Source organism: Hibiscus syriacus, unplaced genomic scaffold (genome assembly GCF_006381635.1).
Source record: "Hibiscus syriacus cultivar Baekdansim isolate YM2019G1 unplaced genomic scaffold, ASM638163v2 tig00110317_pilon, whole genome shotgun sequence".
Taxonomy (NCBI): Eukaryota; Viridiplantae; Streptophyta; class Magnoliopsida; order Malvales; family Malvaceae; genus Hibiscus; species Hibiscus syriacus.
The window spans coordinates 283,918-347,500 of NW_024062676.1; the positions used below are offsets into that span (position 1 = coordinate 283,918).

Below are 63,583 nucleotides of genomic sequence, written 5' to 3' on the forward strand. Positions count from 1 at the left end.
TACATAAGACTTTGCACTGGATGAGTAGTCACACCATTTGATTGCTTACTAAATGAATAGTCAATGGATTCTTCAGCCGATTTTCTCCTTCTTTGATCTCTATTATTTAGCCACGATGAAGAGTTTCTTGGCTGAGTGAATAAGCCTTCCTGAGCCTCCTCTCCCCTCCTCTTGGCCAACTGCAGAGTTTTTGGGCTTCACATTACTTGAAGAAGGTGGTTCTTCTTTAAGATTCTGGATTGAAGTTGAAGGCACACTTTCAGTGGTTACAGTTTGCTCAAAACATAGCTTTCGAATTGAATTTCTAACCGTATCTTCTCCCCATCTTCCTCCTCTCCTCTGATCTGGAGTGTTGAAACCCCAATAACATCGTCTTGGTTGGGTTAACAAAACTTCTGAGTTCTTCCTACAGCTTTCCTTCAGCTTGCTGGAATACATTGACCCTTCATTCGGTCGTTCAAAATACAATCCTTTTCTCCACCTCTCAGTGAGCATGGTTTGTGGAGTAGTACTACCTTTCGGTCCAATTGGTGTGCACTGTGAACTTGTGTCATTATATCCACGGTATGATTCACTGTTTTGCTCATCTGCATGAGGCAGTCTTCTCTTGTCCATACACCAAGGTATATTGTCTTCATTTTTGGGAAGGAAAACGCTAGCTTCCTTCAAAGTTCTGTCCCTGTGTGATGTTCGAGTTTCTTTCCCTTTATCCTGTTCCTGTGCCACGGACGGCTCTAACTGACTGCGACTCTACTTGCGCCAGCATTTCCATTGCACGTTCATACGATTTCAAGTAGGATTCATCCATCTCTTCGGTTCCAGCTGAAGCTTTAACATCTTGAAGCAGTGACTTTGCTTCACTGATCCTATTCATGTGCATCAAGCATATTGCCAGGTTGCATTGCTTATTCTTATCTGACTCCAGAGACAGAGCTTTTCTGTGATGACACAAAATCAATGTCAAATATATTTATATACTCACACATGTATATACCTTTAGGGAATATAAACATACAATAGCATACCTGTAATGTTGTTCAGCAATTCCATAATTATGTTGCTGGAGATATGCCCAGGCCAGATTCCCTAGTATCCTAAAACATATACAAATTTGCAGAAATTATTTTTTTCTTTTTGAAATAATTTACAGAAATTATAAGATTAAAGAATAATAACAAATAAAGAGTATGAATGCAACCTTGATTTCTCTTGTTCAATAGTAATTTGAATCTTCTTCCCTTGAGATCTTGCAATCTTTGTCTTCTTCCCACCGAAAACGGTTCCTTCCTCGCTGTTCCTCAGTTTGTTCTGAAGGATTTCAATCTCTTCATCAACTCTTCCAGACCTCTGCAACAGCAAACGGTTTCATTCTTAAAAATGTTTAGGGAAAAGATTTGCATTTACTCATGAGCTCCTAAGCTTCATTACTGTGCTAGAACTAAACTAGACTCATCTGAACTCAATAATAACAGGTGAATGAAAACTAAACTTTAATAGAAACAAATGAACATTTAATTTAAAGATAAAGATTGGTATCGTACCTTGTAGAGTTCAATAAGGACATTATCAAGAGACTCCTGAGAATAACGAGGACAAATAAGGCGGAAATATTTCAATGCACTATCAACACGACAGCCATGTCTTTCAAATAAGGCGGACAAATAAGAGTTCAATAAGGACATTATCAATAGCCTCATCAGTTCTATTCAGTTGTTTCATTACGACAGCCATGTCTTTCAATGCACTATCAACACTATCTCCAGCATTAATGGCTGCCCAGAACATGGAAACGGCCTTATTTGGGTCCTTGTCTATCAACTGCGAATCCATAACCAAAATATAAATGTAAAGTAAGTTCACACTGAACTCTAAAGTCTAAACTAATAACGAAATACAGCAAGTTCACATGCAATTCGGATTTCCAGGAACCCAAACCCTGTATAAGGCCAATGGGGGGATGAAAGAAACGAGGGAAGAAGAAAAAAAACAAGAAACTTTAGGAGTTAATCCATGCAAAAGAACCAATAATCAAGAAAATACCAAGGAAACAATATGAAGAAAATTGGAACGTAAAATTGTTTGTAACTAACCTGAACGTGCTTTGCCCTGCCATAAGGAGAATCGGAAGCTGGCACTTTATGAATGACATGAAAGTCTCCATTATTTTCCGGCGAAATCCTTTTCCTCTCTGACAATGGCAAGACGGTGGTGAACTGCGTTTTCTTCCATGCAGGGGGCTGTGGGGTCAAGAAACCCCTCCCTGATAAGTTTTTGTCGCTTGACCACATCGTTTCTCTGTTTTCTCAGCAAAATCCCAAGCCCTTTTCAAGATTGTCCAAGAAAGTGTTTCTATCAGTCGAAAAGAAGAATTTTCGATGGATATACTAATACTACAACTATTACTACCCTAAATAAAGGAAAACAGTCTTTATAAATTTAGACAAAGGCTGTTGAGTTTCTCTTCAATTCTCTCTTGCGATGTGATTTAGGGAGGGAAAGTCACTTTATCTCAGAATTCTGTTTGCACTTTGATAAAAAAAACATGAAGAAAGATTCCGGTAAACAATGAGAAACTGAAAGAAAATTGAAAGAGAAAGTGTGAAGACGATGATGATTATTACGGGAGGAGATATGGGATGACAATAAAAAAAGTAGTAGCCGTTGGGTTTTTACAGTGCCTTTTTTTTTTTTTGTAACTTATTGTTTTCTATAACAAAAATATTTTTCTCTCTAGAATTTCTATCCCAAATTGTTTTTTTTAATTAGAATTGTTAAGTTGGTGCACCTAGCAACATATTTTAATTTTTTTATAAACATGACATTTTAATAGATTGTCCATGTTAATGAAAATACTACAACTAGAAAATATTGATTAGAAATATGTGAAAACATAACCTAATATGGAAAGAAATCTAAGTTATAAAATATGATAGATTTTAGTAAGTTTAAAGATGATTTTATAATAATTTGATAAATTTAATGATCATTTGTAACAATTTGACAAGTATATGAATATATGACATTATTTTCACGAAACAAAACAAAAACATGCATGCACATGTTACACAAGTAAAGCCATTTAAAAACTGAACATTACCATGACTAAATCATTTTACTGCATGCTTAGTAAGCATCTTACACGAGGAAAGTGTTGAAGTTCAATACAACAAAAACAGAGAATTTTCAGCCACTAGTAGTTTTATATTGTAAAGGAATACAATTACCAGCTCTTCAACCGTTCAGACCCACCTATAGCTCTTGGTTCGGATGTAAACAAGAGTTTCCATCCAACTGCCTATTTTCAGTTTCTCTCTCTTCCAAATCCCTCAAGGCTCGACTGCTTGAGAACGAATTGCCCGTGGGGTTGGCCCCAATCCATGCTTGATGAAGTTGCAACACGTATTCCAAGTGCCATAGAACTTCCCCCATAGTAGGTCGGTTCTTCCCCTCGTCTGCAAGACATTTTTCTGCTATCTCTCCAAACTTCTCCATCGATTCCGGAGAATATTTTCCCTTCAGATGTGGGTCGATAATGGTGTCAAGCAACCTTTGTCTCTGCCATCTCATTGCCCACTCTGCAAGATTTATCTGATCTTTTGGCAAGCTCGGATTTATAACAGCACGGGCACAAACAACTTCGAACAGCACCACACCAAAAGAGTAGACATCAGATTTCTCAGTCAACTGCTGCCTGCGAAAATACTCAGGGTCGAGGTATCCAAAGCTCCCCTTCACTGCAGTACTAACATGAGTATGCTCCATAGAAGGACCAGTTTTTGACAGCCCAAAATCTGACATTTTAGCCACAAAATTTTCATCCAACAAAATGTTGGTTGTTTAACATCCCTGTGAATAATTCCCCGCTCTGCTCCTGTGTGAAGGTAGTGCAGTCCACGGGCAGCACCAATGCATGCTTCTAATCGCTGCTTCCAAGTCAACGGTGGGACATCACTTCCAAACAGATGACTTCTAAGAGTTCCATTTGCCATGTATTCATAGACCAAGATCATCTCATTTTGTTCGTCACAGAATCCAATCATGGAGACCAAGTGCCTATGTCTAAGCTTTGAGAGCATCTCAATCTCAGTATGAAATTCAGCAAGCCCTTGCTCGGATTGTGGATTTGCCCGCTTTATGGCTGCAAGAGTGCCATCTTCGACCTCCCCTTTAAATACCTTGCCAAAGCCCCCTACGCCAATCACTAAACTTTCATCAAAATTATTAGTTGCTGCCCGAATCTCAGCAAGTGTAAATTGCTTGCCAACACCAGTGGAGGTCATAGATCCATTTGGGTTAGAAATCTAGATGATCGCTTGGCATTAGAAGAGCTATTTAAAACAGAACCATGAAGGAATAATGGTCGCCACCCAGGAGTGTTGTTTTTTGTGTCACCTGATTCTTTTCCTTGTTTTTTGCAGAAATATATTATACGGATAACAGCAACTGCAAGAATGACAACACTGGCTACACCAGCAGCAATTCCCACCCAGAGAACCCAGAACTTTGAAGGATGATTTGAACTCCCAGTTGAATCATATCTCTGCACATGCGCAAGGTTTCCATTTCGACTAAGCTTGAAAATCTCCAGCCCATTCAAGAGAGCATCAGTGCCTGAAGCACCAGCTGCTGTGTCAGGGCCGAGTTGAATCCAGAGGGTATTGATTTGTGAAGAAACTGCATCAAAGTAATCCTGATGATAAGCTTTATTCATTCCACCTGCCTTCACAAAAAGGTCATAATTATTTGCTGCAGTCCGGTTATTTATGTAGATTCTGAAAATCCTCAGGTTTGGCTTATCAAAAACCAGCTCGCAGAAGTGTAACCGTATTAAGTAATCAAAACCAGGATCCACTTCAAACCTCCATGACATATTGAATCTTTTCTCCAAGACTTGGTTGTTAGACATGCTTCTTGCTGTTTCATACACAAGAAGAGGAGCCACTGAAGAATCATTTGCAGAAGCATAGGTAACATTAGAACTGTTATGCATTTCGGAACCTGCATTTGCTGTGATCATAAAGCCAGAATCCACTTCCCACGCTCTCCAATAATTGGAATCCTCAGTCGGATTAATCTCCGGACCCCGACATTCAACCTATACATAGTTTCAATTCCCCTTCCACTTAGATTCAGATTTGCATCTTTTCCACCCACTTTACTGACTGAATCTGCAAAAAGTTTATTGGTCAAAGGGATAATCTCTATGGCATTAATGAAACCAAATGATCCTTTTTTTGGGGTGAACTCGATCACAAGTGTATTTGAATTGACAGGTAAAATATACTCTTTAACCAAAGAGAAGAAGCTGGAATTGCTTCCTGGACTTTGGAGGTACAAATTCTTGTGTGCAATCTCGCCAACAACATTGAACTGTGCCAAGAGTTTCAGACCATTTGCCACAACATCGAAAGAAGATTCATTTACGTTGTGATCCTCAAAGGAAAAAGGACAGAAATGAAGTCTCAAGAAATAGTTCCCTAGAATGCCATTAAACGTGTAGTTCAGGTCATCACTGAAAAGTCGGGCAGATTTATAGAGTGTCGCAAAGATTGAATCACCACTTAGTGTAGAAGTAGAGGAAACAACACCAGGAGAACTAAGGGTGAGATTGTTATCAGGAGTCAAATCACCAACCCATTTTCTACCATCCACATTCAAACTAGAATCTGTACCACAATTTATCAGAAAAGACTTCACCTGAGCTTCTCCACTTCTAAAAACTGCAGATAGTACAAGAAGGAGGAGCAAAGACAATAACTGCCAGCCTTGGACCTTCCCCATTACCACACTCCCTCAAGAAATTAAACCCCTTGTTCTCTATCTCTCTCTTATGTTTCTCTATCTCTCTCTTATGTTATGAAGAATAGCATGAACAAACCCAAGCTAATAAAAGAAACGAGTCACAAAGATTTTCCCTTTTTCCTCAAGCCTTAGACGAATAGGAAGTAATTCATCTACAAAATGTAATAAGACAAACAGCGAGGTTTATATGTCAGCAAGCAACTTCAACAACATGCATTCCCCTGTTGGAGTAAGAAATAGCAATTTACCTCAAGGATCCAATCTGGGTATTTGAGTTTTCCCCTTGAGAACCCCCCAAAGCAGCAAAAAACCCAGCCTGAAATTTTCCCTTGGAAAAGAAACTTTCTTGGCTAACTGAAAAAGACCAGATCTAAATCAAGCTGAGCTGGAAATCAAAAGAAAAGGAGTCAAAAACTAAGTGAAAGAACACAATGGGTTGCAATGGAACTATGATTGGTAGAAAGATACCAGATCAGGTGAGCAGGAAGACTATGCCAGAAATGTTTACAAATAATTAATTAAATGAAGAAAATAGTAATAAAAAAGTGATAAGGTTATCTGAATAAGAAACTAGAACATGGGGTGTTGCCGAAACAGATTGGAAAAGTTCGCTTCATCTAACCTTTGTTTGCTCAATAGAGACAAGAATCTGACATAATTAAATCTGCCATTTATTTTTATATTCTATTAATTAAAATTCAATAATCATCTCTTTTTTCTAATTCTTACTGTTGGTTCTTGCTTTTACAATGCATGCAAATATGCAATCCAAGATTGTAAATGAATAGTTACTGAAAATAATAGGTGAAACAAATATAAATTATAATAAAATAATATAAAAATTATAAAAGTATTATAAAATCAGAAATAAGTTTTTAACATTTAACATTTAAAAAGGAAAAAATTAATAACGTTCACCAAAAATATATATTTAAAAAAAAATCTGAAACAATTACGCTAACGAATTTTGAATCGAGGAGATCTAAGAAAATTGCAGTTTCTAAAAGCAAATAAGGGGAAGAACAATACGGACGTTGAGATCACTGATAGCGAGACCGGTGATAAGGAGGCCAAGTGTCGTAGCTTCCGCGAGGACAACGTTGACCACCGTTCCGTCTCGCCGCCACACGAGACTTCGAGTCTCTCGTAACTGACGCGCCCCAGTCCCGCGGGGATGTTAGTCCCTTTGTCGAATTTTAACTCCCTCCAAGCCTTTGTATTCCTCTTCTCGTGTTTTAATAATGTTTTAAGGTCAACATCATTTTCATAAGTTATTTTCTTAATAATTAAAAAATATTTAAAATTAGTTTTTTAATAAATTTAATAATAAAAGAAAGTATTTTTTTAAAAAAAAAATTCATTCTCTTATGTTATAGTTTTTAAAATTACTAAAAACATTCTTCTTTCTCTACTACAGTATTGTGTTCCCTCTCCTCTATATATAATTAATATTAAATCTATATTTTATCCCAAAAAATCTAAAAATATATTAACTTATATCACACTCCAATTTAATTTTAAAAACAGGTGAAATATTTTTTTTAATAAAAAAGTTAAAATATTCTAATTCATTAGTTAAAAAGTAATTGATTTAAGATTTAATTAATATTTTAACCGTATAAAGCTAATAATGTATATGAAATGTTGGACGGAAGCAAAGAGATGCTCATAGAGTCCTAGTGCTCATACTGATTTTCTTTTACGGGAAAGATGATGGATTCTTTTAAAAATGTTTATCCTGAATTTTAAAACCATTTTCCTATATCAATTGAAACAACAAAGTGATAAATTTCATTATTTAATTTATTTAAAAATAAACTTAATTATTTTTTGTGAAATTGATCGTTTTGATTTTATATTGTAGTTTACTTTTTTATTGTATTGTAAAATATTATGATAGATACAATAATATTTAAAAGGTTTATTTAAGAAATAAATATTTAAAATTTTATTTCAAATCACATCTGACATCTGTTAAACAGTAAATATTTAAAGTTTGAAAAACAGATATCTATAGTTTTTTAACTAAATTTTTATTTTGATCAAATAAAACTTTAAATATTTAAAAATAAAATATATAATTTAAATATTTATTTTTAATTAAACTTGAATAAAATTATATAACCTAGAATAAACGATGACGATACGGAACAAGTGGAGACTTCTATTTCAGAATTCCAAAAATTACCCTATTTTCCGTACAATTATTGCAACAGCTGTAATTATTACATAGGTTCCTTTTCACTCTTTCGTACCGCAAAGTACCAGTCCTGCTCTCTTTGTGAGTTTTTCAATATTCGTGATTTTCCTAAAAAAAAAACACACACACACACATTTTTCTTTTATATTTTATTCTGGACACTCATTTAAATATATTTTTTGATCTAACATATTTTATAGAAAGATACACCCATACACCACACCTTAGGATGTCACCGTGTAAAAATCAGATATTAATTTTGTAATTTTTTTAAAATAATGCCTAATATGTAAATATTTTTGTTTGGATGATTTTTATATAAAAACATCATTTTTTTATTTTTTAATTTTCGTAAAAAAAGCTTTCTAAATTAAAATTTTAAATATTTTTTTATAAATTATTTTATAAATTGACAAATTTTAAATTTTGCATGAAATTACACAATACATATAATCTAGTATATAAAAACTTTGAAAGTAAGTAATTTAAAATATAAATAATTTTATAAAAGCTTTATAACTAGTATTTTTTTTACAAGATGATGATGATGATAATGATAACAATAAGAAATAATTTAAAATTTAAAATTAATAAATTTCATATATTTTTGAAAATTTTATTGGTTTTAAATTTAATTGTTTAAAAATATAAAAATATTAAAATAAACTTTTAATTACAATTACGGGATCAGATGAATTATTATCTACTATTTATTATTTTTTAACAACCCTTAATAATGTTTATTCATTTTTAATAATGAATGAATAATAATTCATTTGATCTCACAATTGTAATTAAAAGTTTATTTGACCCTGTAGTTTTAATTAAAAGTTTATTTGATCTCGCAATTCTAATTTTATTACAAATGAATAAATATTATTAATTATTGTTAAAAAATAATAATTAATGAATAATAATTCATTTGATCTCACACTTGTAATTAAAGTTTATTTTAATATTTTTATATTTTTAAAAAATTAATTTTAAAAATCAATATTTTTTCAAAAATATATGAAATCTATAATTTGTTAAATTATAAAATATTTCTTATTGTTATCATCATCATCATTATCATTTTGTAAAAGAAATACTAGTTATAAAACTTTTATAAAATTAATCATATTTTAAATTACTTACCCTCAAAGTTTTTCTATACTAGATTATACGTATTGTGTAATTTCATGCAAAAATCAAAATTTGTTAAGTTATAAAATCATTTGAAAAAAAATATTTAAAGATTTTAATACATAAAGTTTTTTTACACACACAAAATAAATTAAAAAATTGACGTTTTTACACAAAAATCACCCTAATAAAAATATTTACATATTAGACACTATTTTAAAAAAATTATAGAACTAGCACCTAATTTTTATACGATGCATAAGGCACGATGCATGGATCACGTCTTTCAACACGTGACGTAATAAAAGGGTGTTAGATCAGGAAATATACCTGATAGGGTGTCTGATAGGAAAATATAAAAGGAAAAGGTGATTTTTAGGGAAAATCAACTCCAATATTATCCATATTAATATTTTTTTATGAAATAACACATTAATATTAAATGAGTTAATTGTTAATATTTTAGTTGATAAGAAATTAGTTTTTTTATTAATAATTAATTGACATAATGAGTTAAACAATAATTTTTTTAAATAAGGTAAGAATTATGAATTGTAACATAATAGTGTGAGAGAATAATAATGTAGTACATGTTTAGAATTTTATTATTCTATTGATAACGTAATAGTGTGAGAGAATCATAATGCAGTTACTTAAATTCAAGATTTCTAAATAATTTATTATAAGATAATTTTTGTTGAGAACTTTATTATTATACCAACAACACATATCATCAGGTATAACTATTTAAATACAAGAACTTTAAATAGAATAATATTTTTTATCATTAAATTATTTAATAATTTTATTTTATATGTTTGAAATAAATAATATATACATGTTGAATACATTTTGATATTTCGATATAACAAATTAAGTTAAATGAATTTTAAGATTTTCCAAAAGATTTTCTAAGTATATTCGATATAATTATTCGAATATCAAAATATTATTCCAAATCTTTCAATGTCATTTTTAATCCTTACTCAAGTGTAAAATTAAATTTTAGTCTTAAAATAATTTCAAAACAATTTACAAAATATTTCGAAACATTTCAAAGCCAAAATTTCCAGATTGCTCAGAGGGAATCGATTCCCCCTGAATGTTTTGGCTCCGAGAATTTCAGTATGCTCGGAGGGAACCGATTCCCCCCACTGTTCAACAATCGAAATATTTGAATTTTATACTTAGGGAATCGATTCCCCTCACTCTCCAAGCAGAAATATTAATTGTTTTCACACTTAAACGGCTCCAAAAACTTCATTAATGATCCCCAACGTTCAGAAGTGATTAAGGTGTATTTAAGCAAGCTTAGAAGCCATTGATCAACAACAAGAAACATCAAGCAACTAGAATCAAGAGAATCAAAGAGAAAGCATCAAACCTCAAGTTTAAGCATTTCAAGCCTATTTTTCACTCATTATTCATTTTGCTTTCAAGAACACTTATTGTGCTCAATTGTATTCATTCTTGAGTGTTCTTTTCTTTGTTATAGAATTGTGCAAACAATCTACCTTGTGAGGATTTCCTTGTAAGTTTGCAAATTTGTATTGTTCTCTTTGGGAGAGAGTGTTCTCAAGAATTTAGGGTATAATTCTTGAGGGTTTGTAAGGTTACTCTTTGTCCTCAAAAGAAAGACAAATTAGTGAATTTGTGAAAAATCCTTAGTGTGGATAGCTAAGGTAGTGGACGTAGACTTTGGTTGAGAAAGTCGAACCATACTATATCGCTGTGCAAATTTCTTTCAATTTTCTGCAAAAGCTTCCACCAAAATTTTAATTGCCAATTCACCCCCTCTTGGCCATATTCATCAATCGATTAACTCAACAATTGGCATCAGAGCCTAACTCATTTGAAGGTTTAATCACCTCTTGAGTCGATTCGGGAAGAGTTACATCGATAATCAAAGTCATCAATGGCCTCTTCAAACTTCGACTCCGGTCTAGATTCGATGCCCGTCAATAAGCCTTCTTTCTTCAATGGGGCTAACTATGCCTATTGGAAAAATAGGATGATGTACTTCATTCAAGCAAGTGACATGGGAGCATGGAATGTCATAGAAGAAGGATACATCAAGCCTCTCACTCATCCAAGATTGTGGAGTGAAGGAGAGACAAAAATGTTCCTGCTCAACTCCAAAGCCATACATATCATATTTTGTGCTCTTGGACCAGATGAATACGGAAGAGTTTCATCTTGTACAACCGCCAAAGAAATATGGGACAAACTTCAAGTCAATCATGAAGGTACCGATGAGGTAAAGAAATCTAAAATTAGTATTCTAATGCATAGCTATGAAAATTTCAGGATGAAACCAAATGAAGATATCAAAGCTATGACGGATAGATTTTCAACGATTGTCAATGGTCTCAAATCATATGGAGAGCATTTTAAATGAAAAGCTTGTGAGGAAGTTAGTCTACTCCCTTCTAAAATCGTGGCAATCAAGAAGACGGCAATCATCGAGTCTAAGGACCTAACGTTCTTAACTCTTGAAGAGCTAATCGGTTCACTCCTCACTCATGAAATGATGCTTGAAGATGAGGTGGACCTTGATAAAATTCAAGAGACACCAAAGGAGAAGGAGAAGAAGAAAAACATTGGAGTTGCTCTCAAATCCACAAAAGATGAGAGTGATTCGGATGAAGATGACGAGGAAATGGCATTGTTTGCCAAACGGTTCATAAAAATGATGAGACCTTACCGAGGAAGAAAATTCAAACGAAATAAAGGCCTAAAAAATGAACCAAAGGAGAAGGACCCGATCATTTGCTATTAATGCAAAAACTCGGGGCATGTCAAATATGATTGCCCACAATTAAAAAGAAAGGGTCAATCAAAGAATAAGCACAAGGCTTATGTGGCTACATGGAGCGATGAAGAGGAACAAGAAGTAGCAAACTTGTGCTTGATGGCATTCGGAGAAGATTCTAAGGTAACCTCTAACTCATCTGATTTTGATGATTTATCCTATGATGAGCTATTAGAGGAATATAATGGGTTGGCTTCGGATTATGAGAAATTATTTTTAAAATATAAAAATGATGTTTCAAAATTGAAAAATGAAAATAAACTCATATCCAAAACCAACAACGATCTTGAAAGTAAAATAAAAGATTTGCAAATCAAACTAGAAGAATTTGAAAAGAAAATTTTGGATTTGCAAAATTTACTTTCAAAGGTCAATGATGATCATCAAAAGAAAATTGATGATCTTAAAGCTTCTTTTAATAAAGTTAGAACAAAACGTTTTGAAAATGGAGAAAATTCAAAATCCAACTTTGTTAGAAAAAGTTTTAAAAACTACAATCATAAAGGTCCCCAAAGAACCTCTAATAGAAAAATTGTTAGAAGTATATGGGTTTTTAAAGAGCTCATTACTACTAAAGATAAGGATATCCTACACAAATGGATACCTAAGGGGACTAGGATTTTGGAAACTAATGAATATGGACCCAAAAAAATTTGGGTACCAAAAATTAGAAATTAATCTATGTTTGTAGGAAAAGGAGCATTGCTACAAGGCACGTGAAACAAATCCAAATTCATGGTACCTTGATAGTGGATGCTCAAGACACATGACCGGAGACAAAAGCTGGTTCATTGAGCTTAACGCCAAAAATGGAGGAGAAGTGACTTTTGGTGATGATTCAAAAGGTCACATTGAAGGTATTGGTACTATTGGTAATACCTCTTCCATTAAGAATGTTTTATATGTGAATGGATTAAAGCATAATCTATTGAGTATTAGTCAATTTTGTGATAAGAGATTCAATGTCATGTTTGATATTAATGGTTTAAAAGTCATTGACATTGCATCTAATCGGATTATGCTTGTTTGTCATAGAATAGGAAACATATACATGATGTATTTAGATTCTATTGATATGACTAATTTGTGCCTAGTTGCTAAGGATGAACATGATAGTTGGTTATGGCATAGGAGACTGGGACATGCTAGTATGAGTATTTTGCAATGGCTATTTCAAGGTGATTTAATTCGAGGGTTGCCCAAGCTTAAATTTGATAATGATAAAATCTGTGATGTTTGTGCTAAATGAAAACAAAAGCGAGTTTCTTTTAAATCCATTAATGACGTATCAACTAGTAGAGTATTACAATTGATCCATCTAGATCTTTTTGGGCCAACTAGGACTACTAGTTTAAGTGGAAAACAATATACATTTGTCTTGGTAGATGACTATTCTAGATATACTTGGGTTCTAATTTTAAGCACTAAAAATGAAGCATTAGAACATTTCATCACATTTTCAAAAATAATCCAAAATGAAAAAGGTTACTCTATAACTAGTGTTAGGAGTGATCATGGCACTGAATTTGAAAACCTTGGATTTATTGAGTTTTGTAATTCTAATGGTATTAGCCATAATTTTTCAGTACCTAGAACCCCTCAACAAAATGGAGTTGTTGAGAGGAAAAATCGAACTTTAGAAGAAATGGCTAAAACCATGCTTTGTGAAAGTAATTTGCCAAAATATTTTTGGGCGGAAGCCACAAATACCGCTTGTTATGTTGTACATCGAGTAATGATTAGGCCAATTTTAAAGAAAACTCCATATGAAATTTTCAAAAATAAAAAGCCTAACATTAGCTATTTTCATCCTTTTGGATGTAAATGTTTTGTTTTGAACAACGGTAAAGAAAACCTTGGCAAATTTGATGCTAAAAGTGATGAAGGAATTTTTCTGGGTTATTCCTTAAATTCTAAAGCTTATCGAGTATTTAATAAAAGAACGTTAGTTGTAGAAGAGTCTATACATGTTGTTTTCGATGATAATCCCCTTCCGAGGAAGGATTCTTGTGTGAATGATGATGTAGGTATTATAAATACAAATGAAGTTAGACATGACGTTGAAGAACCATCATCAAAGAAAGAAACAAAAGATGAGGTAACTCATGATCCTCTTGAGAATCCAACCATTGAAGAAAGGGAAGTATCTTATCCAAGAGAGTACAACTATGTCAAGGATGGTGAGATTATAGGTGATCCATCCAAAGGGGTAACAACTCGATCTTCTCTTAGAATATTTGTAATTATGTTGCATTTATTTCATGCATAGAGCCTAAGAATATTAAAGAAGCATTAAACGATGAACATTGGATTATGGCTATGCAAGAAGAATTAATCAATTTGAGAGAAGTAAAGTATGGACATTAGTTGAAAGGCCTAGTAATAAATCTATTGTAGGTACTAGATGTGTATTTAGGAATAAGCTTGATGAGAGTGGTAAATAGTGAGAAACAAGGCTAGACTTGTTGCTCAAGGGTATACTCAAGAAGAGGGCATAGACTATGATGAAACATACGCTCCCGTAGCTAGGATGGAAGCAATTAGAATATTATTAGCATTTGCATGTTTTCATGAATTTAAACTATATCAAATGGATGTTAAAAGTGCATTTTTAAATGGTTTTATAAAAGAAGAAGTGTATGTGGAACAACCTCCAGGTTTTGAAGATTCAAAATTTCCGGATCATGTTCTTAAATTGACAAAAGAACTTTATGGTTTAAAACAAGCTCCTAGAGCTTGGTATGAAAGACAGTCAAATTTTTTAATTGAAAAAGGTTTTTCAAAAGGGAAGGTTGACACTACATTGTTTTTAAAGCATAAAGGTAAATATTTATTAGTAGTTCAAATTTATGTTGATGATATAATATTTGGTTCTACTAATGATGTTCTTTGCCAAGAATTTTCTAAGCTAATGCAAAGCGAATTCGAAATGAGCATGATGGGGGAGCTCTCATTTTCTTGGGACTCCAAATCAAGCAAAGAAAATATGGCATCTTCATCAATCAAGCTAAGTACGTCAAAGATATGCTCAAGAAGTTTGGACTGGAAATGGGAAACCTCATGACACTCCAATGAGCTCTTCTACAAAGCTTGACTTGGATGAAGGAGGTAAATGTGTAGATGTTAAATTATATAGGTCAATGATTGGATCTCTACTTTATTTAACTGCAAGTAGACCAGACATTATGTTTAGTGTTTGCTTATGTGCTAGATTTCAATCATGCCCTAAGGAATCACATTTACTAGTTGTTAAGAGAATCTTTAGATACCTTAAGGACACTCCTAGTTTAGGACTTTGGTATCCTAGAGACTCTAGCTTTAGCTTGCATGCCTTTTCTGATGCGGATTATAGAGGATGCAAATTAGATAGGAAAAGCACCTCCAGTACTTGCCAATCCCTTGGAAATATGTTGATTTCTTGTTTTTCAAATAAACAAAATTGTGTTGCATTATCTACCACTGAAGCCGAATACATTTCAGCTGGTAGTTGTTGTGCACAAGTTTTATGGATGAAACAACAACTTTTTTATTATGGAATTGAAGTAGGTACCATTCCTATCAAGTGTGACAATACTAGTGCTATTTGTCTCACTAAAAATCCCATCCAACACTCTAGAACTAAGTACATTGAAATAAGACATCACTTCATTAGAGACCATGTCACTAAGGAAGATGTAGTTCTAGAATTTGTTGATACTTTGCACCAATTAGCGGATATCTTTACAAAACCTTTAGACAAGGAAAGATTTTGGACACTTAGGAGAGAATTAGGTTTGACCAACCTATCTTCACATAGTGTTTAAAATAATTTTAGCACTTTTAAGACTAAATGAAAAACGCTTAGAATAGTAATTTTTGATTGCATTCATTGCAATTAGTTAGGGGGAGTTTATGATTCTTGATGAAAATTAACTTTATGTTCAAATATAGTTTAAAGATTAATTTGATTATTTGAACATGATTAATTTTCAATATATGAGTTGCCAATACCACTAGAGAAAGTTAATTTAGCATGTTGTGTGTTTAAAATCATATTTTAGCATTTTGGTGCAGAGGGAATCGATAATCTCATGAGGGAACCGATTCCCCCTTTGAAGGGGAACCGATTCCCCCCTTAGGGGAATCGATACCCCCTTGGGGTTATGGATTTTAACACGGGCAGAACTCCTAAAAATCTCAAACCCTCTTCTTCTCTCATTACCGCCATTCTCCTCTTCTACTCTCTCCATATCTCCACTTTACCTCAAAACAACGTTTTTAATCGAAATTCTCTTCAAATATCGTCTTCTAAACTTGCTAGCATTATTAAAATTGTGCAAACAACATCAAAATCCACTCAATCTCATCTTTCAAGGTAAATTTTTCTAAACTCTATATTTCATTGATTTTGAATACAGGACTAGTTTTAATTAGTTCTAGATAGAAATAGTGATCGGGCATTGATTTTTTAGTGATTAGAAACTAGATATTACAACTAATTTCATAAAAAACACAAGAATTTTCCAAAAATTTTGAAATTTTTGAAATAAAAAAAATTGTTTTTCAAATTATTGTGTTTTAATTGAATTATGTTGTTGTTATGAAAAGTATACATATATTGTTTTTCAAAACCTTATTTTTCAATAGTTTTAAAAAAAATTTGCCCATTAGGATTGGTTTAGAGAACCTTGAAATATTGAGGACTCAATTGAGTTTTGGGATTGATTGAATTGCATACATGTGTTTTCTAAATTGCAGGTTATCCATTCTATTCCGATTTCCTAAACCATGTCCAATCCTAAACGTGCTAGGTCATCATCCAGTCGCTCAAACCGTCAATCCAACCCACCTCTAAATCCTCCTACTATTCCTGAAATTCCAATTCCTAATCCTAATCCCATTGATCCTAATATGACTATCCAAAATGCGTGCTTTAATCATCCTAGTCCTAGAAATCATCGTTTTTGGTATTATCAATATTTTGACTCTTACAAAATTAGAGAAAACGTATCCCTTCTCGTCAAGCTATGATAGATATCGATTTTAAATATCTTCCTCTTTTACAAGAGTGGAAATTTGATAAACTTTGTGACCTTGAACCTACAGTTTACTATCAACTTGTTCGCATCTTTTATTCTAATGTTGTTTGTGTCAAAAACCGAGCTCAAACTGAAACCATAGGAGTTCGTTCCTACCTCATAGGACAATTCTTACATATTGACTCGGGTTACATAACCAAAGTATTAGGATTAGATAATGATGGTATATCAAATGAAAAACATGTTTTAGGTTCTCGTTATAAAAGAAGGGATAATGCGAGTGTCTTAGACCTTCATGATCGTTTTCTTCATCTAATGATTTCTTGGTGGTTTCGACCATCCGGAGGTCATTACTCTACTCTTCTGCTTTAGATCTTTGGTGGTTACATTGTTTCTAAAACAGTATTAAAATAAACCTACCTCAGATTATTTTTGCTGAAATCGTTGAAACCGTAAATCTTGTTCCTAACAAGAAACTCTGTTCATCTCTAGTTTACGGTTGCATTCTGAGTAATCTTTTTTCTAAAGCCGGGCTTAGAGTAGGTCTAGATGCCGTCTTTCCTCTAAAGAAACAAATTAATATTTTTTTCCTTAACGAGAGCGGGATGGATAAAGGATAAGGAAACCGGTGAATGGGTTCGATCTTCTAAAAATACTCCGGGAGCCAGTTCTTCACGAGCTCCACCAGAAGCTGACGACGATCCCGAGCTTGAACAATTAATGCGAGACATCGATGAAGCCGAAGATGAGCCTGAGCAGCCCGAGGAGCAAGCACAAAAAACGAATCAAATGCCTCCATATTTTCAATCTTTTATAGAGACATTCGATTTCTGATATGCTACCATAGATTCGCGCTTTACTTCTATAGAGTCTCACTTATCCACAATGGGAGCTCAACAATTGGAAATTCTCTAGGAGATGTGTGCAAACAATGAAGCAACCAACGCTCGTATTAATGAACTCACTCATGAGATGGCCGCTATGCGAGTTCGTTTTCCTCCTCCCGATCCTCTTACGGATGCTTGATTCTGTGTTTTGCTTTAGTACTTTGAACTTAAAGCTTATTGTTTAAACATTTTGAATGTTTTTGGATTGTTTTCTTTTTATTGTTAGATATTTGAACTTATTTGATGGATTATGGATATTTGAACTTATATATTTGGTGTGGTTAAATTTCTTCATTATTGCATCATTTACATCATGTTAGATATATGACCAATTTTACCATGTCACATTGTTTATGAATATTGATTATGAAACTAATGGCTAACGTTTCTCTTGATTGTATCTTAGCAGCTTAAACTATATATATAATCAGCTGGCTGAATGATTTCAAAACCTTGTTTAATATCTTTTAAAAGTCTTTTTGATTTAACAAAAAGGGGGAGAAATGTTAAAAGTGTTTTAAAGAGGAGTAGTGTTAGAGTAAGGGAGAGTAATTTCAAAACTTGATTTCAAAATCTTAAAATTACCAAAATGTTTTGTTATATCAAAAAGGGAGAGATTGTTGAATACATTTTGATATTTCGATATAACAAATTAAGTTAAATGAATTTTAAGATTTTCCAAAAAGATTTTCTAAGTATATTCGATATAATTATTCGAATATCAAAATATTATTCCAAATCTTTCAAATGTCATTTTTAATCCTTACTCAAGTGTAAAATTAAGTTTTAGTCTTAAAATAATTTCAAAACAATTTCACAAAATATTTCGAACCATTTCAAAGCCAAAATTTCCAGATTACTCAGAGGGAACCGATTCCCCCCAAGGGGTACCGATTCCCCCTGAATGGTTTGACTCCGAGAATTCCAGTATGCTCGGAGGGAACTGATTCCCCCCAGGGGGTACCGATTCCCCCACTGTTCAATGGTCGAAATATTTGAATTTTACACTTAGGGAACCAATTCCCCATTAGGGGTACCGATTCCCCCCACGCTCCAAGCAGAAATATTAATTTTTTCACACTTAAACGGCTCCAAAAACTTTATTAATGATCCCCAACGTTCAGAAGTGATTCAAGGTGTATTTAAGCAAGCTTAGAAGCCATTGATCAACAACAAGAAACATCAAGCACCTAGAATCAAGAGAGAATCAAAGAGAAAGCATCAAACCTCAAGTTTGAGCATTTCAAGCATATTTTTCATTCAATATTCATTTTGCTTTAAAGAACACTTATTGTGCTCAATTGTATTCATTCTTGAGTGTTCTTTTCTTTGTTCTAGAATTGTGCAAACAATCTACCTTGTGAGGATTTCCTTGTAAGTTTACAAATTTGTATTGTTCTCTTTGGGAGAGAGTGTTCTCAAGAATTTGGGGTATAATTCTTGAGGGTTTGTAAGGTTACTATTTTTCCTCAAAAGAAAGAAAAATTAGTGAATTTGTGAAAAATCCTTAGTGTGGATAGCTAAGGTAGTGGACGTAGACTTTGGTTGAGAAAGTCGAACCACTCTAAATCGCTGTGCAAATTTCTTTCAATTTTCTGCAAAAGCTTCTACCAAAATTTTAATTGCCAATTCACCCCCTCTTGACCATATTCGTCAATCGATTAACTCAACAATACAAATATTACATAATCCATACTTTTTTTGTTTATTAAAACTTTCCTCAACAAAGAAAAGCAAGTACAAAAGAAATGGCCTAAAGGCTGAAAACATAGGATACAATAAGAATAAACCAAAACCCTAGCCCTGGCCTGGCCTAGAAGAAACCTAGCTGATCAACACCCAAACAATAAATGAGGAGAGAACATCGGTAATCAAATGCAGCAGCAAACACGCTTTCATCCATCGATAGAGACTATGCCGCTGCAAGGCTCCAAAAAAAAAACAGATAGATAACCATCTTGTAGCCAAACCAAATTTAATGATAGGTCAAACCTGCAAGCGTGGATTCATCCACCAGAATAGAAGAACTACTGCGTTGACACCAAAACTCCATCGCAAGCCATCTTATGAATATTATTTACTGTAAGGTGGCGTTTGGTTGGATAAAATCCCTTGGAATTAGAATCTAATTTCACCACTTTTCCATGTTTGGTTCAAGTTTTTCAAGGGAATTGGAATCCCTGATGGAATTCAATTCCCTTGTTGGAGGAAATTAAAATTTGATCATACTACCTTCATCAATCATTTGGTAACTTATTCATATATTGAATAAAAATATTTTTTATTATTCCGGGTCGGGTCGAGTTTCTAATTCATATATTCGGGTCGGTTCGGGTGAAACTTTATTTTGGTCGGGCCGGATCGGATTTTTTAAGTGTGATATTTGGGTCGGGTCGGGTTTAGGTTTAGGGTTAAAAAAAACAGACCGACCCGAAAATATATATAATTCGGGTCAGGTCAGATTAAGTCACTGTTTTTATTAAATAAAAATATTTTTTTATTATTTCGGGTCGGTTCGGATTTCTAATTCATATATTCGGGTCGGATGAAACTTTATTTTGTTCGGGTCGGGTCGGGTTTTTTAAGTGTGATATTCGGGTCGGATCGGGTTTTTTTAAGTGTAATATTCGGGTCGGGTTCGGGTTTAGGATGAAAAAACCGTACCGACCCGAAAATATATATAATTCGGACCGGGTCAGATTAAGTCACTGTTTTTATTAAATAAAAATATTTTTTTATTATTTTGGGTCGAGTCGGGTCGGATTTCTAATTCATAGGGTCGGGTCGGATGAAACTTTATTTTGTTCGGGTCGGGTTTTTTAAGTGTGATATTCGGGTCGAGTCGGGTCGGGTTTTTTTAAGTGTGATATTCGGGTCAGGTCGGGTCGGGTTCGGGTGTAGAGTGAAAAAAACTAGACCAACCTAAAAAAAATATAATTTTACCTTATATATTTAGGAATAATTACAATAATACCCCTCTATATATAATTTTTTTCAATTAAGTCAATATTTTTATTGAATAAAAATAATTTTATTATTATTTTAAGTCGTATCGGGTTGAGTTTTTAATTCATATATTGAATAAAAATAGTTTTTGGTATATTTTTTGGTAATTAATTAACATACTCCGATTGGAATGTATCAAAATATTACTCTATCTTTTGGTAACTTATTAACCTATTTTGATTGCGATGATTTTAACTTATAATGTTTATTAGTATGATTTTTTATAATTTATTGAAATGAATAATCAATCAATAAAATAAAAATTTAATATTTTTTAATTTTTTATAATATATTACTACATGTAAGTTGTAAAATAAACTAAAATAAAGCAAAAAAATAAGAAGGGTAATTCTGTTGTTTTACATTACTGAAATCAAATTCATCTGACATGTCTCCGAACCAAACAGAATATGAAATTGGATTCCAATTCTATTTCATGCCAACCAAACAGAATATGTAATTAGATTCCAATTCTTACAGATTCTAATTCCTTAACAGATTCCAATTCCCTCATAAATATTCCAGCGAACCAAACGCCACCTAAATCTATAAAGATGTTAGATTTGAACAGTAGTATTTATAAGATATATATTATAAATAAATTAAAAAATTATTGAAAACAAACAAACAAATCATCGAATTAAATTTCAATCCGTGGATTTTGGTTTTTCTTTTTGCCATCACTAAGGATAATTGGCAGAAATGAGTCAAAGAGATTCGTGATGGCCTAAATACCAGGCCATCCTCATTTTAATGGTCGAAGACCCAAGAAAAAGATGGTGATGTCTATGACTATATCCAAGGATTATTAAGAGTGTGTTTGGCAATATTTTTGGGTTGAGAAAAATATTTTATTTATTTATATATAATATTAAATACTTAATTTTTGACCTTAAAATCATAATTGAAAGAATGCTTTTTATTTAATCATAAAATTTAAAATTTTAACTCTCACTATAGAGAAGTATTTTTTCATCTTCAATTATTTAATTTAAATTGGTTGTTCAATTAATACATATGTAATTATGCATGGATTATTTTTAGTTTATTACCGTTCATATTAACTGTTATATATAAACAGTTATCGGAATATTTTTATTTAAAATATAAAATAATAGCTTTTTATAATATTTATAATAAGTATATAAAATAATTATTATAGAATTTTTCTTAAAGATCCCAAATTGAAGTAGTTATGTCTCTGACTATGTGTGTTGTCCTGACTAAGAATAATTTTAAATAGTCTATCTTGTAATCATCTTATATTTTTAAAAATAATAATTATTATATTAATAATAAAAATAAAAATATTATTAACAAATAATTAAAATTTTATAACTTTAAATTAAAATGATTCATAAAATCAAAACTCAAAATTTAAAACTTAAAACTCTCAAACTCTAGTTTAAATAAGAAGAAAAAAGAAATTCGTGACAACTTCGAGAATTAAATAAGTAAATAATAGGGGGGTAAAGGTGAAAAAGTCGGCCGAATCCTAATTCCCAACGACATTTTCTTAAGAAACTTCAACCAAACCTCCCAAAAGAGAAAAAAAAGAAGGAAAAGAAACAAGTCAACGTAATTGCAAGATTCCTAATTTTCGCGGATCTCATCATATCTGTAAAATCGCAGCATTTAAAATATCCTTTTGATAATATTTATTTATTTTTCCTGATATTCAACTTCTCGGCCTTCTTCTTCAAGGTAAAAGTTAAACTTCTTATTATCTTTCATCTTTTTAATTTGCCTCGTACTTACTTTTAATTTTTGTTTTTAATTTGTTTGACAGGAAATTTTGAGCCTTAATTTCGATAGCTCCCCAAGAAATTGGGATTGGTTTCTTGTTGAAGGAAGGGAAATCGGGTATTTCTTCCTCTCCGGGTTTTTGATAAAATTCATGTTAGGATTTCACTGAAATAAAGGGATTTTAGAAATGATGTACTGCTTTTGCTGAGTTGTTAACTACTATATGATTGAAAGGACAAAAGAGAAAGAAATGCTTTAAGGGAAAAAGTGATTAAGAGAAGACTGTGCACCGATAGTACTATTTCTGTTCTAATGTTTTTTCTTTCTCAATATTTTTGTTATTTCAAACTCTTTAACCCCGTTTTTTTCTACAGTGATTGTGATGCATATTGACGTGTATTTGTACTCTGAGATAGAACTTTCATTAAGTTGCTGTTGGATGCTATTTGTTAAATGAATCTCGCTCCTCCTTTGAGACATCTTTATTACTATTCTATTTTTTTTTGGCTAGCAATTTTGGTGTTTTTGAATGTCATGAATTTTGACCTCTGGATGTCTTGTTGTTTCATCTAGATCGACAGGATTGTATTAATGGATGAGGTTTTACTATCATATGCTTATATTGAATCTAAAAGATGACATTACCGGTTGTAAATTGTTATTATTGGTATAATCAGGTTTATAAAATGCACCTTTACATCGTTCTTTACAGTGACAGCAGATATGCAAAGCCAGCTCGTTTGCAGCGGGTGTAGGAGCATTCTTCTTTATCCTAGAGGGGCTACAAATGTTTGCTGTGCATTATGTAATACAATCACCCAAGTCCCTCCCCCTGGTAAACTTCAATTCTCATTCTTATTAATTGAACATTTAAAATCAACCATCAGTTTTCTCAAGTTGTGAACGGTTGCTAGTTTTCAGTATTTTCAACATGAACATGATTATTATTATTATTTTGATAGGAATTGAAGGCCTCATTAAAAAAAAACCCGTCTTGATTAGAGGAGTTTATAGAGAAACCCCTTAATCAGCAGAAGGAGGAAAAGAGTGCCTTAAGATTTCATTACAAGATGCAACCATAATCCACCCCAACATACACAGAGCACCAGAAACAAACGAAAACAACCTAAAAAACAGCATTCACTCAGCCTAAATCACCTTAGTTACAACAACAGCCACTAATAAAACAGACCAGACTTAAAACCTGAGTTTGGCCCGAAAGACACCACAAAACAAAACAACTTTAATAGAAGCCAAATAAAACAGCTAACTCAATCCATAGGAACCAAATCACCACAAAGGCCAAGAGCTTCCACATGAAAAGGTTGCAGAGAAGCAAGCTTCGAAACTCCTCCTTTCTGCCATTTAATGCTCATCTTGTCGACATAGACCATCCGAACCTCCAACTCCAAAAACAATGATCATATGCGAGTCACCTTCCAAAACTTCCACTGCCGTAATCTTCCGAAATCAGAGCCACTACTGAGCCATTAGACTCAAAACCCAATTCTTTCCCGAACTGCAAGGAGTCTGTGTCTTCCTTCTTTAGACTCTGCCCCAATGCTGGAAATTCCAAATCATAAAGGAATCTTTCTGCAAGAACCGGGCGAAGCACCTTCTTCTGTTTGTACTTGTTTCGGCAGTGCAAAGTCTTCTTTTGAGGAGCAGATTTTTTAACATGAACAGTTTGGAGAGAGGTATACTTATTATAATTACCCTCCTTTGCTCTGTGTTTCTGCCTGGAAATGTGCGAGAACAAATCATCCCTCAAATTTCGTTCACCACCTTTGATGGGCAAATCATTTAAAAAATCCTTCATTCCCTCATTAGCACGTGCAGTCATGTTGTTGTCATTTTCAGCCTCTCTCTCATGAACCAGCACTATCTATGTAAGATTTTCCAGGCTTATCTATATCTGTGAGTGGCATTGTGAACTACTTATGTAAGAATACTTGGCTTAGTGGGTTCATTTTCACCCCTTAATATTTGACCTAGTGATTTAGGCTTTGCCTCCTTGGATGATCCTATTAGAAACTAATGTACCTCTTCATTAACTAAATGAGGACTTAAGTTATCAAGACCATGGAGATCCACCGGACCTCGTTTATAATTATGCTGGAATCTTATTTGAAAATTTGCCCCTTGTCTAAACATCTGTCATTGTTTTTATTTCTAAATGCTGGCATGCTGAAATGAGAATTAATTTGAGCGGTACAAATGATGGAGCTGGGTTTTTTGTCCTTATGATTGGATTTAATTTGTCGTTAGCTGCACATAGCAGCTATAATACAAGTTAGCTTGAATGCAATGTATCAGATGTAGTAAGCCACAAGCATCATTCTTATATTTTTCGCAGTTTGAGAATGTATTCTCTTACTTGTAAGTTGGCATATATTTGTTAGTATATCACTGATATGTATGTGTCAAACCTGAAAATACCTTGGTACTGACCTTGTTCCTCTACCACATCCTACAAACTGTCAGAGTCTGGCTCCTGATTACAATCACCTATTTGCGGAATTGCCAAGGTGTTTGATTCATCCCATGATTTTTCAAGACTTGTATTCTCTTTTCACTTAACCTTGTTGGATGCCAACATTTGCAAGTTATCTTTTGGCTGATACCTTTGTTATTTCGTTTTTGCTTCCAAACAAGGAAAAGCAAAAAAAAAAAAAAAATCTTGAAGCAATAAATACAACGCATTATTTTATAACAAAATGAATGATTTTACATTTATACCGACTAAAATGTTAGATTGGTTATACATTTTAGTCCTTTGTTCATTTTTAGTCAATTATGATTTGGCTTTTAACTATTTTCTTTTGCTTTATAGAAGCATTTTGGAAAGTACCCAAAAGAAACTATGGGTTTCTCTTTGCTAAAGGTCTAATAGCTGTGATTGGATTTGGGCAGATTTGGTGCCCAAGCTGCTAACTCGTTAAGAATTTCAATCCCAATAAAACATCGTACAAGCTAACATGCAATATATACCTCTATTTAGTATTGTTCAGTAATCTGACCTTTTAACTTTTGGAGTGAAGCATAGATTCCACCAAATTCAATTCAACTTGATAACAAAACATTGTAAAATCTAGCTTGTTACTGCTTGTCAGTGAGAACATACGGCTATTTGTTTTTGAGGTATAAATATTATGTTCTTGGGTAATTGTCGAAAATAGTTTTAGTTGGACATAAGTCCATTCATTGTAGAGTTTATTTCTTCCATAGCTGCTGCTTTATGTGAACTTGGTTTTGTATAAGCTAGATAACAATGGAGTTTGGAATGCATGGGCACCCCAAGCAAACCACAAATTGTTTTATGGTCCCAAAACCATAAACCATTGGATCTGTTGGAAGCATAACTCCATCTTGGCAAGTTGCTCAGACATACCATTCAACTTGGTTTGATTATAGACCACCCACCTAATGGTTGTTACCCACAACTTTTGGGCATTTTGGCAATATTAACTTTCTTTCTTCTGGAACGTAGACATCAACGTGCAACTGAATTTTGGACCATAATATCTAACGGTTCTTTTTAAGAAAAACTTTGTAAGATTAATGATGGCATTCTTTAATTACAGGGTGATAATCTGCCAACTAGTATGGTGGTACTCTTGGCACTGTTTTTCCTGGTCATTTTAACAGATGTCTGATTGCAGTGCTACTGTATTTTACTTTTGAACGTGTTTTTTATTTTTTTTCATTTGGTTACCTCGATTGATTTATACTATGAGACTATCTGGTAATGCTATTAACAGTTGTGGTGTTATATAAAATTTTCTACTGAAATAAGAGATTAATTTAAGGCAAAGAAAACAATAATGTAGAGTGGCCAGTAACATTCCTCTTATCTGGATATGTAAACATAATAAATTCAATATCTGATAGGAATCTTATGGCTTGCTAATCCAAGTTTTTAAATAAACCCTGCAGGGCTGGAAATGGCTCAACTCATATGTGGGGGGTGTCGAACATTGCTAATGTATACACGTGGAGCAACAAGTGTAAGATGCTCTTGCTGTAACACTGTTAACTTTGCAACAGGTACAATATACTGGTTTGTGTAAATGATTTAAATTTGTGGTTATAATGTTTGGAAGTGCAAGATTGTTGCTATTAAATGGAAAGTCATTTTTGTACTTTGATGAAAGTTTAATGCTTGTGGGTTGATCCTTTTACTTTTTAGGCAATGTAAGCAGGTTTAAGAATGTGTACAGTTTTTTTTTTTTGGAGAAAATGGGAGCTTTTCTGTTCTCTGATTAGCGCTTCCCCATCCTGTATTTTGTGTCACAATGTGTTCCACATGGATTTTTTTTTCACCATTTTATATTATTATTTTCTTTTACTTGCAATCTGATTACTTTGAGTAGTTAATGATCTTAAAATGTTTCCAAACTGTCTGGCATCTGGATTATTGGCTGTCCTATTCAAATTATGCATACTTTTTTTAGCATGCCACTGCAGTTTTCTGTGGCTTTGGGGGTTTTTTTTCATGTTGCATGCACGTTTAGGCTTGCTTTGTGGCATTTGAGCTGTTTTGGTAAATAGATGATCTTAGTATGCTTCTTCATAGAAAGCAGCCTGATCACTTTGGACTTTGGTTCTCTTTTTTTCTCAAAGTGGAATTTTTATTTCAAAAGAATGTTAGCGTACCAGAAGTTGTATATCTTCTATGAACTTTGGGATGGAGTATGAACCATGTAGTGTATTTTCTTCTTTGGTTCCTCATTCAACCTTTTATCAGTGCATTTCCAGGCTGCTTGGCAGTAGTTTGTACTAAATGTTAATTCATTTTTTCTTCCCTTTCAATTTCATGGTCTCCAGCTTGTTTACTGACCCTTTTTTGCCTTATCTTTTCTTGGATCTCATTACCACGGAAAAAGCATCATCCAACCAGATATCTCATATCAACTGTGGGCACTGCCATACAGCACTAATGTATCCGTATGGAGCTCCATCAGTCAAATGTGCTGTCTGTCAATATGTTACTAATGTTGGCGTAAGTTTATGATTGAATTGGCACAATTTTTCATTAGTGTGTATGTAATTGAACATATTTCTAAGAATTTGCAGAGATTTAGGATTTAATTGCATTTCTGAGAGGCTAAAAGAGGGCCACATTAATTTATAAATTGCTTAATAGTTGTCATTTTTTCAGTTCATATGTTATTGCACGTTTTCTGATACAAGGTCAGCTTTTTAATCTCCAAATCTTTAAATTCATCACAATATCTCTGAATATATTTGGTCTATTTCTGAATGTATGTACATTTATTTGGTTTGCATGCGGTTGTTGCGAACTTCTTATGTTTTCTTGTTTATGGGTCTTCTTTAATTCAACTTGGTGGCAATCTCTCTCAAACTTGGTCTTACTTTCCCCAGCGTAGTTATTGGTTGATTCGGACCAAAATCAGTTAGAATCAGTTCCCTCTCTTGAAACAGATATTGGGTAAGGTTACGTGTTGAGTCATTTTTGGTATGTCCGGAATGGATTGGGAAGTTTTTGTTGGCACCCATGCCAACTCCACTGTTTAACGGATTGGGATATTTATTTCTCATATATTCAAGATATTGGCATGAGGAGGAACAAAAGGGAACTAGTGATACAAAGGATGGCCTAGATCCAAAGAAGGTTAATGATCTGTCCTGCAAGTCAGCTCAACAGATTTTTCAACCATCAGAGTTTAATGTACAAGGCAGTGAGGAGACAAAATTAGCTGGTAAAGCTGATGTTAGAAGTTTTGATGGACAGCCAGAGGGCTGTGTTGTGGATAGACATTTGTCAAAATCCAATTCTGGTAGCTGCAAGAGAAGGGTAAAAAGATTATTGGTAAGGGAAGCTTTAGATCATGTTAGCATCTGTACAACATCTTCTTCAGGTTTTTCGGAGCTTTTGGATGAAGCATTAGCTACACGGAAAGTTAGTCAGATTCTGGGGGTTTCTTTTACACAGGGGAATGAGGCTTTTCTGGAAAGAATAATTAAATTAGAGAAAGGCTTGAATATGGACAATTGAGTTGCCATAGGAGGGAAGTCAGGTTTTTCAATTATTATTCATGAAGAACAAATTAGCAATAATTTCATGGAATGTAAGGGGATTGGGAAAAAGAGAAAAACAAAAAGCAGTTCAGAGATTAGTTTCTAGCACATATCCTTCTTTTCTTTGGCTACAAGAAACTAAAGCAGAGAAGATACAAAGGTCATTTTTTTAGAAGGAATGGGTTGAATATTTTTCAGGGTGTTATTGAATCTCCAGCTATTGGTTCTTCAGGGGGATTACTATGTTGTTGGGATGACAATGTGTTTGAGATGGAAAGTCAATAGCATTAACAAAAGATTTATTGTTGTTGTGGGGAAATTCAGATCGAACCAATTCAAAAGTGTGCTCATAAATGTTTATGGGCCTTAAGTGGAGGAAGAAAAAGAAAGTTTTTTTGAAGAACTTAGTGTGTTTATTTCTGGACAGAATCTGCCGGTTTGTGTTGGAGGGGATTTTAATGTGTACTTGTGTGAGAATGAGAAGGTGGGCAGAGCTCAGAACAGATTCTCAATGAGGATTTTCTCTCAGTTTATTCAGTCTTCAGGTTTAATTAATCTGCCTTTGAATGGGGGCAGGTTCACTTGGTGTAATAACTAAGATGATCCAACATTTGTTAGATTGGATAGGTTCTTGGTGGATGGGCAGTTTTTGGCTACTTTTCCTGAGATAACTCAGTCACTCATCCCTAAATCCATTTCAGACCACAATGCTATTTTGTTACAAGATGGAGGAGTTGATTGGGGAAAAAAGCCTTTTAGATTGTTTAACTATTTGATGGAGGAAGATGGTTTTAAGGAAATGGTCAGACATACTACCACAGAATGTAAAATGCTTGGGAGAAAAGCTAGAATACTAAGTGTTTTGAAGAACTCAAAAGCAGCCATCAAAAAATGGGCAGGGAAGAAAAACCAGTTTCCGGGAGCAGAAATCTCAGATTTAGAAAAGAAAATTCAAAAGCTAGAGGAGGAGGCCCAACAGTTGAATGATGTTTCGGTTCAGGGGATTGTAGAGGAGATAAGGGTGTGTAAATCATAACTATGGGGACTTCATAGAATTGAGGAGCAGATTTGGTACCAAAATTCTAGAAAGAAGTGGATTAATGATGGGGATCGAAACACAAGATTTTTTCATACTTGTGCTTCAGTTAGAAGAAAACGAAATGCGTTGAATGCTTTAGAAGTTGAAGGGAATATTACTCATGATCCAGCAGTTATCAAGGCCACTATGAAAGACCATTTTTTCAAAATTTTCAATGATCGAACTACTTTGGAATAGAAGAAATTGGATTGGCTTTTTCTAGAATTTCCCCCGAACAAAGTATTCTTTTAGAGAAGGAGTTTTCCGAGGAGGAGGTTTGGGAGACTCTAAAGTCTTGCTATAGTAATAAAGCTCTGGGGCCCGACGGATTGAACTTGGGATTTTTTAAAAGATTTTGGACAGTTCTTAAGGAAAATATTATGCAGTTTTTTCACAGATTCTATGTGGGGAAAGATTGGGAGCATGGCATTAACCACACTTTTATCACCCTTATTCCTAAGGGATCTAACATTGGAAGCCTTGATGATTATAGACCTATAAGTCTAGTAGGAGGAGTTTATAAGATTTTATCTAAGTGTCTTTCCAGGAGGCTCAGAAGTTGTATAGGAGATATAATCAGCCCGACACAATTTGTTTTTGTTCCCGGACAACAAATTTTGGATTGCTCTCTCATTGCTAACGATGGTATTGATTATTGGAGGAAGAAAGGGCTTAAGGGTTATGTGTTTAAAGTTGATTTCAAAAAGGCTTATGATACGGTAGACTGGCCTATTTTGTTCAAGGTGATGGAAAATATGGGTTTCGGTTCTACTTGGATAAGTTGGATCAAGAGATGTGTTTCTACAGCTTAGATTTCAGTGTTAGTAAATGGGGTTCCATCCGAGGAGTTTCCAATGGCCAAGGGTCTTAGACAGGAATGTTCACTCTCACCTTTGTTATTTAATCTAGTTGGGGAATTGTTGAATGTGTTAATCCGAAGGGTTGTCTCGGAGGGATTATTTGCTGGTATGACTGTTGGCAAGGGGGAAGGTTCCTTTAATCTTACACACTTGCAGTTTGCGGATGACCTAATTATTTTTTGTGGAGCTTCAAAGACGCAAATTATGAATGTGAAGATGGTGCTTAGGGTATTTGAGGTTATGTCAGGGCTGCAATTAAACCTGAAGAAAAGCATATTGTTCGGGCTTAACATTTCCCAATAGGAGGTTAAGACTTGGGCAGACTCTATTGGTTGTACGGTTGGAAACTTCCCCTCTAACTATCTAGGTCTCCCACTAGGTGCTCCTAAGAACTCCTTAGTCATTTGGGAACCAGTGGTGCAGAATTTTCACTCTAAATTAGTCGGTTGGAAGGCTGCTACTCTGTCATTAGCAGGCAGACTAGTTTTAATCAAATCGGTTCTATCCTCTCTACCAACGTATTATTTGTCTATGTTCAAGATTACAGCTTCAATCCTAAAGTCTCTTAACTCAATTATGTCTAATTTTTTATGGGGAGGGAGAATTGGTATTAAGAAGATACACTGGGTTAAATGGGATGATGTTTGCAGACCAAAGAATGAGGGAGGCTTGGGAGTCCGAAATCTGTTGAGTATGAATAGAGCACTGATAGGGAAATGATCTTGGAGGTTCGCAAATGAGAGAAGTTCTGTTTGGAGGGAATTTATATGCAACAAATACAACATTGATTCAACAAGATTACTGTTTGATAGCAAGGTTCCACCTAAATCTTCCTGGTTATGGAGAACAGTGGTTAACGACTATTACAAGCAAGACTCCTTTGGTTCTAAGTTTCGTAGTTTGTGCAGCTTTCATGTTGGAAATGGTAAGAATATTAGATTTTGGCAGGATAGTTGGGCTGCTGATTATCCGTTCCAGATTTTGTTCCCTAGACTGTTTTGCCTTTCTACTAATAAATATGGTAAGCTTTGTGAGTTTGGAGAATTTCTCTCATCGGGTTGGATTTGGAATGTCCAAGTAAGAAGAAACTTAAATGATTGGGAGCTTGAATAATGGTGTAATCTGGTGAGCATAAGGTTCTAAGTTTCGTAGTTTGTGCAGCTTTCATGTTGGAAATGGTAAGAATATTAGATTTTGGCAGGATAGTTGGGCTGCTGATTATCCGTTCCAGATTTTGTTCCCTAGACTGTTTTGCCTTTCTACTAATAAATATGGTAAGCTTTGTGAGTTTGGAGAATTTCTCTCATCGGGTTGGATTTGGGATGTCCAAGTAAGAAGAAACTTAAATGATTGGGAGCTTGAATAATGGTGTAATCTGGTGAGCATAATTTCTTCTTTTTCTCTGTCTAATGATTCCAGTGATGGGTTGATTTGGAAAGGCAGTGGGGATGGTGTTTTTACAGTAAGTTCTTGTGTCAAGAGATGTACATCAGGTTCAGAAGCTGCTCATTTCTGGAATAATATCGTTTGGAGAGGATTGGTTCCCCCTAGAGCTGAAACTTTAATGTGGCAAGTTGTGCTCCATAAATTAGTTGTTAAATCAGAATTGGTTAAAAGAGGTGTTCAAGGTATTGAGGATGTTCTATGCCCTCTTTGCAGAATGGTTGAAGAAACTTCCTCACATTTATTCTTTAATTGTTCGGTGTCGTGGTCTATATGGAACAAATTTCTAAAATTATGGAGGTTCAGTTCTGTTTTTTCTGCAGATGCAAAAACCTTTCTTCTAGCGTGGGACGAGTTGAAATCTAATTCTGCGATTTGGACTTTCATTCCTGGGGCTGTTATTTGGACCATTTGGAAAACCAAAATTCTATTGTTTTTGAAGGAGGGAAGCTTGATCTGACAGAGTTGTTTTTCTTAACAAGAGTTAGGCTTGCTTCTTGGTTCCTAGCTAAGCATAAGGATATTTCTATCCCTAAGGACTCGTTGATTTTTGATCATTCTTTAGGGGATTCTTATTCGACCTATAATTTCGTAAAGTCTTCTACAATCCCTTGGTCACCTCCCCCCATGAGTTTCATTAAATTGAATGTGGATGCAGCCATTAGTAGTGATTGGAAGAAATCAGGTCTTGGAGGTCTTTTGAGGGATCATTCTGGTGTAATCCTAGGTTCTTTTCAGGAGCCTGCTGGTTCGGGACCTCCGACTTTGAAGGAACTTAAAGCTATTAAAAGGGGCATTTCTTTCTTTGCCTCTTTTCAAGGGAGGTTCAAAGATAGGCTGATTGTTGAGAGTGATAGCAGGGTTGCAGTAGACTGGATCAATGATGTTGATTCATGTCCAGTTGTATATGGTTTTATTGTTACAGACATAGTTGATAGTCTTAGAATTTTGGGGGGGTTGTTAGATGGGTTGCAGGACAGCTAACATCTAACATGGTTTTTGCTTTAGCAGATGGTTTTTGGTTTCTGTTAGGTTGGGGTTTGCTTATTGTTGTAAGGGTTATTTGGATTTATTTTCCATGGTTTTAATTGTTATTTTCTAATGAAATATAAGGCACTCTTTTCCTCCTTCCATTGATTAAGGAGCTTCTATACAAGCTCCATTAATCCTAAAGGAGATTTTTAACGAGGCCTTCAAATCTTATAAAAAAAAATGACTTCTCTTTGTCTAATTTTTCATGTTGATTCTTGTAAGCCTTTTTTTTGTATGATTTCCCTTTTTGAAAGTGAATTGCATTGTATTTAATTAGAAAGACGAGTACCTATTTATGTCCATGCGATAATATTTTTGAAAGTGAATTGCGTTGTGTGAGACAGTGTATATACATTTATGTCTAGAGAACCTCTATTTTTTGGTTTACCTGCTCACTGTATTTGTCATCTATGTTTCAGATGGGCAATGTAAGGGTTTCGCTTCCAGCAAGCAGGACGAATGCTACAGGGACTAAACCATCTACTTTTGCAGTAAGTTATTGAAGCTTTCTTTTCCTTTAAAATGTAGATGGTTTCGAGTTATTGACTGCTACCTGAATCTAACCTTTTGACCAATGCCTCTTCTCAGAGCCAAACAGTCGTCATTGAGAATCCCACGTCTGTCGATGAGAGTGGCAAATTGGTAAATATTAGTGTAACTGCATATATCTACTTTGTGTTTGCTTGAATGTCATGAATTTTTATTGTATAGAAAGTTGCAACATGGTTGGGGAAGAAAGAGGGATGCCTGACAGAAACTCGTGATATTGCAGGTGAGCAATGTGGTGGTTGGCATAACGACCGACAAGAAATGATCCGATGTTGGCTTTTATTGTTATTTTTGGCTTTCATTTGAGGAGAATGGAAACAAACATGGTTATTATTGCAGGGCAATTAGTTGTGTATATGGTGTTGAAAATGGAAATCATTAACATTTGTCCATTATCCGTTCATGATGAGGTAGGGAAATGTGATGTTGTACATTGTGTACGAGAGAGATTGAAAGTGTCATTTATATTGATCGTCGTATACGGCATAATTTGCGAAAGTGACGTAATGTTCACATGTATGTAGTTTAGCCACGGGAGCTGACTGAATGTGTATCAAGTATTGTCGTGTCTTCTCTGCTCTCCTCTCTCTCTCTCTCTCTCATTACCCTTCTATGCTTATATATAACATTCTGTATATAGTCTTTAATATTATAAATAGATGCATCGACATTAAGCAGGCCAAATGATTTTGATTCTTCAATAATAAAATGATTACAAAAGATATTTTCTTCTGTTTTTGTTTTATATATCGTTACCTATTAATAAAACATGGTTGGACATCCAATCATCATAAATTTTTATTTTGTTCATTCAGATTTAAAAAGTAACGAAATGATTATGGAAGTTATATCTGATTTTGATCACTTAATACAAGTTCTGTTAGTAACACATGTTATTATATTATAATGATACGTGATTGATTAAAGATTATATGTAAATAAGTGAATTATATTAATATTGAGGTTTAGAAGAGTTTTAGAACCAAGGACAAATAATTTTACCCTAATGATTTTGGGAGTAAAACTTTATTCATTATGATATTTGGTTTAATCAATCAATTAGTTTTTAATTTTAATTTAAAATATGTATAGAACCGTGGCGGATCTATGAATATTTTTTAGGATGGGCACTCCTATATTAATAACATAAATTTTTTGTATCCCAAACATAAATAAAATTTCAAGATAGACACCCTCAATAAAATAAATTACTAATATAAAAAATTTAAATTTCAATATTCACCCTGAACAAAGACTACATCCGCCACTAGAACCTTCATTATTCAACAAAGGATTGATAGGGAGATATTTTTAGAAGAAATAACAGTTGGAGTGAAAATAAATAAATAAGACTTTCCCTTAAGATAGAGGTGTGGGTGTACATTTATATATATGTACACACACAGGACATAAAGATGAATTTTTATCGTGCTCCTTGTATTTTTCTCAAGAGCTTCGAGAAAGAAGATGCAGGTAAAGTCTCCCCTATCAAAACCCTAACCCTTTATTGATTAAATTTAAAAATTCCACCAAATTTTAATTCTCAAACACCTAAACCGTAAATTTGGTTTTATTTTTGTCCCTCACTCTTTAATTAATGTTGTCAGGCAAGCGATAGGTTTAACATCAATTCCCAACTCGAACATCTCCAAGCCAAATACGTTGGAACTGGCCATGCTGATCTTAGCAGATTGTCTGTTAATCCTTTTTTTATTCTCTTTTGTTAAATGAACAAAATATTTTTTGCTGATAATATATGTTTTTTCCCTTGGTTCTATTGATGACAGTGAATGGGCGGTGAACATTCAACGAGATAGCTACGCGTCATATATAGGGCATTGCCCAATGTTGGCTTACTTTTCCGTGGCTGAAAATGAATCCATTGGAAGAGAGCGCTACAACTTCATGCAGGTAAGCCATTTTTTTTTCTTAAGTTTCGTGTTTTTGGATTTATGATATTCATGTTTCTTTCCGCCTGGCGTTTGTTTGTGTATCTGTGACATTTGGACTGAATTTTATGGGTTTATAATTTTATGGAATTTGGATTTATGGGTTTACCCAATGTTTCTTGGGATTTCTCTAAGCTTTTGTTGGGTTTCATAATGGTTTACTTTGTATTCCACAAGACCAATTGCTTTTACTACTTGAAAAGAGTTTAAAGTTTGCCTTACATGGAACAAAATATAGGACTTGATTAATGTTGTCCATTGCCAATAGTTGGGATATGTTTCGTTTTTGTGTTTTGTCGAGTGGGGAACTTGGTGATGTTCTTTTTCTGCCTTTTGAGGTATACTTAAGAGGAAACTACACATTTTTGTAATGCAAATTGGTGCCGCTTTGCCCTAGATTTTCTAACAAATATATGAGCTGTGTTATCTTATGCCATGGATGAGGCCAAGGGGGGCACCCTCCTGAAAATTTCAAATTCCTATATATTTTAGATGTTTTCTTTGTATTTACTCTTGGATACATTTTGTACCTACTAATTGCTTTTCAAAATGGTATCCACCTGTTTATTTTTATCAAAATATTTGGGTAATCATTCTCTTTTTACGGTATTGGTCGTCTTCTGGTCAGTCTATGTTAGTTGTAACAATGAGTCTTGATTTATACCATCTTACTAAGTGACAAACTAAAGTTTAATATATTGAATGGGTAAATGAGGTTCAAGGTATAATTGCTTCTGATATTGATTGTGCAGAAAATGCTTCTGCCTTGTGGTCTGCCTCCGGAGAGGGAAGATGATTAAAAGCTGTTGCTCCGGCTGTGAAGTGAAATGTTAGTTAGTCCAATCTTTTCCCATCAGGCAAGATATTTTCCTAATTGAAATATCCATCAATATCGTGTTTATTCTCAACTTGAAGTATGAAGTTATGTCGTAGTGGTGAGTATTGTGTCCGTAGCAAGATTTCTTGAATTCTAGTACCTATTTAATTCCTAAAACGTGCCTGGTCATCTTGCTTATTCTGGGTTTGCAGCTACACTTTCAATCATTCAGGGATGGACCGATAGAGGTGGTCGACCCTGAAAATTTTAAATTCACATATATTTTAGATATTTTTTATATCTTTTATCGGTAATATGTGTTCAAATTTTATAAGTTTGCTCATAACATAAAATCTTGCATTCATCCATGTACACCTTGTCTTTTGACTTTTCCCTCAGCTTTAGCAGCACCTATCTTAAATTCAGCCACATCACCGGTAGGCAACTTGCTAGTTTACACGATCTTCAAGTTTTACATGAATATTGGTGGAAGCATGATAGACATGAAAGGCCGTCTGTACCTTTCCATCATCTTCAAGAATATCAGTGTACAATTGAATTGCATCATTTGGCAAAGCATCCTCCTAACCAAATACTAAATATAATTGAGGAAGAACCACCACCTAGGTAATGTCCCTTTCAATTCGTTTAAAAATACATATATCGAAGACAAAAAACCACCGACAACCGTCCAATCGGCATGGGGGAAACAAAAACCACCGACATTGCTTAGCTATGCTTCTCCAAGAGCAAACCTTTGATGGGACAATTAAATGATTGAATTATAGTATTTAAAACAACCAAGCAAACCTTGATCTATTATTTTGACACCCCATTCATGTATTGACAATGTAGCACTACAGCAAACTATAATGGCATCGGAAAGCTTTAGGAATTTGACCTGGATAGACCACATAAGGTCAAACAAAAAAAGTTGAGCAATTAAAGTCGGATTTAAAAGAAAGAAAAAAGCATACGTCAAGTTTGCATGTTCATTACTCCATAATGGTAAACGTGTGTGTGCAGAAGAACTAGTTATAGTGGAAAAGTTCAACAGAATATAGTAGAGTTAAAAATGGTGTAAAAGCATTGTCCGTAATGATTTGATCATAAAGGAAATGAAGAGAGATGCATTTACTTATACCAACTTTTTAAATTTTCACTATATGATCTTCGCTGCTTGTCGTCTGATAGAATCCAAATTGAGATATGTTCTTGTCCTCTTGACCTCTTCATCATTTATATCTTCAAAGGTAAATTTCGATTGTTGAAGATCCATCAAAGTCCGAAGTAAACTTTTTTTTTATCTTATATTTAAATTAGTTTAATGCTATCAGTATAAAGCACAAGTGTGACTGATGTGATGATTAATTCGGTTGGTTGGATTGGATGACAAAAGTAATATATATTGTTGGTGTGGTGATATATATATAATTTGTTTATCACCACACCAACAATCAATGACCATTCGTTAAAATATTTTATAAATATCTTTTTCATACGTAAAATATTTATTTTACACTATCGTGTCAAGTATAATAACTTAATATTGTGTTATTCATATTGGATTGTAATTGCTATTTTATTAATTAAATTAATATATAAAAATTTAAAACTAATAAAATTAAATTTTATAATAACTTTTGTAGATCTACTTGAATTCGGAGTTATGGATTACTTAAAGATTAATTGAATTGAAAAATTATTAATTAAAGGTTTTAAGTTAAAATTAATATTATTACAGAGATACATATATTTGTAGATTCAATACTTGAAGAGCTAACACAAGACTATAAATATATATATCTAATTTTTTTTATTAGTTAACTTGTAATCATTAGTTAAATTAATTTTATAAATATATTTTTAGATAAAATATATCATTCATTTAAAAAGAATTTGCACATGACATTCATTTAAATTTTACTATGAGATATATAAATATTATCCACTTGAGATAAAAGTTTGTGTTACTGGATCTATAACAAGGGGAATGTGAAAAAGCAAATTCCTTTCGAATTTAATTATAAAGGGAATTTAGTTTTAAGTATTTTTCGGAACAAGTTACCGCCTACGCAAGAAAGAAAAAGGAAGAATAAGAAAGGAAAAGAAAAGAAAAGAATAAACGGTTTTAAAAGAAATAGTGTCTGTCCGTTCGTTCTTCCCAATAGTTGAATCGAACCAAAAGAAAGATGTGGAGTGTGTTCTTCGTTGGGTTGGTTGTTGGAGTGCTAGCAGTTGTGAGTCTGGAACTGGTGGGATTGTTGTTCGTGTTAAATCGATTGAATCGAAGGATCAAACGAGAATCTCTTGCTGCCTCGAATCCCCAGTCTCAACCTCCCCTCGATTTCGCTTACAACAAGCAGGTTTGTACTTTGCTCCCATCTTTCGTATATTTTCTTGCTGAAATTTGAACTTGCTTGCATCTTGTTTTGTGTTAGGGGACTGTTTGGGTTCTTGAATCAGAAAAAGCTCCAACACCCAGGGAGCAGAAGCGAAAAAAGGACTCGCCCTTGGAGGTTTCCCCTACCCGAAAACATGCTAAAATCCAGGAAAACAACTTGGTTTTCATACATTCTGATGCTTCCCGCACTACTACTATTCCCCTTAAGGGCTGCATCATTGAGGCTGTTTCCGCAACCAATTTACCCTCAAGAAAATGGTATTCTGCCCCTTTCTTTCACTCTTCTTTCTTGCTTCATTGTTCAATGTTCATGTATTTACGACAATGATTCTTACTTCAGTCTCAACTCTGAAGCCTATCTGCCTCATCTCATCTTTTTGCTTCAAGTTGTAAGTTCAAGTTTTGGGTTTTCAATCAAGCTTTTGTAGTTCTTAAGAATTAAGCATATAGATGCCAGTCTTGGTTAGTTTGTTGCCTTCGGATCATACAATACAATTCTGATATGATATAGCTTAATCAGAGTTGGTCCAAGTTATGCACTTTCAAAATATTTGTCTTTGTTTCATTCATTTGCCTTTGTATGAATGTTTTTGATAGGACCAAGAGATTTCCAATAAGAGTGGAAAGCAAAACTTCACCCATCTACAATGGAAGTAAAACAATTTACCTTTATCTGGAGACTTCTTGGGAGAAGGCATCATGGTGCCAATCTCTTCGTCTTGCTTCATTTGAGGATAAAGAAAAGCTGAGCTTGTTTGCTAAGCTGAATGAAGACTTTCGTGCTTACTTAGCATCTTTAAATGCTGGATATCCGTCGTTTATGAAACCCTCTTTAGGTTTCAGTGCTGAGCCAATGGATAAGGGAGGTAAATTTGATGGATCTTCATCAAAAGTTAGATTATTTTGGAGAAAGCTTTCCAAAAAGGCCATAAAGCCTGGTATGGAAAATAAGGGAATTTGGACATCTCAAACTGCCCGTGAAGATAGAAAGACTTGTGAGAAACAGCATCCATTCCAAGATTCAGTGACAAAGAAAGTACCAAACAATTCGACCGAAGAAAATATGACATTTCCATTACAGCAAGGTTTTCCTTGTACAGTTAGTCAAAGTGCTTCTGTTGCTTCTGATGCTGATTCAGAACAAGAAAAGTTTAGTTTTGATGAAGGGACGCTCTGCTGGAACTTGTTAATTTCTCGAATGTTTTTTGATATCAAAGGAAATGCAGCGTTGAAAAGTTCTATTCAAGCACGGATTCAGGTTGGATAGTCACCAGAACTGGACTTCCTTTTTCTTTTTGTGCTGGGTATTGCCTGTTCATGTCATTTGTTGCATTTTGGTTCATTTGTTATTATAAAAAAGATTGCATTTCGACTTCTGATTTGTTTTCCAGCCAAAACAAGGGAAAAGGAAAAACTGTTTTGTTTTTTTCAAGCGGTTTATTTCAAGTTTCTTTATTCAACATCTCCTTTGTTAGTACAATCAAAATTTTGGTATTACCCAGTATTTTGGTGTCAATGTAGACTACATTTTTGTGTTCTTTTACTGCATCAATGTTTTGATTTAGACATTTGATGGTCATTTTGTCTTCTAGGTATTCATGTAATTAGTTCTTTTGAAAACGTATCCTAATGCACATCAAAGGTGGTTTTTGATTAATTATATGATTTGATATAACAGAGAACATTGTCCAATATGAGGACCCCTAGTTACATTGGTGAAGTCATTTGTACTGATTTAGACATTGGAAACCTCGCACCTTATATCCATGCAACGAGGCTTCTTCCTACAGACATGAATGAGGTATGGGCATTTGAAGTTGATGCTGAATATTCTCATGGAATTCTGTTAGATGTTGAGACCAGACTAGAAGTTAGTGACCAGGATTTTCAAAAGGGCCTAGTGGATCCGAGTTCAGAATCAAGTTCTGCTGAGAATGTCTCTTCAGACCTTCTTGAAGGCTTTGAGCATTTTGGAAAGCATTTGAATCTTCCTGAAGAGGATGAGGTCGACCCCAAAGTTGGTTAGTATAAAAATGAAAGCTAATTTTTATATACATATCCATCAACTTGGCCCAAAATATCGGCATGATGCATAAATGTGTTCTGTTAGTTGCTTAATTGTGACATAATTGTAAAAAATGTGGATTTCTAATTATGTTAAAAGCACTTGGGGACACACTGGTGAAGATATAAAGTAGTAGCCTCTGTAGAAAGTTATATAAATCTGAAGTTGAAGAAATTTCTAAATGGAAAGCCTTGCTGACTCCAAATCCCTGTCCCAGTGTTGACATTTTTGATGTCTTGACTCCAAATCAGAAGTAGATGAACTTTTACTGTAATGGCTTCTCTCTCAAATGCATCTCTTTATGTAGCCTTACCTAATTCATCTTAGTATAACTGAATTGATCCTCTGCTTGTATGTTCTTCTTTCTGTTAATCTGGCCAGGGTAAATGGTTGCTTTTTTTTTCTTTTGATTTCACTCTCTTCGGATTTCAGATGGTCCAAAAGGCAGTAAAGCTACACCAACAACAAGTTATGCATCTCGATGGATGTCTGTTGTAAATTCCGTAGCCAAACAGGTTTCACAGGTTTGTGGTATAGTCTCTTTATACAGATAGGTGTTTCTGCTTAGAAGAACATAAAAATGACATTCAAGGATTATGAAGGTATTTATGTAAAATAGATAGTTTAAGATCCAGCAAATTGAAAAAAGATGGGAATATTAAAGCAGCCAATTGAAATACTTTCAACTTGGTATTTGAGGATCAAACATAACATGTATTTTCAAGTGCAGGTGCCTTTGTCTTTGTCGATAAGGGTTGCATCTCTTCGAGGAACACTACGGTTATATATAAAGCCACCCCCTTCTGATCAGTTATGGTTTGGCTTCACGTCCATGCCAGATATAGAGTTTGACCTTGAGTCTTCTGTTGGGGAATACAAGATAACTAGTGGACATATTGCTTTATTCTTGATCAGTCGGTTTAAGGTATGAAATCTTTTGTTTGTTGAAGAACATATTTCCTATTATTTCATTTTTATTCTTTGGACTGCTTATTTAAAATTTCTGCATGAAGCATTGATAATCCTGTGACGGTGTACACTAAAATTTTGGAACACCAACTATATGGAAGAGTAAAAATGGGTGTCTTTAAAAGAACAAAATCCATGTTTTGAAAGAGAAAAAAGGAAGTTATGTTATAAAACGAAGTGATTATTACATTTAACTTGTAATAAGGAGCTAAGCAATTAACAATGACAATATATATTCATATAAATTAGCTAAGATAGGAATTGGGTGAACTTCTGTTTTTTGGTTCTTATAGGTTGTTTTGTCCGCTGTTGGAAGATTCTCGTGTTTTTTTTTTATAGGAATTGCAGGCCTCGTTAAAAACCCCCCTTCTTGATTAATGGAGCTTTGAATGGAAGCTCCTTAATCAGCGGAAGGAGGAAAAGAGTGCCTTAAACATTTTATTAATCATAAGAAATTACATAAGATTTAACAAGTCCATACTGGATAACATAAAGCTTAAGAACTCTACGAACAACATAAACCCACTAATACAAACAGGAAAAACCACCGATGAGACCATACTGTCAACCAATCCCCTTCTTTGCTAAACTGTCTGCCTCCCCATTACACGCCCTTGGTTATAATTTACTGTTTTGTTCGTTGGTAATAAAATTTTTGAGGCACTCTTTTCCTCCTTCCATGTCCCTCGAGTTACTCTAGGGTTCTTGATGGTTATGAAGGGGGGTTTTAACGAGGCCTCCCTTATAAAAAAAATATTCATATAAATAAAATTCCCTATGCCACCACTCTAGTTGGAAGAAAAATAAAAGGCTTACGATCTCATTTCATTAACTAACACACCTTATGTTCCAAAGTGTTGTAAAAGGGAAAGGTTTTAACTTGTTCACTGAATTTTATGTACTCTTTTTTCATTCCCATTTTGCCCTGATACACGCTTTTTTGACAAGTAGGAAAATTCGTGGTGAATTCGCTTTACCTTCTTTTAATGTTTAGGTTGGTCTTTTTCTACTGTTTTATTGGACATTTTGGAATCTTAAGACTGAAGATGATATGATTCTTGATGCTCCATATGACTAAAAATTTTGTTGGCCAAAATTCCCTTTCAATTATTTATATAATATTATTTTGTCTGATTAAAAGCATCATAAGTCCACCTATGCCTATTCAAGTATTTTCCCTTGAGATATGGATCTGTGATCTGGTCTGATACGAGACCTACCTTTCAATCTTTGCTTCAGCCATTGAAAACACACAATGAGATATGTCACAATTTTCATTGCTGAACTTTGGCATTGATACAGTGAAAGAAACTGGCCAAGTGAACTTACATTTGATGTTTCTATCATTTGTGCAGGCGGCTATACGGGAAACTATGGTGCTTCCAAACTGTGAGAGTGCATGCATTCCTTTCATGCTAGCAGAAAAAGATGATTGGGTCCCAAGGAAAGATGCCCCATTTATATGGCTTAATCAAGAGGCAGCTACGGATAATAACATTGAAGCAAAGGAAAATAGCAGGAAAACCTCAAGCTCTCATCCAGAGAGCAAGAATCCAAAGCCGAAGAAGGATTCCTCTCGGGATTTAGGCACCGAGTCTGAAGCCATACCGTCATCAAGTTCTTCAGCAAAGAGTAGGTCTTTGCAAGATCTAAGAACTCCCCTTCTTGCGATTGATGAACCACATGAAACACACCAGCAGAATAGAGAGGAAACTTCAGATTCTGTGTCGGTATCTAGGTCTTTGACCGAGTCTGAACGGCAGAGTAATGTAGGCGACGACATTGATTCAAGGTCAAAGAAGACGGGGAGGAGGGCAAGGATGATGGATTTGACGAAGAAAATGGGAGAGAAACTTGAAGAGAAGAAGCGACACATTGAAGAAAGGGGTAGGCACATTGTTCAGAAAATGAGAGGACCTTGAGACCAGTTGAAACTTCATGGCATTCATTCTTTGATGCTGAAAAGGACTGTAAATGTGAACTTGAAGAACTATATATCAAAGAAATAGTGTACTAACGTTATGGGTGGGATAAGCTGTATGCGATCATTGCTTAGCTGATTCAATTACTTCTGTTCATCAAATTACAAATATTCTGATTCATTATACAATGCTCTCATTTTCTTACATTGGAGCCGTGACATTATTTCAAGGGGTTAGCAAAAGGGAAAAAAAGCAAAAAGGATGGATAAAGTGGGCTAAATGAAGCACAACAAATTATTTAATCCTTTTATTTCTATATTACAATTTGATTTTACTCATTTACAGGCCAAGGGAATGAAAAAAATCGTTACATCCATGAAAGCTGAAGCCGAAAAGAAGAAACAACAATCCAATCCATCACTAAAATCACTATTTGAAAGACCCTCAGCTATTGGTGGTATTGTAAGAAAATTTTACAATGACCGATAATGGAATGTTGAGCTTATGACCTTGGTCACCAAAAAGTCCTATCCTCCCAAAGCTAGCGACAGAGTGGTTCATTGTTGCATTAAAGAGTATTGTCAAGACCTGCTTCTCTCCCATGCCAATAAAGAATTGAGTTGGAGTCACCTTCACCGACACCCCATACGGAGCACTCCAACCAATTCTGTACGTTTCATTGCCAGCAATGTTAGACACTGTTCTTTCAACTGTTTTAGACTGGTTCAGTCTAGCAACGGTAATGGATGGCAGGTTCAGGTCAGCACTACCAACATTAGAATTATAGGCCCAACAGTTTTGACCAGTGTAATTCAAGACTACTGGACCAGAACCATTGATGCCGCAAAGAAAAGACATATAATCATCATATGCTGCAATAAGAAAGTAAATAGTAAGAATGAGATGCACACAACTACCGCAAAATGTCCTGTAGAAAAAGTTATTTGCAAAAGCAGAATGACTTACTCAATCTAAGGTTAGACCGGGATTGAGAGCTGAAGTAGCATTCACAAAACCACTCCCCATGTCGAATGGTGTTGCTGGAGACTGGTTTACATCAGGATTAGCATAAGTACGATGGGACATAATGGGGCCACCGCTATTGTCATAAAGAGAAGCTGTTGTAGAGAGTGCAGATGCGATGGCGGCAGGACTAAAATGAGGAAACTTTTGTTTTATCAGTGCAGCAAGCCCAGCAATATGAGGAGCAGCCATGCTTGTTCCAGACATCATCGCAAAGCTTTCACCTAAGAAGTCAAGTTAATTGTTTAAGAATAATGCTGCTGCTTATATAGAATTTTAACTCAACTATCCGTTACTTCTCTATTTTAGTACCTTGGAATTCAACGGAATCCATGCCAAGCGAACTCCAGGCAGCCCATATCATATTTCCAGGAGCAATCAAGTTAGGTTTCATTATGTCTGCATCATCTAGAAAACTGTCTTCTGGGTCTGGTCCTCTGGCCGAGTAATACATAACTTTTGGAGCAGTAATACTATAGTTTGCTTTCAGTCCACCTGAAATGATTGCAACAGCCCCAAATCTAGAAATTTTCCTTGTAAGTCCATTTCTCTCCAAAGAAGAATTGTAATATTGGAGTAAAATCTGCTCACAACAATTATAAAAATCAGTAAATTCTCTTATTGTGTTTGTGTTCGTGGACGCCTGTGTATAGGTAGAGAGAGGGTACTCTGGATTCTAACACCAGTTACAAAAATATCAGATGATATAGAAAAAATTGCCAACATTTTCCCACCATATGCAATTAAAAACAACGAAACAAGACATGAGAAATTATGATAAAAGAATTTGCATGTGCCTTGTGGAAAAAAAATATGTAGAAACTGCACCTTGGAATCCTCTGGGGATGGAATTATAATGCCAGGCGTTTCCAATGGCGTGGGATTAAGCTGAAAACCAATTACAAAAGGATCCATGTAGAACACCACTCCAGCTGCACCGAGGTTCTTTGCAGTTTCTAACGCCTGCTTGATAGTAGAGAGTCCAAGCACAAATCGGATTGAGTAGCTACAGATTAACAGGTTTCCTTGGATAAGTTCCTCATTGAAGTAACTGGAGTCTTGGCATTCGCCCACATGCATATCTTTGGCAAGTATTGTGTCATTGTTTAGAGCATGAACTGCTGAAATCAGTGTATACATTTTATCTGTATCTGTCCCCGCTGCCAAGAAATAAAAAAAAGAGAAAAGTAAGTATTATGTAAGCTTCGTAATAACGGATACTCTGCATGACATTTATAATAAAATTAGGCTGAAACCTTTTTATGCAATGCATTTTTTTTCTCTTTCTTTCTTTGCCAATTTGTCAAAGCATGCCATTTAACAATGAAAAAACTTATAATCCATCAGATAAATGAAGAAGCCAATACATTTGAAAGGTAAACTTACGTGCAAGTCCAACTCCAGGGATAGTTACATTGTTTCCAAGGATGATGGAGTTAGAATATGCTCTGTCATGAGAGGCAGCACCAACAGTGAAGATCCATGGACTGAAAGAGGACATGCTCTTAGGTGATGGTCCAGTATTGCCGGCAGCTTGCACAACAAAAATGCCAGCCTTTACAGCTGATAGCAATGCCATGTCGATGGGATTGAAAAATGTTGCAATACCAGGTGGACGCCTGTTAGGAGTTATCGATAAACTTATTATGTCGACCCCGTCTTGAGCAGCCTAAAAATGTATCATGATAAAGCACTTGATTATGGATGCAAAAATGGTTGCGAGAAAAAGAAGGATTCAATCTCCATGCTTAATTCTTACAAATAAATAAATAGAAGAGTTTTCACTTTAGCCAAAAGAAATCTTGCCGGAGAAGATCCCTTATTTCCAATCGATATTCTGTGGTCTATAAGACGGATGCAAGGTCTTACCATTTTTGCCAAGGAATTCTCAGTGACCAGAGGACCTAAGAAAATTCTCATGGTGGCCTTGGAATGCTACACGCATGGCTTTTATTTCTTCTGATTTAACAAAAGGGCTTCTTCTAGAACGAAGAAGCATGTCGATTTGGTGCAAATGTTAAAAAAAGACGAGGCTTCTTACAAGAGTGGACACAATGCGTATAGAAAGAAATATTTGCAATATTTTAGGGTGGGGAAAGGCTCAGATAATTTGTTTGAAGGGTTATAGCATGAAACTACAGATAATATTCGAGTACTATAAGATCAGTTCCCAAAAAGCAAGTCCCTCTAAATTTTCATTTTCAAATGGTCATGAATGAGTAACCAAAATACTACTCAACAGTTCCATTTCAAACCATGACGTACCTGGTCTATACCAGCAACTACATCTGCGGCAAATCCTCCGAAGCTCTTATACAAAGCCTTGTAAACAGCAATACTGGAAAACATGGCCACATCATTACTATGATTAAACAGAAACACAGGAAAAGAGTCCGATGCATCTTTATACGAAATATGGCTCAGAAAGTTCAGCTGGAATCATTCCCAAGACTCAGCAACCAAGCTAAATGCATAGTCAGAATGAAATGACTGAGGAATCTGTTCAATATGTTAATTAACGACAACTACGAACGACTCACTATCAAAGTGTTGAAGGAGTAGGGCGGGGCATAGCAAGGTAGTTTTGGAAAATAATTGAAACAGAGATTCAGTTTTGTGAACTTACTGTGAACGAGGAGCCATCCCACTAGCATTTCCAAAGTGGTGCCCAGCTACCACCACTGGAATTCCATAGTTTCCTGCAGCAACAGAAGCTGTGTGCCTGCGTTAATATTATATTCATGGGCAGCATTAGAAGATTGAGTCAAAACCGATAATATCAGTTCAGCACATAAGTAGGTAGCCAGAAGTTATCGCAGATAATTTAGCACCGACACTATTGTGGTAAAATAAGCCCCTTGTTCATACAATATGTGAAAAGAAGGTTGCCTATAAACTCAGAAAATATCAAAGGACTGAAAATAGCACTAATACAACAATTATCACCGAAGATGCAAGAGATTCACTCACGTGCCATGGCCATCACCGTCAAATGGTGATGCATAGTCCTCTGATGAATTGAATATTCCTCTTGTTATAGCAGATGCTGCAAAATGGCGTGCTCCAACAAGCTTCCTATTGCATGATCCGGACGGAAATTCCCGTGTCACCTCACAGACGCTAGAGAAATGGGCTGGAACTGGGTATGAATGCTCAGATACATCATCAGCAAAGCTGGGATGAGTTGGATCAATACCTGTATCAATGAATCCAATTACAATTCCCTCTCCAGCAGTTTCAAATCCCCCTCCCTGAGTCCATGCACCCTTTGGCAAACCCAAAAACTGTGGAGTATGTGTGGTTGCAGTTCTAACAGAGAAATCCAATACAATATTTGCAACTTCCCTTCTCTTCGAAAGCTTGTTCGCCTTAAAAATGAATAACACAACAAAACCAAGACCATTCTGCCTAATTAATAACAAAAATTTCAAGAAGGAAATTAAAAGCTTTTATGCAAAACTACACAAAGAATATGAGTCAAACGTATTTCATGTATTTAGTAAGTAATCAATTATTATACTTGAAAATGCTATAATTTCCAAAAAGAAAAAAACATTCAGCAGGATAATGATGATAGCATTTGACAAAATGATGGATAATTATGAGGAATGTTGATTGAAGTTCTACCTGTTCAGGGGTGATGAACACAGCGAAGCCATTGACCAAGTACTGGTAACTATACAACTTCAGATATTTCTCCCCCCTCAAGGCTCTCCATAATAAAGAATCATGAACTCGAGAAATATATGATACAGAACTTGGATGAGATCTTGAATTATTTCTACATATAAAAGAATATGTCCAAAACAAAGAATCAGTCAAATTTCAAAATTTTACATCTCCAATCAACCTATACTATAATGGATTCAAGAAAAACAAATGAGATACATGCAACTCTTGAGAGAAGTGATAAAGGGAACAACAAACACAATAATCAGCATTCAGCAAATTATTGATTATTTATGGAAGTATTTTGCAAGCATAAATAATAGTTTCCAGAAGGAGATTTTGCTTTTTTGGGTAGTAATACTATTAATAGAACACCCAAAAAAGATTTTAAAAAGGATTTTTTTTCTAAAAAAAACTAAAGACAAGACGTATGCTGGATTGACATTCTCTAATAGCCAATTCCTCTAAGCCCCACAGGAAGAAACAAGAGGGACCCTTACTGTTTAAATAATAATTAACAATCAACACTTCATAAGTTATTTTTTAAATAAAAATAAATATCAAAACACAGAATTACACTTCAGAAATTCCAAGTACTTAAATTATTAAAACAATTAGAATAATACAAAAACAGAAAATCACAATTTTCAGAAGAACATCCTTTTTTAAATATAAAAAGAAGAACTGTTGCCGACAACGTTTTGATTCTCCTGAAGGGAGGGTAAAATTCCGTACCTTGGTTTGTGAAACCTGTTTAATCTCCCCGAAGAAGAATCATTGTGGAACCGATGATGACCCCACCTTCTTAGCTGTTCCTCAAAGCGATGAGCGGCAGGAGCTTGCTTAAGAATGACAATGTAAACAGCAGTGATTGCATCTGAACCCGAATCCTCCTGACTCAGAGTGTTCACAAAAAACCCAAAACAAAGCGGCAACAGCACCAAATAAAGGCAATGAAATTTGCTCATTTCGAGTGAAATGAAGAAAACAAATCCCAGATTTTTAAACCGAGCAAAACCTTCACACTGGAAGATGCAGCCAAGCAGCAGAAGGTTTAGTAAGCCGAAGCAGTGGTGAAGAAGAAGAAAAGGCCTACCCTCTTCCTTTATGAGGAATGTGGGAACACAGCTGTAGTTGAAGAAAAGAAAGTTCACAAGGAGCCGTTAATTAAGAAATAGTACCATTGACAGAGTTGATGGACTCTGACAGCACCACTTTTTTTTTCTTTTTTCTCCCATTTATTTATTTATAATTACAAGAAAAAGGGAGTTAAGATTATGAATGGATGAAGAGAATCCGTAACTTTCCAATGCTGTGCTTTGTTTTTCTTAACGTTTTTTTTACTCCATTTTAAACACTATTTCAACAAATATCAACGTTAATTTTATTTTAATTTCTTAAAAATTATATTAAAAATCACTGAACTGTATTTAAACTATTTTTAATTATTATATTTTAAAAAATATAGAATATCGTTACATTTATCGAACTATTATAAAATTATTATTAATTTTTTTTCAAATTGAATTATAATCTTATTTTAAACAAAACATTTTATGGTTTCAAAGAATTGTCCGTCCAGTTCAATTGGTAAGAGTGTAAGGCTCTTAACTTTGTGGTTTTAGGATCGAGTCTCACGGTAGACAATTTATAATTCTGAATCCAATTACAGGAAAACCAGGATCGAAGAGCTTTCCCTGTAGCTGATGTTGTTCTAGCGTCTTTCTTTCATAAAGCTTTTCTCCTTTGGAAGTGATTGGGATCTCCTCCCCTTTGCTATAGATTCTTATCAAGAGGTTTTGAGAACCAAATCGTAGAGGTTTTAATAAATAAATGGTTTTTTCGTAAGATCGAAAGGAGGAGATTATGAAATATCTTACGACAATAAAATGATTATTAATTTTCATTGAATAGTTATAGAATTATCATTAAATTTATAAAACTTATAACGTTATAATGATAGATTTGTAATAATTTAATGATTTTTTATTATTTTAAAATTCAATAATTAAAATGATAATTTAAGATAGTTCAACCACCTTTGATCTACTTGCCTTTCGTTTTTCTTTTTTTTTATCAGGAAATGTTGGGTTTTTTTAAATAAAAATAAAAGAGGTTTCTTATCTAATTGTTGTTAAAAGGATATTTATACTTAAATTAATTAAATAATTTCAAATAGAGATTTACAAAATAAAACCTACAATATTTCACATCAAGATAATAAACCTTTGGCAAATCTAGTCTACTTACCATTGGATATAAATGATTAATGTAATCATTTTTTAATACTATTATTGTATGTCATTTAATTACTATCATTCTCTTGAATACATTATACTTAAGATGGACATATATGAACGTAAGACTTGATGATAGGGTGTCAACATTTTTAAAATATATATATATTATAAAAGTTTGAGAATATAAAGTTAAATTATCAATAAAAATATAAAATATATTTTGATTTTGTAAAGTAATTTAAACTTCTTTTAAGAGGTACTACCGTCCCACCCTCTCTCAAATTTTATTGTGTACATACCAAACTTTAAAAATAATTTGTGATTTTTTTACATATTTATAGAAATATTATCACCATAAAACACAATAATTGACAATGACTGTGCAAATTCCAATTGTTAAATGATGATAGTATTATCTTTCCAATAATAATAATTATAATAATAATGTTTGAGAAATAAGTAAAATTGGCAGAATTCATAATGTTTATATGTATATACACTAAAATGACTAGTAACCTAGTGGTATTCCTGACAGCTGACAAGACACATACGTCAACAAGTTACTTTTGTTATATTATTTTCATCACTGAAATTAACAAGGCGAGGGGGGCAATCATGAGTCCTTCCGCATGCCTATCCTTAAAGTTGGGGATTTCCCCCATAAATCAGGGTACTTAATCAAAGTATAAAGACGGGATAAAAATAATTTATTTTCATTTAAATTTGCAAATATTTTAAAGTATATTATATTTATATTGCGTTTAATTCAATAACGTTATCATAAATAATATTATAATTAAAATTATGAAAAAATAGTAAATATAAATTTTGAAAAATATTCATTTAGTTCAACCAATCACTAATTAATTTAATAGAATAAGTAGTTAATTTTTTATTAATTTAAGGTGATTACAATGTAGTATCTGTTATAAAGATTCTCAATCATTTAACAATAAAAGCTTAAGCACCCTTACAATCTCTTGTACTAGAACCTAAAACCTATAGGGATAACAATTATCACTTTAATTACTGAGATAAATTGATTCGTGTAGTAAGTTCTTAAATTTTTTAACATTCAGATTTTAAATTTTATATATAAATGATTAAATTGAAAATCTTCAAACCAACATGGTTGATTTAGGTGGTAAGTAACTTGGTATAATTTATACATGTTTCGAGTTCAAGGCTTTGTGTTTATAGAAAATCTTCATCGAAAGATTTACCTACCAAAACTAGATGTGCAACAAAAATCAGATCGAACTAGTCAAGACAAACCTTAAGGGTGACAACAAAATTTAATGATCTCCAAACCTATAATTTAATAACAAAATTTAATAATGTTATCCTATTAGGTTACTTTCTGAATTAATTCCTATATTTTAATAAAGTATAAAGATAACATTTTAAAATTTAGAGACACTAAAGATGAAAACGAAACAAAGAAAGGAGTTGGAAATTAAACAATTTATTAATATAAGATTAAAAACCAGTATAAATTGATTATATCAAAAGTTTATTAAGAGTATAACTTTTAAGTTAAATAAAATAATATTTTTAGTTGTAATTAAAATATTACATTTTTACAACATTTTAAATTCAACAAAATAACATTTTAAGTTGAACAAAATCATCTTAAATTAAATTTTACCACAACAAAACTATTGGAAAGGAGTGGAGGGGGGAAAGGTTGGGAATGGGCAGCAACAAAGAATGATGATGATGATAATAATATAGTATAAGAGGAAGAGTTAAAAGTGAAGGATAGTGGAGGGCAAATGCATGAGTGATGGAGCATGATAATGGCGGTGCGGTGGCTGGCTGTTTCTGAGATCCGAAGGTGGTGGCCACTAGCCATGGCACATCCACTTTTCCCTTTTTCTTATTTATTTATTTATTCCCTTCCTCCATTCCATTTTTCATGGATGATAACCATGTCAAATATAGGCAATTGCCTTCCAACATTACCACTAAAACACACACGCGCGCTTACATCTAAGGTTTCAATTATTCATAAGAAACAAAACTCAAAACCAAATGTGAGACAATAATCACCAAGTGAAACACCTCGTGTAGAATCTTTTTCATTAGTATATCTATTCTTTTTTATTATTTATATAGGTATATCTTGCATCCTTTCTGGAGTTTCGATATAAGAATTCATTTACCAACAGTTAACCCCATTTATTAGAATATCTTCCATTGAGTCTCTGCACCTATCATTTCTTTCCTTTTTTTATTATTCTCGCTTGCTGAACCTTTGTTTATGTTTATTTTCGTAAAATAATAGGATTTGGCTCTGGATTGCCCATTTTTCATTCCAGGGTTTCTCTGAATTTGAAAGTTATCACTTAGTAGGTTTCCATACCAAAGTTCAATCCAATTAAGTCCGTAGCGTCTTCCAATTTCGCCATATCCCCTTTGTGTCTTGAGTTTAGGATCTCATTATAGGAAGCCCTCCCCCCTTTCCTAATCTCCACACAATTATTTTAAAGAATTTATTCCTATTTAGACGATACTTTTTTTTAGAATAATTTGAAAATAAGATTAAAACAGTTCTTCGATTTAAGAGATTATAACATGTAGTCTATTTTTTTAAAGAAAATGTTATTAAATAGAATTTAAATTTATGATTTTATTTAAAAAAAATTAATGTCTCAATTCATTGGATTAGACCGAACATAAAATAAATAAAAAAGGGAAAATAACATGACCCCTAAACTATTGCAAATCTTCTTATTATATATGTTCTTAGAAAACGTAAATTTTAGTTACCTATAGTTTCATTCCATTTATTAAGGTTTATGTAGCGACCATGTCGTCATGTACTAACATTGCTTAATATCATGTGACAAATCAAAATTTATTTCATACACTAACATATGCTTAATAAACAAATAATTTTCTTTTAGACAAGTGGCATCATTATATGACACCAAGTGTTAATTGTGATTGAAGAAGTATGTCAACTTACGAGAAATTATTATATGGATTGGTTCACCACGTCATCCATAGTCTCAGCCAGTAAGTTCAATCCATCTTAAAATAACTTTCAAATAATTATCTACTTTTTATTTATTGTAGGAAAAAGGTGAAGATTCACCTCCAAAAAATTAAAATAATGAATTTTATAAGTTGAGACAACGAATGACACAATGAGCCAAATCCATCTAATAAAATTTTCAACTTAACACCATTACCATTTTAATAGATGAAAATGATTTGTAAGTATCAAAATGGAAATTCTTGAATAATTGTACCATATTGAAATATTTTCTATAGTGTAAGGGCCATTCATGGCATTGTCCCAAGAGATATAAATTGGAAACGGTGTCGTGTAGAATGGAAATTTTGTCAGTCACTCTTCATAGGCGTCGGATTATTTTATTAAAAAAAAGAGAGAAACAAATTTCTTCGTTTCGTTTTGTGTTACTGAGAATATTTTTGAGATCTATTGATTCACCATTCGAATTTCTTAGGGGGGAAAAAGAAAGAAATGGCTGGAAACCCAGATCACTTGTTCAGTTTGAGGAATGATTTATATTTGTGTTCGTACCAAGTTGCCATCAACAACAGCGATATTCCCCATCTCTCCGCCGATGACGCAGTCGAGCGCGACTGTATCGTCTATCGCTCTTACATCGCCCTCGGCAACTATCAAGTATTTCCAGCACTCCCTCCTTTTTCATGTCAATTGTATTTCTTCTCTCTAAACGATTTACAGTTTCTGAAAATTTTAGCTGGTGATCAGTGAGATCGATTCCTCCGCTGCCACTCCTCTTCAAGCCGTTAAATTGCTCGCTCTCTATCTCTCCAACCCTCACGATAAGGTTGAAGTTCCTTTCAGACCTGCTTCGTTTCTTTTTTGTTACATGAATGATCTGTAATTGAATGAGGTGTTTTATGATTAGGAATCAACAATTTCCAGCTTGAAGGAGTGGTTGGCAGATCCAGCAATCGGAAACAATGCCATCTTAAGGTTGATTGCTGGAACTGTTTCATGCACGAAGAAGATTATAATGAGGCTCTTAAACACACCAATGCTGGTGGCACTATGGAACTGTGAGTTGTCCCTGATCGCGTGTATAATTGTGTGTTGTGTCACGTAATTCTATGCAAGTATACACGATCGAAGTAAGTAATATAATAGTAAATGATTTATTGTCTCCACAGGATTAGTGGGATTTTTTTATGATTGCTATAGCTAGAACTAGGTGTCACTTACTAGTGTGTAAGATTCTTGTATAATGGTATTCACAAAGGAAAAACAAGTAGTAGAAAACAGATGGAAAAAGTATGGCCAAAGCAAAAAATTGTAAAGTGAAGTGAACAGAAATTTTGTGATGGCGAGAAAAATATGCGAAGGTTAACAAATAAAAGTTGTCAAGGCAAAAAAATGTTTAGTTCAATATATTCTAAAAACTAGGATGATTTAGTATGCTTTGCCTATGCTGCCCGACAGGATTTACTAGAGTGTTTCTAGAACTTTTGCTAGGGCAATACTACCCAGCCTGAACTGCATCCCTTGGTTGTCAAACTGTTGTTGCGGCAATATCCCTCAGCGTAAACTGTATCTCTAGCCTATCTACTCAAGCATTTACCCTTCTTAGTCGAATGAAACCCTCTTCTTATCTCTAAGGCGGATTAGAATCTCAACATCTCGGACTAGTTCCCTTGTTCACCTAGATCTAACCTAACTCTTTCGAATATTAGGTATAACTCCTAGAAAAATGACAATCTTTCAAAAGCTCTTACAAAGAGTAGGAATGTTTTGCCGTGGCACCAGACAATCTTTCAAAAGCTCTTACAGTATCAAGGTAAAAGATTAAAACAGTGAACAAAACAACATTCAACAAAACATACTTAATCATTCATTAACAATCGAATAAAGTATCATTTAAGCATTTCCGACACCAAATAAAACAGTTATGGTGTGACAAACATCATCCAAAATAATCTTTAAATACAAGCCCTTAAATGATATGAAAATTAATAACAAGAGGGGGGAAAACTCTCATAACAAAGCTCTGCCGTTACATCAGACCACGACCATGATTGCTCCAACGGCCAACCTCTCTCGAGGGTCTGGCCACTGCTATGGCGAAGCCTGGCTATGGAGGGCATCAAGGATGGTCGAGTGGGGAACGGTGGAAAAGGATTTGTTGCAGACGCCTTTCTCCAAGCCTCACTTTTAGGGTATGTTCTCTCCTCCTCCCTTTAGGGTGGTATAATAAGATATTATAGTGGGAATTTCTAGGGTTTAGTGCCCTTAGAAATTCCCTAAATACCCTTGGTTTCGTGCCCATTGTGTGATAATATGGCAACTGGTAATGGTCCCAAATTCCTTAGTAGGGGCGGCATGGTTTCACGTGAGATGTATTGGACAGCTGGCCAAGTGATGTCAGCAGTTTTGTCTCGTGTTGCGTCAAACTTGTGAGATAAAAACTCGCATTGGCAACAAAATTTGTTCCACTGGCCCTAGCAAATTAATTTGTCTCGGCAATAAATTCTTCCTCAGTCATTTCCTGCATCATCACAACCAACAAACAACCCTTCTCCTCAGCAGCATCAGTTTAGTTAAATGAACTTTGCCTCGGCAAAACTTATATTCCACATGCAAATATGTCCTGAATGCAACTATATGCAACTAAAATGCTATGTCAATGGCTTTTAGACAATCAATAACTTAAGTAAAAAGACCTAAAATATAGTCTTTTTACGGAGTTATCACTCCTTTGACTTGATTTTTCTTGTCTCATCCTAGTTTATATTACGTCTTAATTATATTTTTTTTACTTCGTTTATTATTCTTTGTTTAGTCAAATTTGTGAACGTTGTTATGAACTGTAATTATCTGCCATGCTTAACCGTAGGTCTGATCATTTGATCTTTAGGCTTTTAGGTTCAAGTGTCTTAGGTACAGAACGAATTATTGTGTTTTCAGTTCTCTTAGATAGGGTAAAGACTGGTAAGAGAATAAAAGCTCTTGGTGGAGAAAAGCTCTTTGAATTGGTTTTTAAGCGTGGGGATTGGGCTTTTTTGTATAAAAAGATGATAGTAACTGGTTCAGTACACAAATATCAATTGCTCCCAATTTCCAGTTCATTGAATACACTAGAGTATATATTCTAAGTGATGTGCTTATTTATTCTTCTCTTTGCAAAGAGAAAAATAAATGACCCACCGGGATTTAATGGTTCGAAATAGATGCAATTGCTACAAATTTGAGTTATCCCAGTTCATTTTAGTTTATACCAGCCTAACATTGAAAGTTATAATTTTAAATGCAAAACACATATCAGAAAAGATTTAGAACCAAACAAACAAATGACATTTTTGAAAAAAAATTCAGATAGGATATCTCTTCAAATACAAGATACCACAGGAATGGGTTAGCAAAAAACTACAGTGAGTAATTAGGCTCTTATATGTTGCAGCTGATTCTACCTGCTTAATGTATATATTTTGAAATAGAAGGAACCGATGCAGTATGTTATTCTGTTCTCAATTTTGTTTGGTGGGTCGAAATAACACGGAGTCTTATAGTTTCCAGCTTTTGACAACCTGATGGGACTTGTTAATAATGTTAGTTGTAACCTTAAGCCAGTATTTACCGTAAATGCAATTTTCAAGTGGTTCTGTCTTTGATGTTGATTATGGAATATTTTTTTCCGCAAATATACTTACAGGTGCAAATCAGGAGCTGATGTCCAATTCCACTAGAAAATATGTTCCTTCAAGTGAGTCTCTTGAAAGGCTATGTTCCTTCTAGTGAGTCCTTTGAAAGGCCTAGGTTCCTTCTAGTGACTGTTTTAACTGCTAAAGCAAAAAACTGAGTGATTTATACATACAAGGCAAATTGGAAACTCTGATACATCTGATGAAGTCATTGTGCTCTATGCTTTCAGGCATGTGCTGAATGTGCAAATATTCATTAAGATGCACCGGTCAGACTACACAGAGAGACAGCTGAGGGTCATGCAGCAGATTGACGAGGATCATACACTGACACAACTTGCAAATGCATGGTTGAACCTGGCAGTGGTATGGGATATTTTTCATTTTAATAGCATTATAAATGAGAAACCATGGATGGTTCAGTGACATTATTCTACTCTATCAGGGTGGTTCCAAGATACAGGAAGCTTATCTGATCTCCAAGATTTCTCTGAGAAATATCCTATGACTGGATTGATCCTCAATGGGAAGCCTGTCTGCTGTATGCATATGGGAAACTTTGATGAAGCTGAAACACTTTTCTTGAAGCACTTAATAAGGCAAGTTATATTGTGGCAACTTTTGTTTCTCGAAATTCAGACTTGAAAATTCTCAATTCTTTTGGTGTTTGTTTATATCTCCAAGAACAAGATTGGATACGACTGTAGTGTTTATGATACATTACTGTGCCCCCTGCCCCTCACATCCTGTCAATTTTTAGATTTTGGATTCATCATGAAGCTGAATAGTTCACCCCAAAGTTTTATTGCTTCGAAGCAGTTAGTCGATACTCAAATGTGTTTAGTGCATGTGATAAGGGTTTGTTTCTAAACTGATAGAGGATGCAAAGACTCCCGAAACTCTTGCCGACCTGGTTGTATGCAGTCTTCATCTGGGTAAATCATCTTCACGTTACGTAAGGTAAACTACCTTCTTGTTTCCTCTATTTTTGAGTTTTTTTCCTCTTGGCTATTTGATTATATTTTCCTAAGTGCTCTATAAATAGTACAAAATGCTAGTTTGGTTGATCAAAAAGAGTCCAACATGTTCAATTGTGTATCTCTGAACCTGCTAGCCAAACACCTATGTTTTATTCTGGTCTGCCAAAGTTGGCAACATATGTTATCCATGTCTTTGTAAACTGAGATTTGACCATCCTTTTTAATCATCACAGTCCTTATTTTGGTTTTATTTTTTCAGTTGATATATTTGGTTTCAATGTATTTTATCTTTTGAAGCTAAGGCTTGGAAAATTTCAATTGTGCGGCTTTAGTTCAAATTGTGTTTGCTGGTGCTAATCAGGATTTTGCTCACCAATTTATTGTAAAAATCTGCTTTTTTATGTTAGCTAGTTGCTTTGTTTGCTTTTCCCTGCTCCTAATAAGGGGTGATGAAGATGGCAGAGATTCCTACCTTAAATCAATTGAAAGTGCTGACTCTTTTAATATATTTAAGGTTCGGCAAGATAGGTTTTTCAAAATTTTTACCTCATCTTTGAGGGACAGTTATGGTTCCCATCAATGCAGTACGCTATCAACCAATTCAATGGAGTGGACATCTAAGCCTTCAATGCACATAGATCACTTTAATTTGCATTTGCCCTTTTTCTTGAAGAACATGTCAAGTTGACATGCAAATTACACATACTGTGGTATGCACTGAGCTGAGTTGTGAGTGGCACTCTATAGAATTAGGTTCCCCGGGTAGAGTGAAAAAGATTATGTAGTTTTCCATGGCCAAAATATTAGGGAATTTTAGTGTCCCTGTCCCTGATCAGTGAGAGTTCAAGTAATATGCATACATTGTTAACAGTATCTTCTTTGTTATTTGATAGGGATTCATATATTCTTAGCGTGCAAAACTACTTCAACTCTTGCAAGTTAAATGGCATTTTTCGAATGAAGAGAACAAAATGTTGGATGTCTCTTAATCTAGATGTAGTTTGCATGGCATCTTTGCTCCTTAATGCTCCACAATTTGATTGTTGCCCTTAATTCTACCTTTGAGGGTCCATACTTCAAGCCTTATCGCTAATTCCTCCTGTAAAGAAATTTGTAGACTAACGTCTTACTTTTCCGATGTTGATGCTCTAGATCTTAACCGAGTTGCCGCATTCATGATTGATGATAATTGCAAATGCCCCAATCCTTACCTTGTAATGTTCAATATGAATGCAGCCAATCGAAACTCACATATCTGGTTAAGCATGCATCATCAGCAGAAGACAGCTTTGAAAGAGCAGTGCAATCAGTTGCTTGAAGATGTGGAGTTGGTTTCTGATAAAAGGTAGATTGGTGCCTGTTTACTCTCCTCTGGGTTCTGCAACTTACCGGAATCAATATATATTCCGTCTGTTGACGAAAGAGGTTAAGCTTTTAACTATACTAGATTGGTATTGTTCGGGTTATTACCAAGTAAATGTTTCCATTTAGTACATTAAGAGTAAAATATGGAATTGATGCAAAATCATCAAAAATATATATATTACAAATAAAAATCTCACTTATTCCAGCAAGCAACTGGAATTCAGTACTGTGATACTCGAATTTGGCTCGACAGGTAGTTGAAGCTGGATAGAAAAATGAGGCAGGCCAACGATGAGAATTAATCCAGAGACTAGGAAAGAAGAAAACAATTGAAGTATATTGGTGTCCAATAATAGTGGAGGTGTGTTGAAAAAACTGAAGGTATTTTAGTGGAGTGAACACTGTTAAATTGCACCCTGGTCAAGGCCTTGTCAATTCCATAAACAGCAGTCAATCTCTTGCACGCCAATCAGCACATTTTGAGTCTTTGATGTGTGCATATTTTTTTCAAGCAGGACAGGAGCAATAATGAGCTAAGCATAGCCGTTTAAATACCTTCTATCCCCAAGTTGTGCGCACGGCCACTATCATCCACCCCGACATATACCAAAATTTTCTTGGTATCTGGTGTCCAAATTGAACCACTGAAATGGCCTAAACATACCCCATGACCCAAATCATGATTTGACTTGAGGTGGTGTGTCAATGTTGATTCACCACCTCTTAATTTTTCCTCCACTCTTGTTTGTGACTTTGTGAAATTTCCTTCAATTAACCAAACCCGTGCAAACCGCCAAGGGAGATTTCCATAATCAAGTTTTTTTTGGTTTTCTGCACAAACTTTAATTTATTTTTATAAACATTTTTATTCATTCATATTATTTAATGAAAAATATTTTTGATTCGTTAAATTCTTAAAGATATAATTGTACCAAAATTAAATTCTATATATACCCATGGATGTAGCCATTATTAAATATTGACAGGGGTCAAAATGTTAGACTATTTAAGAAAAATATAAAGACTTATTAGGTATTTAAACTCGAAATTCAGCATAGCGATCTTAGTGATTAAGAGATTGTTGTTATACTTGAGATTCCGAGTTCAAGCACGTATGTAGGGGTTTGAACGTTCATTGTCAAATAGTTGAAAGTCTTTATACATATATTGCATTGTATTCACCTTAAATTGAAAAGAAAAAAAAACTCAAAACTCGAAAGACAACTTCTAATTTGTCTAATATTTAAACTTACACTGACTTAAATTGTAATTAGACCAAAAATTTTAGAATACGGACTTATCATTCTCTAGTTTGACCCCTACTTGATTAAATATTTAATAATTTTTTATATTTTTAAATTTAAATATTTATTTTTACATAAACTAAAATACTATTAAACTAAAATTATATTGAATATATAAATTTTAACATGAATCAAATTCCTTAGACCCTAATGGAGCTCTGTCCCTGTATATACCATTAACATTAACATTTTTTTTTGAATAACCATCAACATTAACATTTATGCATGGGGTATATTAAAAAAATGCGAATGTGTGGTGCGAGAGACAAACTTATTTATGTCCTGTTGTCTTATCTTCTCATATTGGGTGAGTGGATAAATCTGGGCCACATATATTTTGGCAACAAACATAATATCTATTCTAACTATTGACATTGCTCCTCTCCGGTCTCCACCCGTCACTGCCTTGCCTCCCAATTATTGCTTTCTCTTCCTTTTCTTCCCTTTGGATCCTCAATTTATTGTTTATTTCCCTACACACTACACAAATATGTGTTTCATATGCATGGAGGTTACTCATTTGCGTGAACATAATGTTTTTAATATAAATAATCAATTATCTAAAAATAATGTAAAAAATGAATATAATTAAAAATAATGAGAAAAAACTAAATTAAGGCGTTGTTTTATAATCCGAAAAATTAAGGACTATAAAAAGATAAATCATTAAACGTCCTTAAATATATATAAACAATCCTATAAATTCATCGATTCAAATGAATAAATGATATACATTTCTTTTACGATAGAAATTAATCAATATAAATAATTACAAAATAAAATAAAATAATTATAACTATATATAATATTTTGTAAAAGTATAATTTTAAAATTTTGTATCATATGATTACAAAAATTAGTGCAATAAAAGATTAAGTACTACAACTGATGCATATACGAATCACAATAATAAAACATGTTAAAAAATAGAATAATATATAGCATAATAAACTAATAGGCTTTTGAAATATGACCCAGTCAACAGACCAAGCACCACACTTTGCTCATATTCAATTTTTTTTATAAATATATTCAATTTAGTTTTTAAATAATATGATATAATTATAAAGTACTATTTATTCATAATTTTCTTAGTCTATTAACAACGTATGCATATCCTGTAGATATAGTTACTCGAATTTGAGCCTTCAATGAAGAATAATACTCTTTTTTACCCTTGAAATCACTCAATAAATTTTACATTAATAATCAATTTTGTATGTACAATCATCGTTGGATTTACATCAGATTATAATATTATTAGCAAAATATCGTAATTAAATATTTAAAATATATAGAATTTTTATAAAATAAATTGAAAGTGATTATAAAGTAATATATGTTATAAATATTCTTAACTATTTAATAATAAACGCTAAACTATCCTTATAATCACTGATACTTGAACTCATGATTTTTAAAAAAACAATAATTCTTTTACTTACAGAAGAAATTAATTTATGCGCACAGCAGTTTTTGAGAATCTAGTTGATAATCATACTTAATCTACAAATAATGAAATTAAGACATAAGCGTCCCAAGACCTCAAGGTTTACGTTTCATCCCGTGCCTTGTTCGAAAAGGAAACGAAATAGTCTAACGTGAGAGAAGTTTGGTCGGGCGCGTGAACAGACACGGCACGCGGCTGCTCGATCGGCCCTTTACATTCTCACTGTTTGCTCTCTGGCAAAAAACTGGCATCCATTCCCAAAATTGAATAATTAATCAAAATTAAAAAAAAACATAAATATAAGAAAATTGAATAATCGACTTCGATATTTTCAATTAAATTAAACAAATCCAACCCAATTTGAATTTATTAAAAAAAATTACTCTCATAATATAAACCTTAAATCTAAAATGACAAGAAGAAAATCAAAGTTTAATTTAAGCGAATGTGATGAGAAGGTATATAGAGATGATACGGAAGTTGAAAGTGTCATCTGAACTGATCTTCTTTCGTAAGTTATCTCCACCACCTAATATATTAATAATAATAATATTAAACTTGCTTCCTTAATTAAGTAAAAGAATTCCAACCATTTACGCCCTACTTTCCACGTCCTCCCTTGCTCTTTTTAACAAAGTCCTCTCAGTTTCAGCATCATCCACCTTTGTTTCCCAGTATGGATTTGGTTAATGCATACCGTTTAATGCTAATGTAACAAAATTTTACTCTAAACACGTGTCTTATAATTATTGGTTTACAAATTCATGTTGTTCACATCTGTATGTATATATATATATATATATATATGAAGGTACGAGTGATCTACATTTCAAAACCCATTGTTCTTCTGATCATCATATCTAAATTATCGTAATTATATGCAGAGAACAAAGAACAAAAGGTAAAGGAATCATCCTTAATCCGGTTGCCGTTTCTGTATATTCGTCTCTTGTTGTATCTTCACAATCCTAGTTAGCCATCTACCGCAAACGCTAATTAAATCAATATGTCAGCCGCAGTAGCCGCTGCCGCCGCCGCCGCCAACGCCGCAAGAGTCTCATCTAACCGCTCTTCTCATCAGCGAAGTAATCAGGTAGTGAACCATCGGCGAATTCCCTTTTACCCACCGTCGCCACAACCCGCACTGCTCG

At 34.0% G+C, this 63,583-nt stretch overlaps 5 protein-coding genes, 1 long non-coding RNA gene and 3 pseudogenes across 9 annotated transcripts in view; 5 read left to right on the forward strand and 4 right to left on the reverse strand.

Moving 5' to 3' along the window:
* Positions 1-700: 700 nt before the first annotated feature.
* On the reverse strand, positions 701-2,621 carry LOC120116999 (protein POLLENLESS 3-like). The gene is made up of 6 exons (XM_039137356.1): positions 2,091-2,621; positions 1,685-1,818; positions 1,542-1,620; positions 1,199-1,347; positions 1,026-1,094; positions 701-938 (listed from the first exon to the last, which is right to left on the reverse strand). The coding sequence occupies exons 1-6, from the start codon at positions 2,286-2,288 to the stop codon at positions 707-709; spliced, it is 861 nt and encodes a 286-aa protein (XP_038993287.1). The 5' UTR covers positions 2,289-2,621; the 3' UTR covers positions 701-706.
* Positions 2,622-3,061: 440 nt separating this feature from the next.
* On the reverse strand, positions 3,062-6,468 carry LOC120116974 (annotated as a pseudogene).
* Positions 6,469-21,327: 14,859 nt separating this feature from the next.
* Positions 21,328-35,280, reverse strand: LOC120116979. The gene is made up of 3 exons (XR_005515594.1): positions 35,150-35,280; positions 35,096-35,102; positions 21,328-21,340 (listed from the first exon to the last, which is right to left on the reverse strand). It is a non-coding gene; the product is annotated as an uncharacterized LOC120116979 (long non-coding RNA).
* LOC120116976 (protein LSD1-like) lies at positions 22,428-34,047 on the forward strand. Of its 3 annotated transcripts, none has more exons than XM_039137341.1 (8): positions 22,428-22,554; positions 22,640-22,713; positions 23,309-23,431; positions 26,533-26,643; positions 27,483-27,598; positions 33,471-33,542; positions 33,640-33,693; positions 33,824-34,047. In XM_039137341.1, exons 3-8 carry the CDS (start codon positions 23,320-23,322, stop codon positions 33,863-33,865), a joined length of 507 nt encoding a protein of 168 aa, XP_038993272.1. In that variant the 5' UTR covers positions 22,428-22,554; positions 22,640-22,713; positions 23,309-23,319; the 3' UTR covers positions 33,866-34,047. The 3 variants fall into 3 exon arrangements, with proteins under 3 accessions (XP_038993272.1, XP_038993271.1, XP_038993273.1); XM_039137340.1 differs by having other exon boundaries at positions 23,318-23,431; XM_039137342.1 differs by having other exon boundaries at positions 22,431-22,554; positions 22,701-22,713; positions 23,318-23,431.
* Positions 32,104-43,839, forward strand: LOC120116975. Of its 2 annotated transcripts, XM_039137339.1 has the most exons (10): positions 32,104-32,116; positions 37,339-37,348; positions 38,505-38,732; positions 38,808-39,028; positions 39,368-40,028; positions 40,449-40,791; positions 41,268-41,359; positions 41,566-41,760; positions 43,160-43,294; positions 43,337-43,839. In XM_039137339.1, exons 3-10 carry the CDS (start codon positions 38,559-38,561, stop codon positions 43,724-43,726), a joined length of 2,211 nt encoding a protein of 736 aa, XP_038993270.1. In that variant the 5' UTR covers positions 32,104-32,116; positions 37,339-37,348; positions 38,505-38,558; the 3' UTR covers positions 43,727-43,839. The 2 variants fall into 2 exon arrangements, with proteins under 2 accessions (XP_038993270.1, XP_038993269.1); XM_039137338.1 differs by having other exon boundaries at positions 43,160-43,838.
* On the forward strand, positions 35,028-36,537 carry LOC120116978 (uncharacterized protein At4g14342-like). Its single transcript, XM_039137343.1, has 4 exons — positions 35,028-35,073; positions 35,208-35,293; positions 35,388-35,511; positions 36,302-36,537. The coding sequence occupies exons 1-4, from the start codon at positions 35,068-35,070 to the stop codon at positions 36,347-36,349; spliced, it is 264 nt and encodes an 87-aa protein (XP_038993274.1). The 5' UTR covers positions 35,028-35,067; the 3' UTR covers positions 36,350-36,537.
* Positions 43,840-43,980: 141 nt separating the features above from the next.
* On the reverse strand, positions 43,981-49,643 carry LOC120116980 (annotated as a pseudogene).
* Positions 49,644-54,080: 4,437 nt separating this feature from the next.
* Positions 54,081-59,654, forward strand: LOC120116997 (annotated as a pseudogene).
* A 3,620-nt stretch (positions 59,655-63,274) lies between these two features.
* Positions 63,275-63,583, forward strand: part of LOC120116984 (protein G1-like6) — a 1,020-nt gene continuing 711 nt past the window's right edge. Inside the window, exon 1 of the mRNA XM_039137347.1 lies at positions 63,275-63,583. This exon is cut by the window's right edge and continues 711 nt beyond it. Within this exon, the coding sequence (XP_038993278.1) occupies positions 63,439-63,583 (145 nt within the window). The 5' untranslated portion in view covers positions 63,275-63,438.

Bases quoted from the DNA above. Each gene is read 5' to 3' on its own strand.
- LOC120116975 (XM_039137338.1), top strand. From the start codon at position 38,559: ATGTGGAGTGTGTTCTTCGTTGGGTTGGTTGTTGGAGTGCTAGCAGTT. The intron at 39,029-39,367 runs GTATTCTGCCCC...TGTTTTTGATAG, and splicing joins AATTTACCCTCAAGAAAATG to GACCAAGAGATTTCCAATAA. The intron at 41,360-41,565 runs GTTTGTGGTATA...TTTCAAGTGCAG, and splicing joins TAGCCAAACAGGTTTCACAG to GTGCCTTTGTCTTTGTCGAT.
- LOC120116976 (XM_039137341.1), top strand. From the start codon at position 23,320: ATGCAAAGCCAGCTCGTTTGCAGCGGGTGTAGGAGCATTCTTCTTTAT. The intron at 33,543-33,639 runs GTAAGTTATTGA...GCCTCTTCTCAG, and splicing joins CTAAACCATCTACTTTTGCA to AGCCAAACAGTCGTCATTGA. The intron at 33,694-33,823 runs GTAAATATTAGT...GTGATATTGCAG, and splicing joins TCGATGAGAGTGGCAAATTG to GTGAGCAATGTGGTGGTTGG.
- LOC120116999 (XM_039137356.1), bottom strand. From the start codon at position 2,288: ATGTGGTCAAGCGACAAAAACTTATCAGGGAGGGGTTTCTTGACCCCA. The intron at 1,819-2,090 runs GTTAGTTACAAA...ATGGATTCGCAG, and splicing joins GCAGGGCAAAGCACGTTCAG to TTGATAGACAAGGACCCAAA. The intron at 1,348-1,541 runs GTACGATACCAA...TTGCTGTTGCAG, and splicing joins TCCTTATTGAACTCTACAAG to AGGTCTGGAAGAGTTGATGA.
- LOC120116978 (XM_039137343.1), top strand. The intron at 35,294-35,387 runs GTCTGTTAATCC...TATTGATGACAG, and splicing joins CATGCTGATCTTAGCAGATT to TGAATGGGCGGTGAACATTC. The intron at 35,512-36,301 runs GTAAGCCATTTT...TTGATTGTGCAG, and splicing joins AGCGCTACAACTTCATGCAG to AAAATGCTTCTGCCTTGTGG.